The sequence below is a fragment of the Pan troglodytes genome, chromosome X, assembly GCF_028858775.2.
Source record: "Pan troglodytes isolate AG18354 chromosome X, NHGRI_mPanTro3-v2.0_pri, whole genome shotgun sequence".
Taxonomy (NCBI): Eukaryota; Metazoa; Chordata; class Mammalia; order Primates; family Hominidae; genus Pan; species Pan troglodytes.
Window position 1 is genome coordinate 24345470 of NC_072421.2, and position 70958 is coordinate 24416427.

The window sequence follows — 70958 nt, forward strand, 5'->3', positions numbered from 1 at the left end:
GCCCGGGCACTAGTTGGTATTTTTAAAGGGGGTTCTTATTGAATTTTAACATAATTAGTAAAAATCTGCCATGGTAAAAATTACAGGATTGGGCCAGGCACAGTATCTTATGCCTGTAATCCCAGCACTTTGGGGGGCCAAGGTGGGCAGATCACTTGAGGTCAGGAGTTCGAGGCCAGCCTGGCCAACAGGATGAAACCCCATCTCTACTAAAAATACAAAACTTAGCTAAGTGTGGTGGCACACGCCTGTAGTCCCAGCTATTTGGGAGGCTGAGACAGGAGAATTGCTTGAACCTGAGAGGCAGAGGTTGCAGTAAGCCGAGATTGTGCCACTGCACTCCAGCCTAGGTGACAGAGCAAGATTCCGTCTAAAAAAAAAGTGACCAAATAATAGTATGGTTTATTGAGCACTAATTCCTTAAATAAGCACTAATCTTATTTAATACTCACAACAACTTTATGAGGTCAGTATTACCATTTTATAGATAAGGAAATTGTGGTTTAGAGACATTAAGTAACTCTCCAAAAAGTCAAATGGCCAGCAATTGATGGCTAGCACACATTTACCAAATATTAGGTTGGTGCAAAAGTAATTGCAGTTTTTGCCACTGAAAGTAATGGCAAAAAAAAAAAAAAAAAAAAAAAAAGTAAGTACTGGCTATTATCAGATGTGTAATTAGTTGTGTCCTTCTCCACCAGAGGGCGCAGTCCTGCACCCGAGACTTGTCGCGAAAACCCGATAATGGGGTAGATCTGAAAGTAGGTTCATGACCCCAGTCATTGATAACAGCAATCACTGGTGGAATCAGGGGACTCTGCAGTCACAGGACTCAAACTTGGAAATGAGACATCATCTAGAAACCTAGATGATCACAGGGCCTCAAATTGTTGTATTCAAGTTCCCCTTTCATGTACATATTCAGTATTTTCCAAGCCTTCAGACAAGATTTCTCCCTTTTTGGTTTGTCTCCCCATGGGGACAAATGTATTCTAATTTATTTTTACTCTGGTAAATTATAAAGTAATGAATGACAGATAGTTCTAACTTAATTGACAGGCTCCCCACCATATTGCAAATAAAATAACTTGAAAATTGTCATCTCAGAAGCCTATGTCTGCATTTAATTTTTGTAATCTAGGACTCTTTTCTACCTAAAGCCAATAAATAAGGAAACTGTATTTCCACTTCTTTCCACTGTCCTTTGGCAAAAATAGATTCTGGACTTCTTACTACTATTTCATTGTGTCCTTTCAGGTGGATGTGAGTCTGTGTCATTTATTGGTTACATCCTTACACATGTATCATTCTTACCCATCTCTTAGTCCGGTCTACCGTGGAAACAGTAAGTGATGACAGGACGGTAATAAGCATGAAATTCAAAACCAGAAAGGTGAGCTGATGCTGGAGCTACAGGGTCTTTACTGTCTGCAACTGGAGTGGACCATTTCTGCTGTCTTGTCCTTGATATGACACTGACATGAAGATACAGTAAGACTGAAAGTAAAGATTAGGAAAAACGCTTATCAGGTAAATACTTACAAAAATAAAGCTGTATTGGCTGGGCACGGTGGCTCACTCCTGTAACCCCAGCACTTTGGGAGGCCGAGGCAGGCAGATCACGAGGTCAGGAATTCAAGACCAGCCTGGCCAACATAGTGAAACCCCATCTCTACTAAAAATACGAAAACTTAGTCGGGCGTAGTGGCAGGCGCCTGTAATCCCAGCTACTCAAGAGGCTGAGGCAGGAGAATCACTGGAACCCGGGAGGCGGAGGTTGCAGTGAGCGGAGATGGCAGCACTGCACTCCAGTCTGGGCAACAGTGTGAGACTCCACCTCAATAAATAAATAAATAAATAAATAAATAAATAAAGCTGTATTAATTAGCCAGGGTGATGGTATGCGCCTGTAGTCCCAGCTACTCGGGAGGCTAAGGCAGAGGATCACTTGTGCCCAGGAGATCAAGGCTGCAGTGAGCTGTGATCACACCACTGCACTCCAGCCTGGGTGACAGAGCAAGACCCTTTCTCAAAAAAATAAATAAATAAATAAACAATAACATATAAAATTTAAAAATAAAAAACTGGCTGGGCGCGGTGGCTCACGCCTGTAATCCCAGCACTTTAGGAGGCCAAGATGAGATCACCTGAGGTCAGGAGTTCAAGACCAGCCTGGCCAACATGGTGAAACCCCATCTCTACTAAAAATACAAAATGAGCCAGGCATGGTGGCATGTGCCTGTAATCTCAGCTACTTGGGAGGCTGAGGCAGGAGAATCGCCTGAACCAGGGAGGTAGAGGTTGCAGTGAGCTGAGATCATGCCATTGCACTCCAGCCAGGGCAAAAAGAGCAAAACTCCATCTCAAAAAAAAAAAAATACATAAATAAAATAGAACAAAATAAATAAAAAATAAATAATATAAAAAACCACTCTAAAGATAAAGAGGCACAAACATGATAAAAGGAAAAATTCACCATGAAAATATTAGTATAAAAACTTTGAACTTGCTTGTATCCAATAACATAGTCTCAGTTAAAAATGCATTGATAAATTTGACTTTTTTTTTGAGACAGGGTCTCACTCTATTGCCCAGGTTGGAGTGCAGTGGCACTATCACAGCTCACTGCATCCTCAACTTACTGGACTAAAGGAATCCTCCCACCTCAGCCTGCTGAGTAGCTGGGACCACATGTGTGCACCACCATGCCCAACTAATTTTTTTAATTTTTAGTAGAGATAGGATCTGCCATGTTGCCCAGGCTGGTCTCAAACTTCTGGACTCAAGGGATCCTCCCACCTCGGCCTTCCAAGTGCTGCGATTACAGGCATGAGCCACTGCACCTGGCCAAACTTGACTACTTTAAATTGAAAGACTTCCATATGACCAAAGATACTATTGACAAAAAAGTATCCTAGCCACAGATTCAGTACATGTCTGTAACAAAAATAGCAAAAGGGGAGGGATTAGAATAATGAATTATATAAAAGGGTTACTACAAATGCATAAGAAAAAGAAAAACAAGTCAATCAAAAATGGACAAAAGTCAGCCCAGCACAGTGGCTCACATCTGTAATCCCAGCACTTTGGGAAGCCAAAGCAGGCAGATCACCTGAGCTCAGGAGTTCAAGACGAGCCTGGACAACATGGTGAAACCCCATCTCTACTAAAAATACAAAAAAATTAGCCAGGCGTGGTGGCGGGTGCCTGTAATCCCAGCTACTGGGGAGGCTGAGGCAGGAGAATCACTTGAACCCGGGAGGCAGAGGTCGCAGAGAGCTGAGATCACGCCACTACACTCCAGCCTGGGCAACAGAGGAAGACTGTCTCAAACAAAAAAAGGACAAAAGTTATAAGTTAGCATTTTACAGAAGAAGAAAAATATATGGCCAATAAACATATGAAAAGATCACTGTCGCATTAATCAAATTTAAACCATGATAAGATACCATTTCATACCCATCAGATAAGCAAAACCAAAAGGTCTGAAAATATCAACTGTTGGTGATAACAGAGAGCACCAAGAATTCTCATTCACTGCTAGTACAGGTTGTAAATTGGTATGATCACTTTGGAGAACAAGTTAGCACCATTTCACAAAGTTGAACACCTGTATACCCTGTGACCCAGCATTCCAGTCTTAGGTAAATACCCTATAAATTCTTGCCCCCATACCAAGGACATACACAAGAATGTTGTTTCAAACAACATTGTTTGAAATGGCCAAAGAAAAGAAAAACAAGGCCAGGCACAGTGGCTCACGCCTGGAATCCCAGCCCTTTGGGAGGCCGAGGCGGGCAGATTGCCTGAGCTCAGGAGTTTGAAACCAGCCTGAGCAACATGGTGAAACCCCATCTCTACTAAAAATACAAAAATTTAGCCGGGCCTGGTGGCAGACGCCTGTAATCCCAGCTACTTGGGAGGCTGAGGCAGGAGAATCACTTGAACCCGGGAGGTGGAGGTTGCAGTGAGCTGAGATCATGCCACTGCATTCCAGCCTGGGCAACAGAGCGAGCCTCCATCAAGAAAGAAAGAAGAAAGAAAGAAGGAAGGAAAGAAAGAAAGATAGAAAGAAAGAAAGAGAAGGAGAAAGAAAGAGGGAGGGAGGGAGGGAGGAGAAAGAAAGAGAAAACAAATCTAAATGTCCATCAACAGGAATTTTTTTTAACTTTGAATGCTCCAAGGAATGATTTTTAATCCAATTAATTCATAATGCATTGCCAAATCAGTTTCAAGGTCAGTACTCATTCCCTGGATAGATTTCAAATGCTTGTAATTTAATATTTGCATCTTGTATCCCTTTCACATATATGAATACGTGTAAACACTCTAAATAAGGGAAAGGCTACCCTGCACAGTTGGTGTCATTAACTGGAAAAAGCTGTGTGGCTCTTTGTCTCCCACAGTGGCTCACAGGATTGAAATGCCTTGTTGAGTTTACCATGGTTCAGATACTGGCCCTCCGATATGCAAGTCTGAAACTTGATTTGTCACTTCACTAAAGGTAAATCTGTGTGTGTAGGAGGACTCACATTTGCCAAGAGACTGATACATGAAATTAGAATATCAATTTTTTTTTTTTGAGGCAGGGTCTCTCACTCAGTCACCCAGGCTCAAGTACGGTGGTGCAGTCATGGCTCGCTGCAGCCTCAACCTCCCAAGCTCAAGCAATCCTCCCACTTTAGCCTCCCAAGTAGCTGGGACCACAGGTGCACACCACCATGCCCAGCTAACTTTTTAATTTTTTTTTTGTAGAGGCGAGGTCTCCCTATGTGGTCCAGGCTGGTCTCGAACTCCTGTGCTCAAGTGATCCTCACACCTCAGCCTCCTGGGATTACAGGCCTGAGCCACCACATCTGGCCTCATTTTTTTTTTTTTTTTTTGAGACGGAGTCTCACTCTGTCACCCAGGCTGGAGTGCAATGGCGCAATCTCAGCTCACTGCAACCTCCACCTCCTGAGTTCAAGTGATTCTCCTGCCTCAGCTTCCTGAGTAGCTGGGATTATAGGTGCGTACCACCATGCTCGGCTAATTTTTATATTTTTTAGTAGAGACGGGGTTTCACCATGTTGGTCAGGCTGGTCTCAAACTCCTATGCTTGTGATCCACCCGCCTCGGCCTCCCTAAATGCTGGCATTACAGGCATGAGCCACCACGCCCAGCCTTTTTTTTTTTTTTTTTTTTTTTTGAGACAGGGTCTCACTCTCTCACCCAGACTGGAGTGCAGTGGTGCAATCTTGGCTCACCACAACCTCCACTTCCCAGGCTCAAGAGATTATCCTGCCTCAGCCTCCCAAGTAGCTGGGATTACAGGCACATATCACCACTACCCGGCTAGTTTTTGTATTTTTAGTAGAGACGGGGTTTCACCATGTTGACCAGGCTGGTCTCGAACTTCTGACCTCAAATGATCCACCCGCCTCGGCCTCCCAAAGTGCTGGGATTACAGACATGAGCCACCACACCTGGCCTGGCCTCAATTTTTTAATTTATAATGAGATGTGGGTCTGCTTGAGGGTCATGAGAAGCCCAATTATAACTAGAAGATTTATTGATGAACATGAAATCAGTTGCATTCAGCTAAGATACATTCACAAGAATGTAAGCACCATGATGGTAAAGATTTGTCTGATTTTTCTACTGTTATAATTCCAGAGATTTTAATAGTACCTGACACAGTAAAAAAAATCTGTTAAACAAATGAATGAATAAAGACAGACTGATGTATCTATCTCCACAATATACAGATACCTGACCAGGCGCAGTGGCTCACACCTGTAATTCCAGCACTTTGAGAAGCCGAGGTGGGCGGATCATGAGGGCAAAAGATTGAGACCATCCTGGCCAACGTGGTGAAACCCCTTCTATAATCCCAGCTACTTGGGAGGCTGAGGCAGGAGAATTGCTTGAACCAGGGAGTCAGAGGTTGCAGTGAGCCAAGATCGCGCCACTGCACTCCAGCCTGGTGAAAGAGTGAGACTCTGTCTCAAAATAAATAAATAAATAAATAAATAAATAAATAAATAAATAAATATATATACAGATCCCTGTCTCAAGATTCAGCCACTAAAGTTCTTGCATCAGGGTATTCTTGTGCCCACTGCAGTACCAGCTTGAGTGGTACCAATTTGCCAATTTTGGCCTTTGAGGTTCTTCTTTTTCTGTGTGTCCAGGACTGAACCTAATAAACACCTTTAGTTGCCTACCCTAAGCCATTCCCCTCTTTTTTTTTTTTTTTTTTGAGACTGAGTTTCACTCTGTTGCCCAGGCTGGAGTACAATGGCGCGATCTCGGCTCACTGCAACCTCCGCTTCCCGGGTTCAAGTGATTCTCTTGCCTCAGCCTCTCGAGTAGCTAGGATTACAGGCATACACCACCATGCCTGGCTAAAATTTTTGTATTTTTAGTAGAGACAGGGTTTCACCATGTTGGCCAGGCTGGTCTCAAACTCCTGACCTCAGGTGATCCACCTGCCTCAGCCTCCCAAAGTCCTGGGATTACAGGCATGAGCCACCACGCCCAGCTGCCCCACTAATTTTTTGTATTTTTAGTATAGACGAGGTTTCACCATGTTGGCCAGGCTAATTTTGAACTCCTGACCTCAAGTGATCCGCTCGCCTCAGCCTCCCAAAGTGCTAGAATTACAGGTGTGAGCCACTGTGCCCGGCCACTTCTACAAAAGTTATAAAGCCCATAATACATGTCCATTACTTTCACCCTAGATAGTTAAATATCTTTTATAGATGTTAAAAACAAGAAAAATATATTTTCTATTTACCCACACATTTGCCATTTCTGGTGGTCTTCATTCCTTTGGGTAAATTCAAGTGTCCATATGGTATAATTTTCCATCAGTTTGAGCAACTTCCTTTAGCATTTCTCGCAGTACAGTTTTAGTGATGAATTCTTTCACCTTTAGCTTTCCTGAAATATAAATCCATTTTTGGGTTATGCCTTCATTTTTGGAGAACATTTTCACTGGATATAAAATTCTAGGCTGGCAGTGTTTTTCTTTCAGCTCATTAAAGATGTCATTCCACCATCTCTGGTTTGCATTGTTTTTGATGAGAAACCAGCCATCAGTCTCATCTTTAAAATTTTCTCTCAATCAGGCCAGGTGTGGTGGCTCACGCCCGTAATCCCAACACTTTGGGAGGCTAGGGTGGGTGGATCACTTGAGGTCAGGAGTTCAAGACCAGCCTGGCCAACATGGTGAAACCCTGTCTCTACTAAAAATACAAAAATTAGCCGGTGATGGTGGCACATGCCTGTAGTCCCAGCTCCTCAGGAGGCCGAGGCAGGAGAATCACTTGAGCCTGGGAGGCAGAGGTTGCAGTGAGCCAAGATTGCACCACTGCACTCCAGCCTGGGTGACAGAGCAAGACTCCATCTCAAAAAAAAAAAAAAAAAAGAAAAAGAAAAATAATCACTGGTTTTCAGACATTTGATTCTGAAATGCCTTGTAGTTTCCTTTGTGTTTATGCAGCTTGGGATTCACTGGAATTCTTAAATGTGTTAATTTATAGTCTTCAATAAATTTGGCACATTCCAAATGTAGAATAAGAATTACAAAATTGAGAATTGTGTTGCACTAATATATATTACAGAAGGTAAATAAAGAGTGCTTAACTACTATTCACAGGTCCTTAAATTTGTTTTTTGTTTTTTGGTTTTTGGTTTTTTTTGAGATGGAATCTCGCTCTGTCGCCCAGGCTGGAGCGTAGTGGCATGATCTTGGCTCACTGCAAGCTCCACCTCCGGGGTTCATGCCATTCTCCTGCCTCAGCCTCCTGAGTAGCTAGGACTGCAGGTGCCCGCCACCACACCGGGCTAATTTTTTTTGTATTTTTTAGTAGAGACGGGGTTTCAACGTGTTAGCCAGGATGGTCTCGATCTCCTGACCTCATGATCCGACCGCCTCGGCCTCCCAAAGTGCTGGGATTACAGGCATGAGCCACCGCGCCCAGCCCTATTTTTGTTTTTAACCATGGCTTCAGAGACTAGGTACTGAAAGAAAGTTTGGGAAAATTTAGCAAGAAATAGGTTTCTGACATTTTTTTTAAAAAAGGAAAAAAAATAGAAAGTCTGGGAAATGGTTATGTCTGCTGTCCTGTCCAGATTCTAAGCATTATAACTGCATAATCTCCTCCTATCCGGTATCTGTAAAATATCTATAAAAAGAACAAAGGGCCAGGTACAGTGGCTCACGCCTGTAATCTCAGCACTTTGGGAGGCCAAGGCAGGCGGATCAGTTGAGGTCAGGAGTTCGAGACCAGCCTGGCCAACATGGTGAAACCCTGTCTCTACTAAAAATACAAAAATTAGGCAGGCGTGGTGGTGCACACCTGTAATCCCAGCTACCTGGGAGGCTGAGGCAGGAGAATTGCTTGAACCCGGGGGGTGGAGTTTACAGTGACACAAGATCGTGCCACTGCCCTCCAGCCTGGGTGACAGAGCAAGACTCTGTCTCAAAAAAATAAAAAAGAACAAGGAAGAAAAGTTGTGTGAATTGATATATTCTGAATCATGGCCTTTTGAACATTTTCTCCTACTTTCATCTTTTCTGTAAGTTTGCTTCTTTAAAAAAAAAATCTCCAAGTGTAGATTATAGTTGAATGCTATTTAGGTCATGAATAAGGTCCACTTCTAAAGTGAGACAGACTTGTAAATAATTTACCCAGATGATGTGTTCTGGATTGAACCCTGTTCACAAGGTGTCTGGCCAGGCAGATAAAATGCTCCAAGCAAAGTGCAGTGGGGTTTACAATACTGATTATCCATACTCTAATGATTCCTGATTCTATGACTATTGAGCCATACCTCATTGGTTGGCAAACAAGAATCATTACACATTTATTATTCGTGAGGAAGGTCAATGCTTCATGCCAAAGGTCAATGAATAAGAGAATGGTCCTGTGTAAGGGCAGGATAAAACAACTTTAGGGCCCCATTAGGCCATTTGCAGCTGTTCTTCCTAACCCAAAAATAGTTGGGATCTTTATATCGCCAGGTAGCCAGAAAGGACCAAACATTTAGAGGGTGCCTGTTATATTCTAGGCACTCTACAAAGGGCTTTACAACATCATTTAGTATTTACAACCCTAGGAGGAGGAAGCTATTATTATTCACTTCATTTTACACATAATCACACTCAAATTCAAGTACCTTGTCTAAACTCACACAGCTGGTAACTGGCAGCACGGACATTTGCATCTAAATGTGCCTGGCCAAAAAAACAAAAAAAACCCTGCTTTTTCCACCACACAAGTACACTTAGCTCCACTTTGCTAAAAGGACTCACTGAGTCAACTACCCTTTGGCATCATGCCAAAAGGCTGGCATTCTCTAAGTCACTTGCATGGATGGGAAAATCCATAATCCCTGTCTGAGGATAAGTGTGTATTCTATCTATGAGGCAAGAACATAAATGAAGAGATGTGGACCATTTTTTTAAAGTGAAGGCAAGTTTAGTTTGTTTGTTTTTGTTTTTGTTTTATTTTGTTTTTTAGACAGAGTCTCACTCTGTCACCCAGGCTGGGGTACAGAGGCACAATCTCGGTTCACTGCAACCTTCACCTCCCGGGTTCAAGCCATTCTCCTGCCTCAGCCTCCTGAGTAGCTGGGATTACAGGCATGTGCCACCACACCCGGCGAATTTTTGTATTTTTAGTAGAGATGGCATTTCACCATGTTGACCAGGCTGGTCTTGAACTCCTGACCTCAAGTGATCTGCCCACCTCCACCTCCCGAAGTGTTGGGATTACCGGCATGAGTCACCACACCCAGCCGTGAAAGCAAGTTTATTAGGAAAGTAAAGGGATAAAGAATGGCTACTCCACAGGTAGAGCAGCCAGTAGACCATTTTCAAAGTATTGGGACAGCTCTCACCTCAGAAAGAAATGATGGTATTGTGATGCCTCAGCTCTACCAACTAGATTCACCAACCAGTGAGCTCTGCCTCAATCATCGTAGAATCAGGAATCATCATCTCGGAGTCATTCTGAGATGACTCATCATAGAATTGGGAATCATCTCAGAGTCATTATCAGAGTCTCAGATCATCAGTATTATGATCCCTATTGCACTTTCCTTGAAGCATTTTATCTTCCTGACCGGACACCATCTGTGCCTGTGAGTAGAAAAATCCTACGGTCTCTGCAATTCTCCTTCTGTGAAGAGGCCTGGATGGAGGCAGCTTCCTGCAGCCTCTCAGGGTGGCAGGGATCTCCTAGCATGTTGATTGTGTCACGGGATCCTTCGGGTGTTGCTTTTCCAGCTAGAAAGCTCTGTGACCAGTGGTGCCTTTGCCTGAGTTTTGATCAGGCCCGCCAGACTTGTTCCACTGACGTGGCCTGGCAGGCTGTGCTCAGCTCATGCTACCAGCCAGGATTCCACGCCTGCCAAGGGTGAGCCAGGCACAGAACAGCGAGGGGTGTGCAGGCGAGCGAACGCAGGGTCTGGCCACTGCGCACAGCCGGACACACCAGCTGCTGCAGCTGGGCAGGCAGCTCCAGGCGCCGGCAAAGGTGCCGGTTCTATGCAAGTCTGCAGCTGGATCTGATGAACCACAAGGGGCTTCTGCTGTGGGCACCTGTGTCTGGACAAGGGGAATGCAGTGGTGCCCGGAAGTTTGAAGATACCAGAAACCGCAGAGCCCCAAAGAGGGTGTCACAGCCCTGGCTCAGGGAGCCCCTAGGTCTGCGCTCCCTGAAGGGCCACAGCACTTCTCTCCTTCACATCACCCTCAACATGGCAAGTCGCGGGGGCGTGGGGACGGGAGGAGGGCGTGTTTCAGCCCTGTTTGTGTTACTGCTCTTTCAGTCCCGCCATTCAGTGGGTCCTGAGTTCTCGTCCCACATCCAGGAAGAATGAGGTACGCGGACAACTAGAGGGTGAGCAAGGTGGAGAGGAGCCTTATCGAGTGACAGAACAGCTCTCAGGAAACTTGAAGTGGGTAGCTCCTTTCCGCAGGCAGGTTGTCCCAGTAAGTGTCCAGCTCTCAGTGGAGAAGAGACCCAGAGTGGGTAGCTCCCTTCTTCAAGCAGGTTGTCTTGGTAAGTCGAGGAGACCTGAATTGGGTAGCTCCTTCCCACAGCTGGTAGTCCCAGCGTCTGTGTGAGTCTGGCTAGGCTCAGAAGGGAGGAAGTGCATGCTGATTGGTCCATGGGTGGCCATGGGCTGACCCGGAAAAATCACCATAAGTTCTCACTCCGGGCCACAGACTTCACCCGGGACTGACAGCCTAGCCCCTGGGCTTCAGGCCTCCCTGGCTTGATGGTGGGGCTTTACCGGGGACCCACCTCTTTCCGCCCAGGAGCCTGTCTGCCTCCTGCCACCATCAATCATGTCATCCACAGCGCCCAGGCTGTTCCTGCAGAGGAGTACCGGCAGCCCGCACCGAGTGCCCTCAGCTCCCCCACCCCACGCCGCCAGCCTCTCTCCCGTGCTTCTCAGTGCCCAAAGCCTAGAGGGGGCCAGGGTGGCAGGGGGCTGGCATGTCAGCGGCGCCCCAGGCACACGCACACCCAGCTGGGTCTAGACAGCGCTTGGGCTCAGCCACAACTTTGCGCCACCCCGGAGTGGGCTCCAGGAGCAAGGAGAGGCCAGGCAGCAGGAGCAAGCACTTCCAAGCCTGCGGGTCAGGGGGTCTTCCCAGCCCCCGAGAGCACAGGGATGTCCAGGTCTGCAGCTGTGGCTGGGTGGTTGCAGCTGTGCCGGAAAGCGTGGGGCTCCCACCCGGCCAACTCAGAAGAGGGTGGGGCTCCGGCCAGCTCCACGGAGCACGCAGCCCCCACCGTGCCTCCCACACTACAGCTGGCATCTTCACAGTAGCCGCTCCAGACAGGCCACTGCTGCCATCAATTGTTTACTTGTCTTAAACTGCAGGTGTTCATAACCCATATTGCAGAGCTCTACTTATCAGTCCTATTCTTGTGATTGGGGACAGGGATGCAAAGCAGAGGAGAAAGGCTTACGAAGAGGAAGAGGTTGAGGAGACTGGAACTGTCAAGAGCACTCCCTGTTGTAATTAAAACAAGACGTGTGCTAGTGAAACTTAATTTGTAAGAAGTGGACTCAAGTGTTTTGTTTACAGATTTTTGCACAAGTTCCAGCCCTAGGAGAATATTTCATAAAACATCTGTTTTTTTAGAGAGAATAAATTTTTTTTTTGAGACGGAGTCTCGCTTTGTCGCCCAAGCTGGAGTGCAGTGGCGCGATCTCGGCTCACTGCAGCCTCCGCCTCCTGGGTTCAAGCGATTCTCCCGCCTCAGCCTCCCGAGTAGCTGGGATTACAGGAGCACGCTACAACACCCAGCTAATTTTTTTTGTATTTTTAGTAGAGATGGGGTTTCACCGTGCTGGCCATGATGGTCTCGATCTCTTTTTGTTTTGTTTTGTTTTGTTTTGTTTTTTTGAGACGGAGTCTTGCTCTGTCGCCCAGGCTGGAGTGCAATGGCGCGATCTCAGCTCACTGCAACCTCTGCCTCCTGGGTTCAAGCCATTCTCCTGCCTCAGCCTCCCGAGTAGCTGGGATTACAGGCGCCGCCACCATGCCCGGCTAATTTTTTGTATTTTTAGTAGAGATGGGATTTCCCTATGTTGGTCTTGAACTCCTGACCTCGTGATCCGCCCACCTCGCCTCCCAAAGTGCTGGGATTACAGGCGTGAGCCACCACACCCGGCCACGTCTGTTTTTTTTATTTACCATTTCTGCCAGAAAAATCTATGAGGGTCATAATTGCACAGTAGTACAGTAAAAGATTTCTTGACTTCAAAGTCAGTAAACCAGCCAGGCATGGTGGCTCACGCCTGTAATCCCAGCACTTTGGCAAGCAGAGGCAGGCAGATCACTTGAGGTCAGGAGTTTGGGACCAGCCTGGCCAACATGGCGAAAACCCATCTCTACTAAACATACAAAAAATTAGCTGGGGATGGTGGCACGTGCCTGTAATCCCAGCTACTAAGGAGGCTGAGGCAGGAGAATTGCTTGAACCCGAGAGACAGAGGTTGCAGTGAGCTGAGATCGCGCCACCACACTCCAGCCTGGCGGACAGAACAAGACTCTATCTCAAAAAAAAAAAAAAAAGGCAGTAAATCTCAGCTGTATTTCTGACTCTCTTTCTTTTTTAATGAGGTTTCTTTTTTTTTTTTTTTTTTGAAACGGAGTTCCGATCCTATTGCCCAGGCTGGAGTGCAATGGCACGATCTCGGCTCACCGCAACCTCCACCTCCCGGGTTCAAGCGATTCTCCTACCTCAGCCTCCTGAGTAGCTGGGATTACAGGCATGTGCCACTATGTCCGGCTAATTTTTTGTATTTTTAGTAGAGACGGGGTTTCTCCATGTTGGTCAGCCTGGTCTCGAACTCCCGACCTCGGGTGATTCGTCCGCCTCGGTCTCCCAAAGTGCTGGGATTATAGGCATGAGCCACTGCACCTGGCCTTTTTAATGAGGTTTCCAGTCAACTATCTGCCACTTTCTAGCTGGGTGACCTGGGACAATTACTTTACCTTCTCTGGGCTTCAGTTTTCTTAGCTTTTAGATGAGGGATGTGGAATACAGAATTACTTTCTATGCTTCTAAGATGACAGAAATCTCAACAGTAGAGGATGTAAGGCTTTGAAGAAAACCCTTATACTTCTAGATCATATTCATCCAGACCAGTTTTATTTAAACGGCTGGTTTTATTCCTAGTTTTCCCTGACCCTCTAGAATGGAAATGTACAATTAATCTCTCCTTTTTGGAGTACAACAAATATTTTCTAATTTAATAGACTCCAGATAAGAAAGCAGGACATACATAAAAAATAAGTAACAACACATGGTAATTAAGATTAAATGAGGCCAGGGCCGGGCGCGGTGGCTCACACCTGTAATCCCAGCACTTTGGGACGCCGAGGCGGGAGGATCACTTGGGGTCAGCAGTTTGAGACCATACTGGCCAACTTGGTGAAACCCCGTCTCTACTAAAAATACAAAAATCCGCCAGCTGTGGTGGTGCGCGCCTGTAATCCCAGCTACTAAGGAAGCTGAAGCAGGAGAATCGCTTGAACCTGGGAGGCGGAGGTTGCAGTGAGCCGAGATCGTGCCACTGCACTCTAGCCTGGGCGACAGAGCGAGACTCCATCTCAAAAAAAAAAAAAAAAAAAAAAACTAAATGAAATCACATTTGTACAATGCCAAAAAAGGAATACCACTCACAATAGGCACAAAGAAATGGAAGAAATGCTGGTTGCATATTTTGTTTTCCCTCTGCTGTAGTACCCTCCTATAATTAATCTCATAAGGAGACCCTAAAATGTACTACACTTCTCTCAGTCCTATGGTTCTGGGTCCCCTTTTGATCTTCTTGCACCCTTCCCCTACCTCCATCATCCTCCCAAAAGGAATGACTCACCCCAACATCCTCCACCTTCAGAATGAGTTTTCAGGTAATAACTTCTGTTGTTGCCAGCAGACTATGCCAAACATTCACTTGCACCAGGGCCAGAACATTGGTCTGTTCCTTGTTCCTCAGGCCAGAGGCTGCTTGGGTGCAGGGTACTGTCGCGTTTCCTTCTTTGAAGCATCCTCTATTTTCCTGGATTCACTGTTAACATTTAGTTGCCAGTTGACAAATGGTACAAAGGTTGGTAAGCTGGATTTTGAACTTTAAAATTTACTGCATGTACCCAGAGGCCACAGAGAAAAGAGGAGGTGTCTTATGCTTTGTGCACTAACAGGCAATTATTTACTATGATCTTCTTACTGAGTAACCTCTATACCTAGATTCAAAGAGCTGATACTTGTTTGTTGTTGTTGTTGTTGTTGTTGTTGTTGTTGTTTTGAGATGGAGTCTCCTAGGCTGGACACTCTGTCGCCTAGGCTGGAGTGCAGTGGCAAGATCTCGGCTGACTGCAACCTCCACCTGCTGGGTTCAAGCAATTCTCCTGCCTCAGCCTCCCGAGTAGCTAGAATTACAGGTGCCTGCTACCATGCTCAGCTAAATTTTGGTGGGTTTTTTTTTTTTTTTTGAGATGGAGTCTCGCTCTGTCACCCAGGCTGGAGAGCCATGGTCTCGGCTCACTGCAAGCTCCTCCTCCCAGGTTGAAGTGATTATCCTGCCTCAGCCTCCCTAGTAGCTGGGATTACAGGCATGCACCACTACACCCAGCTAATTTTTGTGTTTATAGTGGTTACAGTGTTTCGCCATGTTGGCCAGGCTTGTCTCAAACTGACCTCAAGTGATCCACCAACCTGGGCCTCCCAAAGTGCTGGGATTAAAGGCGTGAGCCATGGCGCCCACCCAAAAGTTGATACTTTAGGAGGCCTAAGGATGGTTGACTGCACTTTTCAGATATCCTAAGTATTTATAAGGAGTTAAAGGTTTGATCTCTGAGCTGAGTGATAGGCAGTAGTCTTCCTTTTAGACACAGTCTCAGGAGGGGAGAGAGGAAGGGCTGCCCGGAGGAGGTAGGTCACACAGAATGGGTTACAAATCGTGTATCTGCCCCTCAGTTCTAATTGTACCTGTCCTTTTTCTCCAGAAGGCTGGATCCTTTCCTACCAGAACCAGTACCTTAAGGGCTTGTAATATTGAACTGTGAGTCCCCAGAGGGCAGGTACTATGCCATATTTATTTTGGCACTCCCCAAGCACAATGCTTGGTAGGAAACAGACCTTAATAAGTTTTGGCTGTGCCAGACGTGGTGGCTCAGGCCTGTAATCCCAGCATTTTTGGGGGCCAAGGTGGGCGGATCACGTGAGGCCAGGAGTTTGAGAACATCCTGGCCAACACAGAGAAATCCTGTCTCGGCCGGGTGCGGTGGCTCACGCCTGTAATCCCAGAACTTTGGGAGGCCAAAGCGGGTATATCACCTGAGTTCAGGAGTGTGCGACCAGCCTGGCCAACATGGTGAAACACCACCTCTACTAAAAATACAAAAAATTAGCCGGGCGTGGTGGCAGCTGCCTGTAATCCCAGCTACTCAGGCAGCTGAGGCAGGAGAATCGCTGGAACCTGGGAGGTGGAGGTTGCAGTGAGCCAAGATCACACCACTGCACTCCAGCCTGGGCAACAAGAGCGAAACTCCATCTCAAAAAAAAAAAAAAGAAATCCTGTCTCTACCAAAAAATACAAAAATTATCCAGGTGTGGTAGCGCATGCCTGTAGTCTCAGCCCAGCTACTCAGGAGGCTGAGGCAGGAGACTTGCTTGAATCCGGGAGGCAGAGGTTGCAGTGAGCCGAGATCCGCGTCACTGAACTCCAGCCTGGGCGACAGAGCGAGAGCCCTGTCTCAAAAAGAAAAAAAGTATTGGTTAAAGGTTGAATTAAAAGTAGGCTTTTACTGCCCTTTAAATGTTTGGCACCAGTTCTGAGAGCCAGGAAAAAATAAATAAATAAATAAATAAATAAATAAATAAATAAATAAATAAATAAATGTGTGGCTGACAGACTCCATGGTGGCCTTCATGATCCTGCCTCCTGGCGTTCATGCCTTTGTGTGATACCTTCCCCTCGAGTGGTGACAGGACCTGTGACTTGATTCTAACCGATATGGTATAAGTGATAGGATGTTACTCCCATGATTATGTCACATGATGTAAGATTCTCTCTTGGCAGGAAACAAAAGCAAAAAATAGACAAGTGGGACTACATCAAACTTAAAAACTTTTGTGCAGCTGGGCGCGGTGGCTCACGCCTGTAATCCCAGCACTTTGGGAGGCCAAGGTAGGTGGATCACCTGAGGTCGGGAGTTGGAGACCAACCTGCCAACATGGTGAAACCCTGTCTGTACAAAAAATACAAAAAGTTAGCCAGGCACTGTGGCGGGCACCTGTAATCCCAGCTACTCGGGAGGCTGAGGCAGGAGAATCGCTTGAACCTGGGAGTTGGAGGTTGCAGTGAGCCAAGATCTCGCCATTGCACTCCAGCCTGGGCAACAAGAGTGAAACTCTTGAAAATTCATGAAGGGAGGAAAATACTCAGTGAAGGGAGTACAGCATAACCAGCCCAGAGAAAGAAACCAGAAAGTTCAGTGCCTCAGTTTCCTCATCTGTGAAATGTATCAAGGAGCCAGACCTGAGCCCCTCTGGGGCAGAGACTATTATTTTCACTCTTATGGCCCCAGCATCTAGCAGAGTGTCTCTCACAGAGTCGCACTTGTTAAAGCACTTTTTTGTTGTTGGTTTTTGTTGTTTGTTTTTGGCATAGGATCTCACTCTGTTGTCCAGGCTCGAGTGCGGTGGCATGATCTCAGCTCAGCAACCTCCGCCGCCTGGGTTCAAGCGACTCTCATGTCTCAGCCTTCTGAGTACCTGGGACTACAGACACGTACCACCACGCCCGGCTAATTTTTGTGTTTTTAGTAGAGACGGGGTTTCACCATGTTGGCCAGGCTGATCTCCAACTCCTGACCTCAAGTGATCCGCCCGCCTCGGCCTCCCAAAGTGCTGGGATTACAAGCGTGAGCCACCGCACCCAGCTGATAATGTGTGTTTTGACCTGACCGTGGTGGCATATGGACAAAACGGTTTGGGACTTGTTTATCCAGGAATAAAGTTCATGTTAGCAAGCAGCGAATCTCCCTCAGTGATTTGGGCTCAGCTTGGAACCATCCTGAGAGGCACATTATTTCTTGCAGAGCGCGCAGTTGGGGTCCTCTGAAAATGAAACCAAAATGGAACTCTTGCTTATGCCACCTGCTTCTGCTGAGGGACACACAGCTCTAGTCGCCTCCAGCACAAGATTCATGTGGGGTGGTGGTAATAGTGACACTGCCAGGTCACTTAGGGAAATATCTCGCCAGGAGATGTGCAACTGGGCCATTGATACAGTGGTACCCGGCCACCTTTCATGAGTGCCTGTCATTAAAATGACATTTTAATTAGGATTTAGATATATGATAAAGTGAGACAGAAAGACAAATAAACACGTTTTCCTTTAATTTTTTGGAAATTTTCTTAGCCCCTTATAAAAGGTTTAGTATGAAACCAGAAAATTCAATTTGGATAACTTAGTTTCTTTTTCTCTAATTTAGTTTCATTTCTCTTTACACAAATGTCACTTCCTCTCTGTAGCTTTCCAGGCCACTATGCTGCCTCGTCACCAAGACTTCGCTAGCACTCCATCCTGGCAGAATTGTTTACTGCTTCCTGTAGATCATGTGGCACATTATTCACTGAAGCAGTTATCACAATGTATTTGATTACATTTCTGTTTTTTTTCTCTCTAGGTGGCAAATTCTCAGAAGTCAGAAACTCTCCCTGTTTGATCTTTGTAGTGTCAGGACCCAGCATAATACTTGACATATAGTAGATGCTCAATAAATGAATTAAATGGAATTGAATTAGTATATTGGCTTTACTTATTATTTTGTTTGTTTTAGTCCCCTCCCCCCTTTAATGATTCTTTCTTTCTTTTTTTTTTTTATTCTCAATTGTTCCGTCACCCAGGCTGGAGTGCAGTGGCACAATCTCAGCTCACTGCAACCTCCGCCTCCTGGCTTCAAGTAATTCTTGTGCCTCAGCCTCCCAAGTAGGTGAGATTACAGGGATGCGCCACCATGCCTGGCTAATTTTTGTATTTTTGGTGAAGACGAGTTTTCACCATGTTGGCCAGGCTGGTCTCAAACCCCTGGCCTTAAGTGATCTGCCCAACTTAGCCTCCCAAAGTGCTGGGATTACAGGCGTGAGCCACTGCACCCGGCCTGATTATTTTCAAAGTATTGAAGATAGAGTGCATCAGAAAAAATTCTATATTCATTATCTTTACTTTCTGTTGCTCAGACTATATGAGCCTCTTGGCCAAATAAAAGCCATTTATGGAACTGGTTTGCAGATGATTCTGAAAAGAGGCTGAGAGGAGAGGGATTAGGGAGGAAAAAAAATCCTTGTGCGATAGGGTCAGAATTCAAAGAGAAAATGGAGAATTAAAGACAAATTCAACGGAATTCTAATAAGATCAGGTGTAGAATCATAAACCTGAGCACAATCTAGGTATATAAACGCAAGACGTGGACCAGGCATGGTGGCCCACACCTGTAATCCCAGCACTTTGGGAGGCCAAGGTGGGAGGAACGCTTGGGCCCAGGAATTTGAGACCAGCTTGGGCAACATAGTGAGACCCCATCTCTTCAAAAAGTAAAATATTAGCTGGGTATGGTGGCAGATACTTTTTCTTTTTTTTTGAGACAAACTCTCGCTCTGTCTCCAGGCTGGAGTGTAGTGGCATAGTCTTGGCTCACTACAACCTCCACCTCCCAGGTTCAAGCTATTCTCCTGCCTCAGCCTCCCAAGTAGCTGGGACGACAGGTGTGCACCATCACGCCTGGCTAATTTTTGTATTTTTAGTAGAGATGGGGTTTCATCATGTTGGCCAGGATGGTCTCCATCTCTTGACCTTGTGATCTGCCCGCCTCAGCCTCTTAAAGTGCTGGGATTACAGGTGTGAGCCACCGCGCCCAGCCAGGTGGCACATACTCACAGTCTCAGCTACATGGGAAGCTGAGTTGAGAAGACTGTTTGAGTCCAGGAGTTCAAGGCTGCAGCGAGCTATGATTGCACCTCTGCACTCCAGCCTTGGAGACAGAGCGAGACCCTGACTCAAAAAAAAAAAAAAAAAAAAAAAGGAATAAACCCAAACCCAAGATGTGCAGGAGTGGCATTTCAGAAGCTAAGTTCTAGGAGTCATGTGATCCTCCTACATCAGCCTCCCAAGTAGCTGGGACTACAGATATGTACCACCATGTCCAGCTAATTTTTGTGTTTTTTGTAGAGGTGGGGTTTTGCCATGTTGCCCAGGCTGGTCTCAAACTCCTGGGCTCAAGCAATCCACCCAACTCAACCTCCCAAAATGCTGGGATTATAGGCGTGAGCCATGGCGCCCACCAAGAGCTGACACTTTAGGAGGCCTAAGGATAGTTGACTGCACTTTTCAGATATCGTAAGTATTTATAAGGAGTTAAAGGCTTGATCTCTGAGCTGAGTGATAGGCAGTAGTCTTCCTTTTAGACACAGTCTCAGGAGGGGAGAGAGGAAGGGCTGCCCGGAGGAGGTAGGTCACACAGAATGGGTTACAAATCGTGTATCTGCCCCTCAGTTCTAATTGTACCTGTCCTTTTTCTCCAGAAGGCTGGATCCTTTCTTACCAGAACCAGTACCTTAAGGGCTTGTAATATTGAACTGTGAGTCCCCAGAGGGCAGGTACTATGCCATATTTATTTTGGCACTCCCCAAGTACAATGCTTGGTAGGAAACAGACCTTAATAAGTTTTGGCTATGCCAGAAGCGGTGGCTCACGCCTGTAATCCCAGCACTTTGGGAGGCCGAGGCAGGTGGATCACCTGAGGTCAGGAGTTCAAGACCAGGCTGGCCAGCAAGGTGAAACCCCATCTCTACTAAAATACAAAAACTAGCCAGGCATGGTGGCATGCGCCTATAATCCTGGCTACTCAGGAGGCTGCGGCAGGAGAATTGCTTGAGCCTGAGAGGCAGAGGTTGCAGTGAGCTAAGATCGCACCACTGCACTCCAGCCTGGGTGACAGAGCTAGACTCCATCTCCAAAAAAAAAAAAAAAAAGCACCCAAAACAACAAATAACACAATTTAAAAATGGATGAAGGAGGCTGGGCACAGTGGCTCACGCCTATAATCCCAGCACTTTGGGAGGCCGAGGCAGGCGGATCACTTGAGGCCAGAAGTTTGAGACCAGCCTGGCCAACATAGCTAAACCTCCTTCTTTTTAAAAAATACAAAAAGTTAGCCAGGCACTGTGGCATGCACCTATAATCCTAGCTACTTGGGAGGCTGAGGTAGAAGAATTGCTTGTACCTAGGAGGCAGAGGCTGCAGTGAGCCAAGATCGCACCACTGCACTCCAGACAGAGCAAGACCCTGTCTCCAAAAAGAAAAAAAAAAAATGGATGAAAGACTTAAATAGACATATCTCCAAAGAAAATGTATAAACGGACAACAAGCATATAAAAAGACATTCAGCATCACTAATCATCAGAGAAATGCAAATTAAAACCACAATATCACCTCACATCTATTTTAACTGCCACTATTTTTTGAAAGGTGGCCAGGTGTGGTGGCTCACGCCTGTAATCTCAACACTTTGGGAGGCCTATGTAGGAGGATTACTTGAGCCTAGGAGTTCAAGACCAGCCTGGCCAAGATAGTGAGACCCCCATCTCTACATAAAAATACTTTTAAATTTTTTTAAATTAAAGAAAGGCCAGGCATGGTAGCTCACACCTGTAATTCCAGTGCTTTGGGAGGCTGAAGTGGGAGGATTGCCTGAGCCCTGGAGTTCAGGGTTCAATGAGCTAGGATCATGCCACTGCACTCCATCTAGCCTGGATGATAAACCAAGACCCTGTCACTTGAAAAAAAATGATAAAAAATAAAAATAACCAGAAAACAAAATGACAACTGCTGGTGTAGATGTAGAGAAATTGGAACCTTTATGCACTGTTGGGAATGTAAAACAGTGCGGCTGCTATGGAAAACAGCAGGGAGATTCCTCAAAAAGTTAAAAATTTAAGTAACATGATCCAGCAATCCCACTTCTGGGTATATATCCAAAAAAAAAAAAAAAAAAAGAAAATAGGGCCAGGCGCGGTAGCTCACGCCTGTAATCCCAGCACTTTAGGAGGCCGAGGCAGGCAGATCACATGAGGTCAGGAGTTGGAGACCAGCCTGGCCAACATGGTGAAACCCCATCTCTACTAAAAATACAAAAATTAACCGGGCCTGGTGGCACATGCCTGTAATCCAGCTACTTGGGAGGCTGAGGCACCAGAATCGCTTGAACCTGGGAAGCGGAGGTTGCAGTGAGCCAAGATCGCACCACTGCACTCCAGCCTGGGTGACAGAATGAGACTATGTCAAAAAAAAAAAAAAAAAGTGTTCATGGTAGAATGGTAGAGAGCAGTGGCCCTTGGTCAAACAAAACCAGTCTTAAATCATAAACATTCATAACTCTATCATGTCCCAGCTTTAACAATTTTGTAACCCCTGTTGAGCCTCAGGTTTTGCCAGCTGTAAAGACAGTGCTATTACTTACTTCACAAGACAGTTGTAACAGCCAGGCATGGCAGCTCACACCTGTCATCCCAGCACTTTGGGAGGCTGAGGCAGGAGGAGTGCTTGAAGCCAGGAGTTCGAGGCTAGCCTAGGCAACTTAGCAAGATCCTACCCCTACAAAAAAATTTTAAAGATTAGCCAGGCATGGCAGCATGTGCCTGTGGTCCTAGCCACTCGGGAGGTTGAGATGGGAGGATTGCTTGAGTCCAGGAGTTGTGGTTGCAGTGAGCCATGCTTGCATTATTGCCCTCCAGCTTGGGCAACAGAGCAAGACCCTGTTTAAAAAAAAAAATAGGGCCTGGTGTGGTGGCTTACGCCTGTTATCCTAGCACTTTGGGAGGCCGAGGCAGGAGTATCCCCTGAGGTCAGGAGTTCGAGATCAGCCTGGCCAACAGGACAAAACCCCGTCTCTACTAAAATTTTAAAGAAAAAAAAATTGGCCGGGTGCAGTGGCTCACACCTGTAATCCCAGCACATTCAGAGGCCGAGGCAGGTGGATCACCTGAGGTCGGGAGTTTGAGACTAGCCTGACCAACATGGAGAATGCCCGTCTCTACTAAGAATGCAAAATTAGCCGGGCGTGGTGGCACATGCCTGTAATCCCAGTTACTCGGGAGGGTGAGGCAGGAGAATTGCTTGAACCTGGGAGGCGGAGGTTACGGTGAGCCGAGATTGCGCCATTACACTCCAGCCTGGGCAACAAGAGTGAAACTGTCTAAAAAATAAAAAATAAAAAAATAATTAGCTGGGTGTGGTGGCACATGCCTGTAATCCCAGCTACTCAGGAGGGTGAGGCAGGAGAATCACTTGAACCCAGAGGGCGGAGGTTGCAGTGAGCCAAGATCACACCACTGCACTTCAGCATGGGTGACAAAGCAACACTCCCTCTCAAAAAAAAAAAAAAAAAATTTAGGCTGGGCATGGTGGCTGACGCCTGTAATCCTAGCAGTTTGGCAGGCCGAGGCTGGTGGATCACCTGAGGTCAGGAGTTCAATACCACCTTGGCCAATATGGTGAAACCCCATCTCTACTAAAAATACAAAAATTAGCTGGGTGTGGTGGCTCATTCCTGTTATCCCAGGTACTTGGGAGGCTGAGGCAGGAGAATCACTTGAACCCAGGAGGCACAGGTTGCAGTGAGCTGAGATCATGCCACTGCACTCCAGCCTGGGCAACAGAGCAAGACTCCGTCTTAAAAAAAAAAAAATAGTTATAAGAATCAAATGAGACAATTAAAGCAAACTGCCTAAGACAATGCCTTGGCTGATTCCCTTCCCAGTACTCTTCCCCTACTCAGTCCTCCTCAGTTACAGGGATTCTCTTTCTCACAAAGATTAAATTCTGCTGTAAGAACCACATACATCTCTAAAAGTAATGTGTATACCCTGAGGGCTGGTTTCAAAACTTGGTCATCCTTTAAAACCTCCAAGTACCTAGCACAAGACTCAGTAAGGACATGTTCATCTGCCGACTCACTAACCAAATAAAAGTTTTCCAAATGGTAGACAGTTAATCCCTTCTTTCATGCCATTTTTTCCCCTGCTGTTCAGGAGCTGTATATGCCATTTTAAATATAAATTCCATGCTGGACATGAGATTTCTCATGCCTGTAATCCCAGCACTTTGGGAGGCTAAGGCGTGAGAATCCCTTGAAGCCAGGAGTTCAAAACCAGTCTGGGCAACACAGAAGGACTCGTATCTCATTAGCCAGGTATTGTGGCACACACCTATAATCCTAGCTACTTGGGAGGCTGAGGTGGGAGAGTCGCTTGACCCTGGGAGGTAGAGCTTGCCTGGGTGACAGAGAAAGACTGTCTCAAAAAAAAGAAAGAAAGAAAGAAAAGAAAGACTCCCATCTCTACAAAAAATTTTAAAGATTAGCCGGGCATGGTGGCACATACCTGTGGTCCGAGTTACTCAGGAGGTTGAGGTGGGAGGATCGCTTAAACCCAGGAGTTCAAGGCTGCAGTGAGCTATAATCATGCCACTGCACTCCTGCCTGGGCGACAGAGCAAGACCCTGTCTCTTAAAAAAAAAAAAAAATAGGCCAGGCGCAGTGGTTCACATCTGTAATCCCAGCACTTTGGGAGACCGAGGCGGGCGGATCACCTGAGGTCAGGAGTTTGAGACCAGCCTGACCAACATGGAGAAACCCCGCCTCTACTAAAAATACAAAATTAGCGGGGCGTGGTGGCACATGCCTGCAATCCCAGCTACTCAGGAAGCTGAGGCAGGAGAATTGCTTGAACCTAGGAGGTGGAGGCTACAGTGAGCTGAGATCACACCATTGCACTCCAGCCTGGGCAACAAGAGCAAAATTCCATCTCAAAAAATAATAATTTTTGTGTTATATATATATAGGTATATATATATACTTGTATATATATAGGTATATATATACTTGTATATATACGTATATATATACCTATATATGTGTATATATGTATATATATATGTATATATGTGTATATATGTATATATATACCTATATATGTGTATATATGTATATATATACCTATATATGTGTATATATGTATATATATACCTATATATGTGTATATATGTATATATATACCTATATATATGTGTATATATATGTATGTGTGTGTATATATATATGGCTGAACGTGGTGGCTCACACCTGCAATCCCAGCACTTTGGTAGGCCAAAGCGGGTGAATCACCTGAAGTCAGGAGTTCAAGACCAGCCTGGCCCACATGGTGAAACCCCGTCTCTACCAAAAGTATAAAATTAGCTGGGCGTGGTGGCAGGTGGGAGGCTGAGGCAGGAGAATCACTTGAACCCAGGAGACGGAGGTTGCAGTGAGCCGAGATTGTGCCATTGCACTCCAGCCTGGACAATAGAGTGAGACTCTGTTTAAAAATATATATATATATATGTAATGTTGGTTGCATCTATCCATTCATGACAATGGAAAAGCATAATGTGATTCACTGCCATGAAAAACATTCAAACTTCTTAGGGTTCTAGGCTTCTTCATGTCCACAAACACAGTCACAGTGGTCTTTTTTAGCCGTCTGTTTTGTTTCGGTTTTTTTGAGAGAGGGTCTCGCTCTGTCACCCAGGCTGGAGTGCAGTGGCGCGATCATGGCTCACTGCAGCCTCGACCTCCTGGGCTCAAGTGATCCTCCCACCTCAGCCTCCCAAGTATAATGGCTGGGATACAGGCACACGCCACCACACCCAGCTAATTCTTGTATTTTTTTTGTACAGACGGAGTTTCCCTATGTTACCCAGGATGGTCTCAAACTCCTGGGCTCAAGCGATTCATCCACCTCAGCCTCCCAAAGTGCTGGGTTTACAGGCATGAGACACCACACCTGGCCACCATCTGTTTTTCAGAATAGGTTCTTCTTGTCATAAGGACAAAGCAAAGCAAAAGATCATGAAACTTAAACTGAGCCAGGCGCTGTGGCTTACGCCTGTAATCCCGGCACTTTGGGAGGCCGAGGTAGGTGGATCACCTGAAGTCAGGAGTTTGAGACTAGCCTGACCAATATGATGAAACCCTGTCTCTACTAAAAATACAAAAATTAGCCAGGCGTGGTGGCGTGTGCCTGTAGTCCCAGCTACTCGAGAGGCTGAGGCAGGAGAATGGTTTCAACCCGGGAGGCGGAGGTTGCAGTGAGGGGAGATCACGCCACTGCACTCCAGCCTGGGTGACAGAGTGAGACTCCATCTCAAAAAAAAAAAAAAGAAAAGAAAAGAAAGAAAGAAAGAAAGAAAAAAGAAACTTAAACCGGAAAAACAAACAGAAAAAATTATAATGCATTTTAATGAAACAATCACTATTCCACAATGTTTTTTCTTTTTTTTTTTTTTTTTTTTTTTTTGAGACGGAGTCTTGCCCTGTTGCCCAGGCTGGAGTGCAATGGCGCCATCTCGGCTCACTGCAACCTCCGCCTCCTGGGTTCAAACGAATCTCCTGCCTCCGCCTCCTGAGTAGCTGGGATTACAGGCACTCGTCACCATGCCCAATTTTTTTTAAAATTATTTTTAGTAGACACGGCGTTTTACCATGTTGGCCAGGTTGGTCTCGAACTCCTGACCTCGTGATCCACCTGCCTCTGTAGAAGGAGGGATCAGACTATCCCCAAAAGACCACCCCTCACATTCAACAAGTGATTCTCTGCCTTTGCTAGCAATATCCTGTATGTAGAAAAGAGAGCAGAAGTAGATTCTCTGTTACCCTTCCTGCCCTAGGGGGATTCCACGGATCCTGAGTCACCCTGGGAGATTATGAAACTCAAAGGTCTTTCTCAAAGATCTTTAAAAACCACTGATTCTCAACTGCCAAATTACAGCTACTAGTCTTTCCTGACAGTGTTGGCTAGACCTTATGGATGACCAGAAGGCCTTTTCCTCCTCTGCTTCTGTCTAAAATGTCAGGACTTAGGAGAGCTTGTTATACATTTCCTGGTAACAGTAAATTAGACCGCTATGACTAAGCGCTAGTGATAGCTGCGTAGCTAAAGCAAAACCAAAGCCATCTTCTGTTTGGGTTGCTTAGTTTAATAGAATAGTGATTGTTTTGGCCGGGCACGGTGGCTCACACCTGTAATCCCAGCACTTTGGGAGGCCGAGGTGGGAGGAGCACTTGAGCCCAGGAGTTCGAGACCAGCCTGGGCAAGATGGTGAGGCCCTATCTCTACCAAAAAAAAAAAAAAAAAAAACTTATCAAGGAATCCAAAGACCTTACCTTCGAAAATTGTAAAAAACAGTAATACACAAGCACATATTCTTTTAGTCACCAGAGCAATGACATCATCACATATTCTGTAAATGTATAATTATTTCAAAAAAAAGTTAAAGGAAATGAAGCACAGAAGATGAATCAAGTAGGGATTACAACAACTTTCAACAGCAACCGAAGTCAGAAGACAGATACCATCAATGTGCTGAAAGAGGAAAACTTCTGAACCTCAAAATCTATAAACTATGAAATAAACCCTTCAAGAATTTTAAGATGGGCTGGTCCAAAGGTAGTGAGTTATCTCAGTTGATTGTTCACAATCAGTTACAGATCAAACTCCTTATTTTACTCTGACTACTGCACTTGACTAGTCTAAAAAAAGAATTATAAGATGAATTAAAGACACATTCAGATAAGCAAAACTGAGAACGTTTGGCAAAAGCAGATCTTTACTAAAGGAAATTATGAAGAACGTACCTCGGGCAGAAGGAAAAGTGTCAAGATCAAGTGTCAAGGAAGATTAGAGATTTAAGAAGGTATAAGAAGGTTAGAAAAGTAAGAAAAAATATGCCGTCAACTCTAAAAACTACAAGTATAAAGAAAAAAGATTATTGGGAAATCCAAATAACCTACCTTAGGAAATTCTAAAAGAATATACGAGCTCACATTCCTTTGGTCATAAGAGCAGTGTCATCATTAGACATCAGGTCGCCTCTGGAAAATTCCATTGTGAGTTTAAAAGGCAAATGACGTCTATAATTCTAAAACTAGTTCTCCCACCGAAACTCTAGAAAGGATCTTGGGATCTGCAGGGTCTCCCGGATCACATTTTGAGAACTGCTGCTTTAGTCTTCCTCCCATCTCCTAAGGCCAGGGCTCCTGAGTTTGCTTCCCACTGGCCAAGGAGAAAAGAGCAAGGTCACTTGTCGGGGCGGGGGGGCTGCAGAGGGAATTACCTTCTTTCATTTGCAAATGTTACTGGGGGACACACCGGCTCCCAGTAGGGTTTCCGCCAAGGCTCCGCGAAGCGCCACTAGAGGGCGCCGCTAGCGAATCCCACAGCGCGCCCCGCTGCCCCCACTTTTGTCCTCCGGGTTCACACGGGCGCCCGGAAGAGAGGGTGGTGCCTGGGAGAGGAAACGATGCGCCCCGGGGCCGCGGCCTCATTGGATGAGAGGTCCCACCTCACGGCCCGAGGCGGGGCTTCTTTGCGCTTAAAAGCCGAGCCGGGCCAATGTTCAAATGCGTAGCTCTTAGTCGCAGGCCGACTGGTGTTTATCCGTCACTCGCCGAGGTTCCTTGGGTCATGGTGCCAGCCTGACTGAGAAGAGGACGCTCCCGGGAGACGAATGAGGAACCACCTCCTCCTACTGTTCAAGTACAGGGGCCTGGTCCGCAAAGGGAAGAAAAGCAAAAGACGAAAATGGCTAAATTCGTGATCCGCCCAGCCACTGCCGCCGACTGCAGTGACATACTGCGGCTGATCAAGGTAGCGGAGAGCCAGAGCTCCTCCCGGGGCGTGGGGTGGAGGTGGCTCCGTTTCCCAGGGTGGGGTGATTCACGTCTTGAGGTCTCGGCCGGTGTGAGAGCCCAGCCTGTTCCCCTTTTTGCGCCCATCCCCGGCTCGGCCGCCACCCCGCCCGCCCGCCCCATTCCGTTCCCCTGAGCTGGCCGGGCCGGAGCCTCATTTTGTTTTCTACTTTTTTCTCTCCTATGTGCATCCCCCCAGGAGCTGGCTAAATATGAATACATGGAAGAACAAGTAATCTTAACTGAAAAAGGTAATTCAACAGTGGCGGGACGGGGGACAAGCGTTCGGTGCCTGTCACCTTCGCCAAGGCCATTACCGCCCCTGCTCCCCCTTCTTGCAGATCTGCTAGAAGATGGTTTTGGAGAGCACCCCTTTTACCACTGCCTGGTTGCAGAAGTGCCGAAAGAGCACTGGACTCCGGAAGGTAACCCCTCGCCCTTTCCAGAAGCCAGAGAGACCAAGTGTTATGTAAGAAGTAGTGTCGGCTGTGTAGAACCACTGACTACACAGGCCGAAGTTACTGAGAACTTGGACAGAAAAAATAGCCAGCAAGTGTTCAAACTACTGAGGAAAAAAAAAAATTAGATATGCTGCACTTAAGAATACTAGGGCAGGTTAAAAGAGCTGTTTAAGTAAGTATCAGAGTGCTGTGGAGACTCGGAAGTGTTTAAGCTGCTTAAGTAAGTATAAGTGCTGTGGAGACCCGGAAGAGTTAGGTATAATGTCATTTGTTGTAATTCAGTTTCATAAAATGGTTCTTGTTTGACCCTAACGTAACAGTTTTTGTAATTGTGTTAAATCACATTTTTTTCTTTAATTTGTCCCAATCTTCAGGTTACAGTCTCTAGCTTCGCCATGTACATGGCCCTTCCGTGTACATGGATGGGCGGGGAGGTAACTAAAAGATCCTTTACACAATAAAGTAGATGATCATGATAAATGAGGTAAGGTCCTATTATCACACACTTCAAACACGGTAGATCAGAAACCCACTATGATACTCGCTTCCTGTCTGTTTGCTAAGGAATATAAAATGGCTAGAAAGTTTAATTTGAAACCTTTGCCTCCATTTGGAATAGTAGACACCAGTTAAGAGGGTGTCAGATGCCTTTTTTTTTTTTTTTTTTTTTTTTTTTGGCTGGTCCCTGTTGATTGGTCAGAAGACAGCTCAGCTAAAAGGGGAAGTTGTCTGGGTGGTTGCTTTTTTTCTGACGTCTGTTCCTCAGGCTGGAAGAAATGAGCAGAAAACAAGGGATGAGTACTTTTTAGAGTATGTGCATGTTACGTAATACCTGTTTCTGGGCAATGCTGCTTCTTCTGACTCAACAAATGGGGAGAGCAAATTGAAAATGCGTAAATTGGAAGGCAAGTTCTGAAATTAAACGTTGTACTTTGGCCTGATGTTCTGACCTTTAAGGAAGCAAGAGTTTGTAAACTTCCAAATATTTACTATTCTGAACTGCCGTGTAAACCTGACGTATTCCCAAGTCAACATACCAGTATACCAATAGGATGTGAATAATGTGTGTGTTGAGTTTAAAACCATAGCAGTTTTGCTCTGGCAAGTAATGAAAGCGTTCTCGCTTCCTGAGTGTGAGCTCCAGCAGACTGCAGAGTGGCCAGTCCACAGTTGTAGCCTGACTTCAGTGAGTTCTGATGTGTGCTTTTTGCAAATACATGTTCTCAGAACAGTGAGATCATCCAGCAGTGGCCTGGACTGCACTCACATAAAAATCATGAGACAGTCATGGCTACTTGTTTCTGTAATACATGCATGTGTGTTTTTTAAAACCTATGATAGGCCTCTGATTCTGCAGCTGCAACTTTTATGGAATGTTTTCCTTCTCCACATCTCATGTGATGCTCTTATTACAGGACACAGCATTGTTGGTTTTGCCATGTACTATTTTACCTATGACCCGTGGATTGGCAAGTTATTGTATCTTGAGGACTTCTTCGTGATGAGTGATTATAGAGGTACGATTGAGTTCGGAGCAGAGGGTCTGAAGAGAGTTCAGAGTTATAAATGCTTACAATGACTTTTTAAATTGTACTTCTCTTTCTTTTTAGGCTTTGGCATAGGATCAGAAATTCTGAAGAATCTAAGCCAGGTATGTCTTAGTTTTTGGTTTCCAAATTTGTAAGTTTACTGGATTATTTTAATGATGGAATAAAAACTGGGTCTTGAAAGCAGGCTGAAATGTCACTGAGGGTGTGTTTTACTCTCTCATAATAGGTTGCAATGAGGTGTCGCTGCAGCAGCATGCACTTCTTGGTAGCAGAATGGAATGAACCATCCATCAACTTCTATAAAAGAAGAGGTGCTTCTGATCTGTCCAGTGAAGAGGGTTGGAGACTGTTCAAGATCGACAAGGAGTACTTGCTAAAAATGGCAACAGAGGAGTGAGGAGTGCTGGTGTAGATGACAACCTCCATTCTATTTTAGAATAAATTCCCAACTTACCTTGCTTTCTATGCTGTTTGTAGTGAAATAATAGAATGAGCACCCATTCCAAAGCTTTATTACCAGTGGCGTTGTTGCATGTTTGAAATGAGGTCTGTTTAAAGTGGCAATCTCAGATGCAGTTTGGAGAGTCAGATCTTTCTCCTTGAATATCTTTCGATAAACAACAAGGTGGTGTGATCTTAATATATTTGAAAAAAACTTCATTCTCGTGAGTCATTTAAATGTGTACAATGTACACACTGGTACTTAGAGTTTCTGTTTGATTCTTTTTTAATAAACTACTCTTTGATTTAATTGTTTGGTGTAAGCATTTTTACTAATTCTTTATTTCTTACACATCTTTCTTGCTGTTGAAGACAAAAATGACCCGCAAACATCATTGGATAAACAGAATTGCTCAAAATAGTTTTTAACCCAATTTAAAGTTTTTATGGTCATGTGTTATGTTAGTATTAACAAAGTCTGGATAGAAGCCAGTTTACCAGTTGGCTATCAAGGTTTTATACATAGCAACATGTAAAACATGACTTTTTTTTTTTTTTTTTGAGACACAGTCTCATTCTGTTGCCCAGGCTGGAGCACAGTAGTACGATCTCAGCTCACTGCAACGTCTGCCTCCCGGGTTCAAGCAATTCTCATGCCTCAGCCTCCTGAATAGCTGGGACTATAGGCATGTGCCACCGTACCCAGCTAATTTTTGTATTTTTAGTAAAGATGGGCCTTTGCCATGTTGGCCACGCTGGTCTTGAACTCCTGACCTCAAGTGATCCACCCACCTCAGCCTACCGAAGTGCTGGGATGACAAGGGTCAGCCACAGCACCCGGCAAAACGGCTTTTTACGTTGATGACACTATACACTGCATCTGATGGATTTTTTTTTTTTTTTTTTGAGACAGTCTCGCTTTGTCACCCAGGCTGGGCAGTGTGGAGTGCAGTGGCACGATCTCGGCTCACTGCAAGCTCCTCCTCCTGGGTTCACACCATTCTCCTGCCTCAGCCTCCCGAATAGCTGGGACTACAGGCGCCCACCACCATGCCCGGCTAATTTTTTGTATTTTTTAGTAGAGACGGGGTTTCACTGTGTTAGCCAGGATGGTCTCGATCTCCTGACCTCATAATCCGCCTGCCTCGGCCTCCCAAAGTGCTGGGATTACAGGCATGAGCCACTGCGCCTGGCCCGACGGAATTTTCAAGAGCTGAAAAGCAAGTTAGAAACTGAGGCCCACAATGAATAAACCCATCATTACACAAGTAAAATGTGGAGGTGGGATTATGAAACACTGAAAATCAAGAAAAAACATCTTGTCCCCCACCTCATGCCACACAAGACTTTTTTTTTTTTTTTTTTTTTTGAGGAAGAGTCTTGCTCTGTCACCCAGGCTGGAGTGCAGTGGCACGATCTTGGCTCACTGCAAGCTCCGCCTCCCGGGTTCACGCCATTCCCCTGCCTCAGCCTCCCGAGTAGCTGGGACTACAGGCGCCCACCACCACACCTGGCTAATTTTTTTTTTTTTTTTTTTTTTTTTTAGAGGAGACGGGGTTTCACCGTGTTAGCCAGGATGGTCTTGATCTCCTGACCTCGTGATCCGCCTGCCTCGGCCTCCCAAAGTGCTGGGATTACAGGCGTGAGCCACCGTGCCCAGCCAAGACTTTTTTTTTTTTTAATAGAGCCAAGGTCTTACTCTTTCGCCCAGGCTGCAGTGCAGTGGTGTGATCACAGCTCACTGCAGCCTTATCCTCCCGGGTTCAAGCAATTTTCCCACCTCAGCCTCCCAAAAGTAACTGGGACTACAACTGCATGCCACCATGCGCGGCTAATTTTTTTTTATTTTTAGTAGAGACAGGGTCTCGCTAAGTTGCCCAGGCTGGTCTCAGGTCCTCCTGCCTTGGCCTCCCAAAGTGTTGGGATTACAGGTGTGAGCCATGGCACCTGACCAAGATAATTTTGAAGGTAAAGCGGATCACTGAAATTAGGGTCTCCTATATGTACTGAAAAAGTACACATTTTTTTACAGGAAATTTGCAAACAGAAAAGCTCCAGTTGGACACAAGCATAAATCAGATAAATTAACATCTCATTTGGAGGGTGAATTTGTAGTCCTGTGTTAATACAATGGATTTTTAGAGCAGAGAAACAATAGCCCTTAAAACTGCCAGGGGGTAAAGAAGTAAACAAGTGCTTTCTTAAGGACTGAAATGAAAAAGAAAAAGACCATTTCCCCCTAGATATGTGAACTCCTTTCATTATTCATGACATTGGCCCAAATTCCTAAACCGACTAATTTCCACAATAATGAAAACGGTAGTTGATAAGAACCACTGTAGACTAATGTCCAAGATAAATGTTTTCCAAAAGAAGTCAGATACCTGAAAACAATGCTCTGTATCTCTCTGAGTTCTCCAGCAAATCAATACTGAGCTCCTCAGTCAAAGGTAATGTTGTCCTGCAAGCCTTTGTATCAGTGTCTGTTATGGCTTCCTAGATTAGAAGGCAGCCATATATAAAAATGTAGCCCTGTATTATATTTAATACAGGAGGGCTTTGGGATTTATTGGTGGCTCAGAGAGCATGCCATGAAAATGGGCTTACAGAGTCAATGATCAACCAGGGGCCCTATTAGGCAGGCAAGTAACTACATAAGAGAAACTCTGGCAAAAATGAAAGGGTAACTAAACACAAAGAGCCTTGTGGAGAAGTAAGATATTTTGCAAATTGTGTTTTGGAAAGTGAGCCTCTTAGAGGAAAACAACTACATGCTGACTGTGGTTAAATATAGGAATAAATTAAATTAACCACCAAGTTACAATATAACTCTTTGTTTCCTCATCTTTCTTAGAACTTAGCCTTAAAGGCCCAGTGTTGTGAAGATGAAGGCTTTTATGAAGTTTTGTATCCACTTTAAAGAAGCCCCTTAAGTGTAAATTTTATTTATTTTAATTTTTATTTGTTTTTAGTTGTTTTCTTTTTTTTTTTCTTGAGACAGGTTCTCACTCCATTGCCCAGGCTGGAGTGCAGTGGTGCAATCACAATTTACTGCAACCTCGACCTTCTGGGCTCCAGCAATCCTCCTACCTCAGCATCCCAAGTAGCTAGACCACAGGAACGCACCACCACGCCCAGCTTTTCTTTTTTTTTTTTTTTAATTTTTTGTAGAGATGAGGTCTTGCTACATCACCCAGGCTGGTCTCCAACTCCTGGCCTCAAATGATCCTCCCACCTCAGCCTCCCAAAGAGCTGGGATTACAGGCATGAGCCTGCGTCCAGCCAGCTGTAAAATTTAGAAGCTGAAACGCCAACTGGGAGCAGTGGCTCACGCCTGTAATCCCAACACTTTGGGAGGCCAAGGCGGGCAGATCACGAGGTCAGGAGTTCGAGACCAGCATGGCCAATATAGTGAACCCCTGTCTCTACTAAAAATACAAAAAATTAGCCAGGGGTGGTGGCAGGCCCCTGTAATCCCAGCTAGTCAGGAGGCTGAGGCAGGAGAATCACTTGAACCCAGGAGGTGGAGGTTGCAGTTAGCAGAGATTGCACCATTGCACTCCAGCCTGGGCAACAGTGTGAGACTCTGTCTCAAAAAAAAAAAAAAAGAAGAAGAAGCTGAAACACCACAGCATTAGCCCACTACTAGCTCAACTCAATTACAAAGAGACCTCTTTAAAAACTGAACTATAAAGCAAATCTATAAAGTTTGAAGTCACCAGGCAAGTAAGAAAACATGTTACGGGGAAATTATCTGAAAAGAAACAACAAACAATGATAAACATGGAAAACCAGAGTCCAAGATCATCAACCGCTTAGATTCCACACAGTAGTCTTTCTAGGGAAAGAAAGTAGAGTCTTTTTTACAGAAATGCTGAAGAAACAATTCAGAAGAAACCTAATGATTTATTAATGCCTTCGACCCACTCTACCCCTTCCTGTGAGTCTCCTTTCCACTGGGGACCCAGCAGGGCCTAGAATGGATGATGCTCATCACGGTTCACTGAAGCAAGTGGCTGCTCACCAGCAACTGATGGAACTGCCAGGCCCTGGGAAACCAGCCACCTTCTCCTGCTAGGAGTGAAGCAACTTCCTCACTGACTGTGACAGCCATGGCCTTCCTCTGAGTCTGCAGGTGACCATGTCTGCTCCTAGAATTCTATTTCCTTGACTGGTGCCATGTTTGTTTGTTTGTTTGTTTTGAGACAGAGTTTCGCTTTTGTTGCTCAGGCTGGAGTGCAGTGGCGCGATCTCGGCTCACGTGAACCCGGGAGGTGGAGGTTGCAGTGAGCCGCGATCACGCCACTGCATTCCAGCCTGAGCGACAGGGCAAGATTACGTCTCAAAAAAAAAAAAAAGAAAAAGAAAAAAACTAGTGATAAGAGCTAACATTTATTAAGCACTAATCAGGAACCAGGCTTTCAGTTTAGCACTTTGTATACATTATTATCTCATCTAATTCTCACAACGACTGTATGAGATTGGTACAATTATAAGTTTCTTTTTACAATGAGAAACTAAACCTAAGAGAAGTTAAGTTGCCCAAGGCCACACAACTAGACCTGGGAATCAAGCTCCAAACCAATTTCTCAAACCCCTGGGGCTACCTGCCATAGTCTCACAGGACCTCACAGTTTCTATAAGAATGATTGAATATGGGGTTTCTGTGTGATTCTACTGCAAAGAATAATCAGTATAAGCATTTTCTGGATAATCAAAAGCAGTGATTCTCAGTATGGGCTACACATTAGAATGGCCTAGAAAGCACTGTAAAAATACTAATGCCCCATCCTGAGAGAGATTTCTTTTTTTTTTTTTTTTTTTTTTTTGAGATGGAGTCTCACTCTGTCCCCCAGGCTGGAGTGCAGTGGCATGATCTTGGCTCACTGCAAGCTCCGCCTCCCGGGTTCACGCCATTCTCCTGCCTCAGCCTCCCGAGTAGCTGGGACTACAGGCGCCCACCACCACACCTGGCTAATTTTTTGTATTTTTAGTAGAGACGAGGTTTCACCGTGTTAGCCAGGATGGTCTTGATCTCCTGACCTCGTGATCCGCCCGTCTCGGCCTCCCAAAGTGCTGAGATTACAGGCATGAGCCACCGCGCCCGGCCCGAGAGATTTCTAATTTACTTCTATTTTTATGCATATACCAAAGTGATGCCAGGGGCCCAGTGCAGCAGCTCACGCCTGTCATCCCAGCACTTTGGGAGGCCGAGACAGATAGATCACTTGAGGTTGGGAGTTCAAGACCAGCCTGGCCAACATGGTGAAATCCTGCCTCTACAAAAAATACAAAAATTAGCCAGGCGTGGTGGCATGCACCTGTAAACCCAGCTACTTGGGAGGCTGAGACACGAGAATCGCTTGAACCTGGGAGGTGGAATTTGCAGTAAGCCGAGATCACACCACGCACTCCCAGCCTGAGCAACAGAGTGAGACTCTGTCTCCAAAAAAAAAAAAAAAAAAAAAAAAAAAGTGATGCCAGGGTTGAGACCCACTGATCTGGATAAGCAGCTTGCAGCTTATAACTGAATCTTAGTCACAGTTGTTAGTACAACCATTTCAGTTTGTGTTTATGCTGTTCACCTTGGCTCTTGCCAAGCAAAACCAAGTGAAGTCATATCACAGTGCCTAAAGACGAACCTTCTCAAAAGTTTTTGGAAAACAAGGCAGAATTGTCATCTCACTCCATACAGTGCTGAAATCAAAGAATATCCACCCAAGCAGTCAGTACCATGTTCCTTTGCAAGCAACAACTTCATTACAGAAAAACATCTTCCATCGCATTAAATCAGCATTGTTCATGTGAATGTTATTAGTTTGGTAATTTTGTTTGTATTATATTTATAAATGGATACTGGTTTTACAGTTATAGAGGAGCAGTAAACACAAAATATTCACATCTAGTGTATAATTATAGTAATAAAAATAATTTCAAACACCACTGAGGGTCTGTGAGAATTTTTTTTTTTTCTATTTTTTTGAGACAGAGACTTGCTCTGTCGCCCAGGCTGGAGTGCAGTGGTGCGATCTCCGCTCACTGCAACCTCCACCTCCCTGGTTCAAGCGATTCCCCTGCCTCAGCCTCCCGAGTAGCTGGGATTACAGGCATACGCCACCACGCCTGGCTAATTTTTTTGTATTTTTAGTAGAGATGGGGTTTCACCATGTTGGCCAGACTAGTCTCAAACTCCTGACCTCAGGCAATCTGCCCGCCTCAGCCTCCCAAAGTGCTGGGATTACAGGCGTGAGCCACCGTGCCTGGCCGGATAATTCTTTTTCTTTTAAAAGGAGTCTGTGTTACTCAAGTTTGAAAAATCCTGCTATGACCAGTATACAATACTGCCTGCTTTTGTTTGGTTAAAAAAAATAGTGCCAAAGGCATCAGAGATAAGACTTGATCAGATTCAAGTTTGAGTTTTGGGCAAGAATATTTCATAGGTGATGTTTTTCCCCTCAAGAAGCAAATAATGCCTGGTCTTCTCTGTGCTGCTAGCCGTTGTTAATAGCAATACTCAGGTCTGCTGATTCATTAGGACTTGCAAAATGGTGACATTCTATCATTCCTTCTTTATTTATCACCTAGAATACTTCTATAAAGAGAACTTCCACCCAGGTGCCGTGGCTCACACCTGTAATCCTAGCACTTTGGGAGGCCGAGGTGGGAGGGTCATTTGAGCCCAGGAGTTCAAGACCGGCCTGAGCAACATAATGAGACCCCGTCTCTATAAAAAATAATAATTATTATTAAAATAAGATAACTTTCCCCCATCTTACATTTTGTTACCTTGAGGTACACAGTTCACCCAGAAGAGGCAGAATAAATGCTTAATTACTCCCTTTTATTTACTAGTTTTCGAAAGAATGAATTTAGTGCCCCCCAGCATCTTCCAATTAGGCTTTTTTCCTTTCAAGTAGCATTATTATTTTTTAAAATAATATACAGATGGGGTTTCACCAAGTTGCCTATGCTGGTCTTGGACTCCTGAGCTCAAGCAATTCTCTCGCCTCAGCCTCCCAAAGTGCTGGGATTCCAGGCATGAGCCACCGCGCCCAGCCTGAAGTATCATTATTAACTCAAGGACTCTTAGCATTTCCTGTGTCTTAATTACTTGCCATTTTTTTCTTATTGAAGCTCAGATTTCCCTAATTGTCCAGTGAAAGCTTCTTCAAGTTGGCTCCAGAATTGAGTCCTTTGGACTCGACCCCAGAAGCCTTTGTTAACTTCTTCCCTTTTAAGTTGTCCCAGGCTCATCTAGTACATTTCCTCCCCCAGACCTGACATCAATGGCTAGGTAATTCTGAGCTTCAGCGGTTCCCAGGGGAAACAACATTTATTGGGAGCAGGTGGTGTTCACAGTTCTCTGTTTTGATAATAACACAGGCACAGCAGGGAGATCCTTTTAAAAGTGGGGCTTGAGAGTGGCGGCATTCACTCCAGGCTTTCCTGAGGAAGTGTTCCACCAGCTGTGGGCCAACACTGTCTTCTTCCACCTCAGTGTTTATACTGCTTTCTTTTATCCAGTGAATCAATAACAACAGCAACAATAAAAATGGCTTCAAAACAGCTACATCCACAACAACAAATCTGTTTGCAGAGACGTGGTCCAGAGGCAGTTTGGGTCTGGTGAACACTTGACTTGGAGTCAGAGGAAATTGAATTAGATTCTGGCTTTTCTTCACTTATGAGAATAAAAACAAACTTCTTTTTTTTTTAATTTATTTTTTATTTTTTGAGACGGAGTCTCACTCTGTCGCCCAGGCTGGAGTGCAGTGGCGCGATCTCGGCTCACTGCAAGCTCCACCTCCCGGGTTCACGCCATTCTCCTGCCTCAGGCTCCGGAGTAGCTGGTACTACATGCGCCCGCCACCACACCCGGCTAATGTTTTGTAGTTTTAGTAGGGATGGGGTTTCACTGTGTTAGCCAGGATGGTCTCGATCTCCTGACCTCGTGATGTGCCCGCCTCAGCCTCCCAAAGTGCTGGGAATTTTTTTTTTTTTTTTTTTTTTTTTTGAGACAGAGTCTCACTCTGTCACCCAGGATGGAGTGCAATGGCGTGATCTCGGCTCACTGTAACCTCTGCCTCCTGGGTTCAAGCGATTCTCCTGTCTCAGCCTCCTGAGTAGCTGGGATTACAGACATGTGCCACCATGCCTAACTACTTTTTTTGTATTTTTAGTAAAGACAGGGTTTCGCCATGTTGGCCAGACTGGTCTCAAACTCCTGACCTCAGGTGATCCACCCACCTCGGCCTCCCAAAGTGCTGGGATTACAGGCGTGAGCCACTGTGCCTGGCAGATATACATTATTAATATATTCTATGTGACATATTTATAGTAACACTACACTGAGCATCTACTATGTGCCAAACATTGTGGTTTTATTTCATGAATGCCCATAACAATATTGTAGGGTATTCCAGTGGTATGCTAGTAAGTCAGCTGGAGGTGGGGTATCCTTGATTTGTAGAATTGGCTGATTTCCATGGTGTGAATACATCCGCTAAGGGTGTACCAAAGGTTTTAGCAACTGGCTGACAAAATTCCTGAATATTTAACAATAGGTTCTCCCAAGCCAGAAGGAGCAGGTTGCAGCACACCACTGGATCAGGCCCATCTTATTTTATTGCATTTTATTTTATTGACACAGGGTCTTGTTCTCTCACCCAGGCTGCAATGCAGTGGTGTGATCGCAGCTCACTGCAGCCTCAACCTCCCAGGCTCAATTAATCTTCTCACCTTAGTCTCCTGAGTAGCTGAAACCACAGGTGCATGCCACCAAACTCCTGGCTAATTTTTGTATTTTTTTGGCAGAGACGGGTCTTGCCATGTTGCCCAGGCTGGTCTTAAACTCCTGGGCTCAAGTGATCCACTGGCCTCGGCCTCCCAAAATGCTGGGATTACGGGCGTGAGCCACCATGCCCAGCACAAATCAATTTATTTTATGTCATACAACCAGGAGGCAACAGGATTGAGATCTGAACTGGGTAGCCGGGTTCCACATGTACCTCACGAACTACAACTCATGGTCTAGTCTCACTAACCATTCATGGTAGTGTTTCCTCATTAAACACTGGTGGTGCTTTAGGGCTAAGACTGTTTCTTTGAAACCTGGAAAAGGTCTTGCCTGTGCTTAGATTCGGCGTCGAGGAACAGGGAGAATGCAGTCTTCCTATCCACTGTTCCCTGTCTCAACACGTCTCTGCCAGCTCTGCAAGAAAATTCGACACTTCCACAAAAGACCAGTGAAGGAAACCAACATGTTTCACCCCAAAACATACTTCTTTGACCTATTTCAAGATGGCTATTCAGAAGGGCTGGAAATACAAGAATAGCTGCAAAGCTGCCTTTTGTGGAGCTTTGTATGTGTAGAGAAAATCCGCATTGATGCAGCCCTGCTTTCTCGGAGGCCCTCCCTTGTCCGGATCTAGGAAAGATTAACTGAGAGTCTGACGCCTTTGGAGGCCTTTGGAGGCCTGAAAAAGGGCTACCACTTGTGAGGTTTGATCTACATAACAAGACCCACTTTGCTAGCCAGGCCTGCTCTTCTCCCCCTAAACAGGTTCGAAGAGGACTTCTCCTCCAAGCTGTTTTGCCAGGATCCAAGCCCCATTCTTTTATTTCTATTTATTAATTTTATTTTGAGACGGAGTCTAGCTCTGTCGCCAGGCTGGAGTGCAGTGGCGTGATCTCGGCTCACTGCAGCCTCCACCTCCCAGGTTCAAGCGATTCTCCTGCCTCAGTCTCCCGAGTAGCTGGGATTACAGGTGCCCGCCACCACGACCAGCTACCAAGCCCCATTCTTTCTGTAACCTCAAGATGGTATATAAACCTCTGTACCCCCTGGAGGATGGGTTGCAGTAATCACTCTGTGATTTCCCTCCGTGAACGTTGATAAATTTGTATGCCATTTCTTCTACTAATCTGCCTTTTGTCAGTTGATATTCCAGTGAACCGTCAGAAGGCGAAGGGAAAGATTTCCCTTGGCCTCCACAGCAGCTTTGAGGCAAGGCAAGTGTTTGAGACGGAGTTTCGCTCTTGTTGCCCAGGCTGGAGTGCAATGGCGCAATCTTGGCTCATGGCAACCTCCGCCTCCCGGGTTCAAGCCATTCTCCTGCCTCAGCCTCCGGAGTAGCTGGGATTACAGGCATGCACCACCTCGCCCGGCTAATTTTGTATTTTTAGTAGAGATGGGGTTTCTCCATGTTGGTCAGGCTGGTCTCGAACTCCTGGCCTCAAGTGACCCAACCTGCTTGGCCTCCCAAAATGCTGGGATTACAGGCATGAGCCACCATGCCTGGCCAAATTACGTTTGAGTTCTGTTGCTAGAAACAAAAATGTGCTCTCCTGAATTTTCCACACAGGCCTCCAAGGAGTTAAAAGACAAAAATCATTTTCCAGTTTCTCTGGCTTCAAGCCTGATTCCCAGACGGGATCCAACACTAATCGCCATCCAAATGCCTGTCAGCAAGATAGTCATGATGTACTCTGGCATATAGTACTGAGGCAGTCTTGGGCAATGTTGTTATAGAATTATGTTATAATTATACTCGGCCTTGTTTCCTGCACATCTCACAGATGCTTATCCACCAACGGAGTGTTAGCTGACAATCATTCCGAACAAGCCCAGACAAAAGGAATAATAGCGGTAACCTGAGGAACTTCGGAAGAAATACACAGCTAACGTCTGAGAATGTTCGGCCAGTTCAATAGCCTCTTACGGGCAAGTCCAATGTCAGGCGGCATTTCTACCTTCTCCTGTTCTGCCTTTGACCTCTTCACGCTCTCTTGTCCTGTCCAGAACAATGTCACTTAAACCGCTCTGTTTTTTTTTTCTTTTTTTTTGAGACAGGGTCTTGTTCTGTCGCCCAGGCTAGAGTGCAGTGGCACAATCACAGGTTACTGCAGCCTTGAGCTCCCAGGCTCAAGTGATCCTCCCACCTCAGCCTGTGGAGTAGCTGGGATTACAGGCACATGCTACCACACCTGACTAATTTTTGTAAAGATGAAGTCTCACCATGTTGGCCAGGATGGTCTCGAACTCCTGGCCTCAAGTGATTCACCTGCCTCAGCCTCCCAAGGTGCTGGGATTACAGGCATGAGCCACTGTGCCTGGCCAAAAACATGTAACACTGGGGGAAATTCTTTCAATCCTCCATTCGCCCTGACCCCCCACTCCAATACCACCCCACTTTCCAAAAGGGCTCAAAGGCTTAAGGAGCCGAATGTCGGGGTACTGTTTGTTAGAACTGCGAAGGAGGGGCCTGTCTATCCACTGTCCTCTTGGTCCTCCCCTGAGATGGGAGAAAAAGGCTTGTGTTATGGTCAGGGGCACCATGGTCTCAGCCAGACCAGATGGAATTCTGGGGAAACGTTCCCACAGAAATCCAGGGAAGTGGAGAGGAGAAAGCTCCTGAGGGAAGAATCTAGGTGGTGCTGCGTGTGTGTGGTTTACATTCCAGTCTGTATTTTAAGAGGTTTCCAAGCCGATTTTAATTAACTCCAGTTGAAACTTGCTAAACAAGTTTTGCAGCCCAGGTTATTGTGTTAGTATTTTTCCGGGTATATTGTCCTAGGTTTGAATTTCATGATGTTTATTATTCTTTCTAACTACAACTCAGTGGGGAAAAGCCCAAGGTACCTTTTAAGACCTAAGTATTTCCTGGTAATGACTTGTAGGAAAGAATGACATTTCCATAACATTTGGACCAAGAGAAGAAGTGAGAATTTAAAGTTGACATTTGCAAGTGATAAAAGCCAAAACCAAAAGTATTCTTTTAAAGAATATGCCTTTCTTCTAATGAAATATACACAAGTCTTGATTCAGATGATAACTTTTTTAGAATTACCTTTGAAAACAAACCCTTAGGTTTCTTATGCTCCAACCCCTAGGGGACAGATTCAGAACAGCTTGTTTCTTTCAAGTCTACTCAATCAAGGCCTGCCTTCTAGAGACTTTTTTTTTTTTTTTTTTGAGATGGCATTTCGCTCTTGTTGCCCAGGCTGGAGTGCAGTGGCGCAATCTCAGCGCACCGCAACCTCCGCCCTCTGGGTTCAAGTGATTCTCCTGCCTCAGCCTCCCAAGTAGCTGGGATTACAGGCATGCGCCACCACACCTGGCTAATTTTCTATTTTTAGTAAAGACGGGGTTTCTCCATGTTGGTCAGGCTGGTCTCGAACTCCCGACCTGAGGTGATCCACCCACCACCCCCCTCGGCCTCCCAAAGTGCTGGGATTACAGGCGTGAGCCACCGCGCCCAGTCTCTAAAGACTATTTTTAATGGGCACCATATGATCTCTCTGGAACTAAGAGCAGACTTTGGGGAAATTAGAAAAGATGTAGAAGGATGCTGCTCCAAGGGCCTTCAGAATAATCACTTGACATCATCTCTGATAAGTTACTCTCTAGGTCATTTATATAAGCCTCTGCCCCAAGCATATAGGAGAGAGACATCTAGTTTAGGGCCATCAAACTGGGAAACATTTGTTGCTTGAGGTATACAAGAGGATTCCAAGGTACTGAGTTTTAAGGAACTTGGGTTCCAAACCTCAACTTCTATATATACTCTTTCCAGAAATGGTCTGCCTGAAAATGCTCCTGAGGTTAAGAGGTCACACTTGGGCTGGGCGCAGTGGCTTATACCTGTAATCCCAGCACTTGGGGAGGCCAAGGCGGGAGGATCCCTTGAACCCAGGAGTTTGAGACCAGCCTGGGCAACAGAGTGAGAGCTTGTCTCTAAAAAAAGAAAAAAAATTAAAATAATAATAATAGGAGGTCACACTTGGCTCCTCTTGCCTCTCTCCTCTTTCATAAATGCCCTTCCTGGCCAGATGGGGTGGTTCACAGCTGCACTCTTTTTATTTATTTATTTTTGAGACAGAGTCCCGCTCTGTTGCCCAGCCTGGAGTGCAGTGGTGCAATCTCGACTCACTACAACCTTCACCTCCCAGGTTCAAGTGATTCTCCTACCTCAGCCTCCTGAGTAGCTGGGATTACAGGTGCTTGCCACCACCACCTGCTGATTTTTGTATTTTTGGTAGAGATGAGGTTTCACCATGTTGGCCAGGCTGGTCTCGAACTCCTGACCTCAGGTGATCCACCTGCCTTGGCCTCCCAAACTGCTGGGATTATAGGGGTGAGCCACCGTGCCTGGCCTCGGCTGTACTCTTAACACTTTGGGAGGAGGAGGTGGGTGGATTGCTTGAGCCCAGGAGTTTGAGACCAGCCTGGGCAACACAGTGAAACCCCTGTCCCTAAAATAAATAAATGAATGCCCTTCTCCCACCTTACTAAAGAAAGGTGTACCTCTAACCTACCCTGAATCTTAGCAGAGGGTGCTACCCCCAAGGTGTAAAAACCTCTGGGCACCAAACCAAAGAATAATTCAGGAATGTACAGCTCTCGAGGGAAGAGTTCCCAGAGAGTTGAGACCCCTTCTCAGATTACTTAGGTAGGAGCATGTACTGGGGTTTTATTTCAAGTTTCACAAAGAAAGAAGCTCCTCAGCAAGTCAGTTGGAAGACTTCTTTCTTGGTAGAGATAAAAGTGATACAATGAACTATGGGTTACAGAGTCTCAGCAGCCAGGCAGCTGGGGGGAAACCATAACTTTCCAGAAAAAGATTACTCAAACATTACATCAGGATTGCTGATTACGTCCCGGAACAGACTGTAAACTACCTCAGCCCTAAAAGTTCTCTTCCAGATTAAGTTTGGGACAATTTGCTTTCTCAAGACCTGAAAAAAGAGAGCTTTGGTTAAAAAAAAAAAGAAGAAGAAAGAAAAAGAAAAGAAAAAAAAATGGCAGCTGTTTAATCCAGATGACAAATTGCTTTTTTTTTTTTTTTTTGAGACAGGGTCTCACTCTGTCACTCAGGCTGGAGTGCAGTGGCGAGATCATGGCTCACTGCAGCCTCAACCTTCCAGGCTCAAGTGATCCTCCACTTTAGTCTCCCGAGTAGCTGGGACTTCAGGTGCACGCCGCCATGCCTGGCTAATATTTTTATTCTAATTTTTTTTTTTTTTTGTAGAGACGGGGTTTCGCCATCTTGCTCATGGCTGGTCTTGAACCCCTGGCCTCAAGCTATCTGCCCACCTAGCCTCCCAAAGTGCTAGGATTACAGGCATGACCCACCATGTCTGGTCTGCACAATCGTTTACAAGTTAGTCTGATTTGGCTGATTGGTTTGATAGTAAGGAATGGCTTTGTCATTAAGTTATAGAACAGGCACTTTCCATTAACCGAACAAGCTAAATGAGCTGTGCCAAGATTCTGAAGCAATAAAAATAGATTTAAATTACCAGGGCGTGGTGGGGGGGGGCACCTGTAATCCCAGCTACTCAGGAAGCTGAGGCAGCAGAATCGCTTGAACCCAGGAGGCAGAGGTTGCAGTGAGCCGAGATCATGCCACTGCACTCCAGCCTGGGCGACAGAGCAAGACTGTCTCAAAAAAAGAAAAAAATAGATGTAAGCCATGTGCATAATGTATAGTACACCAGAAATCACATTCTTTGCACCTTTTTTTTTTTTTTTTTTTTGAGACGGAGTTTCACTCTGTCACCCAGGCTGGAGTGCAGCAGTGTGATCTCGGCTCACTGCAACCTCCGCCTCCTGGGTTCAAGCGATTCTCCCGCCTCAGCCTCCCAAATAGCTGGGATTACAGGTGCCTGCCACCACACCCAGCTAATTTTTTGTATTTTTAGTAGAGACGGGGGTTTCACCATGTTGGCCAGGCTGGTCTCGAACTCCAGACCTCAGGTGATCCTCCTGCCTCCGCCTCCCAAAGCGCTGGGATTACAGGTGTGAACCACCGTGCCCGACCCCTCAGCTCTCAGCTCAATGTCGCTTCCTGCAATGTGTCCATTCTACACAGGGAAATGGCAGAAGGCAGCAGGTAAAAAAAATCACAGCCTTTCCTCATACTGCTTGGCCTTTTTTTGTTTTTTAAATTCTGAAGAAAGCCATCTCCAAGCACTTCCACCTACATTTCATTGGCTGCAATGTGTCACCTGGCAACCCTTAGCTGTAAGGGAGTCTGGGAATTCTAGTATTTTGCTTTCCAGTTTCTCTAGTAGAAAAGTGTGTTTCTCTAGTAAAAAGTGTTTCTCATGTGTGTAAAGTGAGCAAAGTGATAAAGCATATATTCTAAAAAGTAATTTGGGGCTGGGCGCAGAGGCTCTTCCCTCTAATCCTAGCACTTTGGGAGGTCAAGGTGAGAGGGCTGCTTGAGGCCAGGAATTTGAGACCAGCCTGGGCAACATAGTAAGACTCTGTCTCTACAAAAAATTAAGAAAATAGCTGGGCATGGTGGCACATGCCTGTAGTCCTAGCTACTTGGGAGGCTGAGGCAGGAAGATTCCTTGCACCCAGGAGTTTGAGGCTACTATCATTGCGCCACTGCACTCCAACCTGGGTGACAGAGCAAGACCCTGTCTTTAAAAAAACTAAATAAATAAATGAAAATAAAAATAAAAAGTAGGCCAGGCGCAGCAGCGCATGCCTGTAATCCCAGCACTTTGGGTGGCCAAGGTGGGAGGATTGCTTGAGCCCAGGAGTTCGAGACCAGCTTTGGCAACATGGCAAGACCCCGTCTCAATTTAAAATTTTAAAAACCAATAAAACTAAAAAGTAATTTGGAAGACTGTGAGGTAAACCAAATAATCAACTAACAAAGTAGTTACTTAAAAAAACAAAACAAGCTGGGTGTGGTGGCTCATGCCTCTAATCCCAGCACTTTGGGAGGCTGAGGCAGGCGGATCACGAGGTCAAGAGTTCGAGACCAGCCTGGCCAATACGGTGAAGCCTCGTCTCTACTAAAAATACAAAAATTAGCTGGGCATGGTGGCGCACACGTGTAGTCCCAGCTACTCGGGAGGCTGAGGCAGAAGAATCGCTTGAACCCGAGAGGTGGAGGTTGCAGTGAGCCGAGATTGTGCCACTGTGCTCCAGCCTGGGCGACAGAGCGAGACACCATCTCAAAAATAAAAATAAAAATAAATAAAATTAAAAAACAAAACAAGGCTAGGCTCAGTGGCTCACGCCAGTAATCCCAGCACTTTGGGTGATCAAAGCAGGAGGATTGCTTGAGGCCAGGAGTTCAAGACCAGCCTGCACAACACAGTGGGACCCTGTCTCTACAAAAATAAATAAATAAATAAATATAAATATAAATAAAAATAAAAACAAGCCCTCCAAAAACCTTTGACAGTGTGTAAAGCTATGCAATTTTCTAATCGTGTTAAAGTAAAAGCAGTTCACAAACAATTCAGACTATACAGAAATAAAAAGTAGTATATATGGCCTAACATTACTTTGTTCTTAAAATTTTCCAGTGACTTTTCTTCCCACTTCCAACTCCAACTGCCCTATTCCAGAATGTCAAATGATTGTGACTTGCAGGTTTTCTAATCAGCACGTAAGTCGGAAATTCTAAAAATACATTTTAAATTGTGGATCACACCATTACATGACTGTCTATAGAGCCATTTAATTTTGAAGGCAAGTTAATTTTAAAAATAGTTACACACAAATGTTCAGTTGATTACGCTTAAGACAGTTTTATTCTGGTGATTCAGCATGATTTTTTTCAACAAATTAGGTACTTTGTCTGCTTTGTGGAACATTGGCAGTTTCATTTCCTGTTAAGGAAGCTATCATCAGAACTCAGATAAACCTTTGCCTTTACTATTTGAGTACTGAAAATAAACAAAGAATATAAAACTCACATATAGGCTGGGTGCGGTGGCTCACACGTGTAATCCCAGCGCTTTGGGAGGCCAAGGCAGGCGGATCACTTGAGGCCAGGAGTTTGAGACCAGTCCGGCCAACATGGTAAAACCCCATCTCTACTAAAAATATAAAAATTAGCCAGGCATGGTGGCACATACTTGTAATCCCACTTACTTGGGAGGCTGAGGCAGGGGAATCGCTTGAGCCCAGGAGGCAGAAGTAACAGTGAGCCAAAATCATGCCACTGCACTCCAGCCTGGGTGACAGAGCGAGAGTCCGTCTCAAAAAATAAAATAAAATAAAAAATAAAACACACGTATATACTTGGGGACAGAAACATCAAATATGTTTTCTGGATGATTTAAAGGTTTAGAAGGGGATTATTTATTCTAACTGAAAAAAAAATCTTTTAATATGAATTATTTATATGGAAGACTTCTTTTTGAAGCTGTTGTGGCTGATGCTGTTGGATTCATGTCTAACTTCTTTCATTTTATAAAACAGAATCATATCATCATCACAATCTGTACACTCCCACCTATACTCTTAGGGGGCAGTCTGGGGTGGTTCCTAGGGTAACAGGCCCAATTATCCCAGTATACATTGCATACAGTACCCTAACAACTTTTAGGAAAGGTTTTCATTATTAGTGCTTTGTTTTAGAAAAAGTCCAAAACAAGCCCTAATGAAGAGTCCAAAGGATAAGGAAGATGAAGAGAAAGAGAAAGCACTGAAAAGTAGACTCACATGATTTGCAAGTAGGACAAGGAAAGCGAGCAGGAAAAAAAACAGAGTTGTCAGAACCTGTGGGGAAAATGTGCTGAACAGCAAGGGCTGAGAAATGAGCAACATATTAAACTTTTTTTTTTTTTTTTTTTTTGAGATGGAGTCTCACTGCTGTTGCCCAGGCTGGAGTGCAGTGCCGATATCTCGGCTTACTGCAACCTCCATCTCTTGGGTTCAAGTGAAGCTCCTGCCTCAGCCTTCTGAGTAGCTGAGATTACAGGCACCCGCCACCACGCCCGGCTAATTTTTTGTATTTTTAGTAGAGACGGTTTCACCATGTTGGCCAGGAACTCCTGACGTCAGGTGATCCACCCGCCTCGGCCTCCCAAAGTGCCCCCATTTCCTTTCATTCGTTTGGAGAACTCCTCTACTGCTTGCATGGTTACCTGGTACAATGATCAGTCATGATGCCCTGCCCCTCTCCAAGACCATCCCAAAGAGTTGGCTCAGGGCTGGGCAAACTGGGCCAAGCCAGGATTTCATGGCTAACACTATTTCACAATAGTTTGCAAGCTGGAGGCTGTAGCCTGGGACTGTTGGCTGTCATCTTCCTTGCCTTGAGGGTGCGCCTGCTACAAAGTGCAGCTGAAGGGTGGCAGAATACTCTATGCCAAAATATGCCACCATGACGTAAGGATTACTTCAAGCTAAAGGCACTTGAAAAACAGCAGATACAAGAAGGGCATTCTAATCTCCCCTTTGCTTCCTGCAAACAGGAGAGAGAAACTCCCATGTGAACATGCCCTCCCTGTACCAGGAAAAAAGTAACATTCTTCCCCGGGGAGTCACAGCTCTGAGAATCCTGTACAAACATACTTTGTGAAACTAATTCTTACCTTCCTTTAACAAACTCCCCACATAATTTAGTTACTTTTCCACAATTGCCTCTCTTTGTTCAACCTAATACAAAAGCCTGTTGGTTTTGTCACTTCTTTGGGTCTTCATTTCCTTCCCAGGGCTCCTGAGTCACATAAAACTTACATTAAATTAGTACGCTTTTCTCCTGTTAATATACTTTATGTCAATTTAATTCTCAGGCTCAGCCAGGACACTAAGAGAAGAGAGTTTTGACTCTCCTGCACATTGAAGACTTGTGGGAATCTGAGCCAAGCATTGACATAACAGCGCAGCAGCAGTTTATGATCTCTCTCTTCCTTTCCTTTCCTTTTTCCTTTCCCCTTTCCTTTTCTTTCTCTCTCTTTCTCTCTTTTTCTTTCTTTCTTTCCTTCTTTCTCTTTCTCTCTCTCTCCTTCCTTCCTTCCTTCTTTCCTTCCTTCTTCTCTCCTTTCTCCCTCCCTCCCTCCTTTCTTTCTTTTTTTTTTGATACAGACTTTCGCTCTTGTTGCCCAGGATGGAGTGCAGTGGCGCAATCTTGGCTCACTGCAATCTTTGCCTCCTGGGTTCAAGCGATTCTCCTGCCTCAGCCTCCTGAGTAGCTGGGATTACAGGCACCCGCCACCATGCCCAGCCAATTTTTGTATTTTTAGTAGAGACAGGGTCTCACCATGTTGGCCAGGCTGGTCTTGAACTCCTGACCTCGTGTGATTCACCTGCCTTGGCCTCCCAAAGTGCTGGGATTACAGGCGTGAGCCACTGTGCTCGGCCCTTTCTTTCTTTTTTTTTTTGACAGGGTCTCGCTCTGTTGCCCAGGCTGGAGGGCAGTGGTGTGATATCGGCTTACTGCAACCTCGACCTCTTGGGCTCAAATGATCCTCCCACCTCAGCCTCCCAAGTAGCTGCAACTGCACGTGCGCACCACTATGCCCGGCTAATTTTTTTATTTTTTGTAGAGACAGGGTCTCCCTATGTTGCCCAGGCTGGTCTTGAACTCCTGACTTCAAGTGATCTGCCCACCTAGGTCTCCCAAAGTGCTGGGACTATAGGTGTGAGCCACCAAGCCTGACCGATTTCTTTTTTCGGGAATTCCTATTCTGTTCTCAGTCCTTGAACTCCCAGCGCAAGACTCCACCCCAGGTCACAGGGCTCAGTCCCACTCAGAACTGTACCTCTTACTTATAGACTGACCCGTATTGCTTAATAGATCACATGGCGTAGTTTTCCTCCCTGCCTGAGTCCTAAATGGCTTGCCAGCATGTCATGTTATGCTTTTTTCTGCCTCCTACCTTTCACAGCACCCGCAGGCCTGGCATGTAGTAGAGTAGCAGATAAGACTTGGTAAATTTGATCCTTTTTTTTTGTCTTTTTTCTGAGACAGAGTCTTGCTCTGTCGCCCAGGCTGGAGTGCAGTGGTGCGATCTCAGCTCAATGCAACCTCCGCCTCCCGGGTTCAAGCAATTCTCCTGCCTCAGCCTCCTGAGTAGCTAGGATTACAGGTGTGCGCCACCACGCCTGGCTAATTTTTGTATTTTTAGTAGAGACGGGGTTTCACCGTTTTGGCCAGGCTGGTCTTGAACTCCTGACTTCGTGATGCACCTGCCTCGGCCTCCCAAAGTGCTGGCGATTACAGGCTTGAGCCACCGTGCCCAGCCTAAATTTGATTTTTTTTTTTTTTTTGAGACGGATTCTCCCTCTGTCGCCCAGGCTGGAGTGCAGTGGCACGATCTCGGCTCACTGCAAGCTCCGCCTCCCGGGTTCACGCCATTTTCCTGCCTCAGCCTCCCGAGTAGCTGGGACTACAGGCGCCCGCCACCACGCCCGGCTAATTTTTTGTATTTTTAGTAGAGACGGGGTTTCACCGTGTTAGTCAGATGGTCTCGATCTGCCTGCCTTGGCTTCCCAAAGTGCTGGGATTACAGGCGTGAGCCACCACGCCTGGCCAATTTGATTCTTTTCTTATGATAGAAACTATAATACAGCGAAAATGTTTTTCTTTTTCTTTTTTTGTTTTTCTTTTTTTGTTTTTTGAGATGGAGTCTTGCTCTGTCACCAGTCTGGAGTGCAGTGGCACGATCTCGGCTCACTGCAAGTTCCGCCTCCAAGGGTCAAGTGATTCTCCTGCCTCAGCCCCCCGAGTAGCTGGGATTACAAGCACCTGCCACCACGTTTTTAGTAGAGACGGGGTTTCACAATGTTGGCCAGGATGGTCTCCATCTCCTGACCTCGTGATCCACCCACCTCGGGCTCCCAAAGTGCTGGGATTACAGGCATGAGCCACCGCGCCAGGCTGAGAATGTTTTTCTAATACGTGATTAAATAGGCGGCTACTCGAGGAACAACATTTATTGCACATAACTTACATTATCTTGTTTAATCTGTACAAGCAATTTATGAGGTAGATGTGTAAGTTTATGACCTTGGAATGTTGAACCGGTTGTAAACAGATGAAAACAAGTGCCTCTGACTCCAAATTCTGTGTAAGAAAACGACTGCCCATGGCCAGGCACAGTGGCTCAAGCCTGTAATCCCAGCACTTTGGGAGGCCGAGGTGGGCGGATCACCTGAGCTCAGGAGTTCGAGACCAGCCTGGCCAACATGGCGAAAGCCCGTCTCTACTGAAAATACAAACATTAGTCAAGCGTGGTGGCAGATGCCTGTAATCCCAGCTACTTGGGAGGCTGAGGCAGAAGAATTGCTTGAACCCGGGAGGCGGAGTTTGCAATGAGCCGAAATCGCGCCACTGCACTCCAGCCTGGACGGCAGAGCAAGACTGTCTCCCCCCAAAAAAAAGAAAAAGAAAAGAAAATGACTGCCCATAAAGACTCCTCTTCACCCCCTCCCACCAGCTAATAAGCAAACGTGTACCACCATATCATTATATCCAGAATCTAAGGGGTAAAGGGCATTCAAGGACAAGGCCTTACATGCTAAACAAACTGTGACAAATTCTCCACTTGAGTCTTGTCAAATAGATTTCCCTAGCAGCAAGATATGTGACTCAGTGTAGGAAAAACTAACCACTGGTGCAGAACACACATTTGCTTAGAAAGCCTTAGGCCAACCTTAATTACCCTGCCTAAGAAAGAGAGGCCTCCACAGGGGGCGGGGAGGAGGGAAAACAAGCTAGTTGTTGGACTGGAAGCTTCCAGAACCACAGCTGTAGCCCTTAACAGGATAGCTGACCTGCGCCTTTCATTTGCTTTGATTTCATGTATGAGTTTAATTCCAAAGTTGCAAATAACAGGAAATGAACCACAGTGTTAGCCAGTTAACATCAAAGGTAGAAGGAGACCGGCAGGCGGACTGTTAAAAGAATTAAAAGAGTAAACATTCCGGTGAGTCATTAGCTTTCAATACTCAGTAGAACCACTAGAAGCAAAACTGCGTGGGAACCTACAAGTGGACACTCCAAGTAAGAGCCTACCTGGAGGCCGGGCACGGTGGCTCACGGCTGTAATCCCAGCACCTTGAGAAGCCGAGGCGGGCGGATCACGAGGTCAGGAGTTCAAGACCAGCCTGGCCAGGTGTGGTGGCTCGTGCCTGTAGTCCCAGCTACTCAGGAGGCTGAGGCAGGAGGATCGCTTGCACCTGGGTGGCAGAGGTTGCAGTGAGCCAAGATCGCACCACTTGCACTCCAGCCTGAGTGACAGAGCGAGACTCCATCTCAAAAAAAAAAAAAAAGCTTACCTGGAGCTCTTTGAAACATGCAAAGTTCTGGCCGGGCGCAGTGGCTTACGCCTGTCATCCTGTCATCCCAGAACTTTGGGAGGTCGAGGCACTGCTTGAGGCCAGGAGTTCAAGACCAGCCTGGCCAAAATGGTGAAACGTTGTCTCTACTAAAAATACAAAAATTAGCTGGGCCTGGTGGCGCATGCTTGCAATCCCAGGTACTGGGAGGCTGAGACAGGAGAATCGCTTGAACCCAGGAGGCAGGGGGTTGCAGTGAGCCGAGATCACACCACTGCACTCCAGCCTGGGTGACAGAGTGAGGCTGTGTCTCAAGAAACAAAACAAAAAAAGAGATTGGACCGTGTGCGTGCGTGTGTGTGTGTGTGTGTGTGTGTGTGTGTGTGTTTTGAGACAGAGTCTCGCTCTGTCACCAGGCTGGACTGCAGTGGCATGATCTCAGCTCACTGCAACCTCTGCCTCCCAGGTTCAAGCAAATCTCCTGCCTCAGCCTCCTGAGTAGCTGGGACTACAGGCGCCCGCCACCATGCCCAGCTAATTTTTGTATTTTTAGTAGAGACTGGGTTTCACCATGTTGGCCAGGATGGTCTCGATCTCCTGACCTCATGATCTGCCCACCTTGGCCTCCCAAAGTGCTGGGATTACAGGTGCGAGCCACTGCGCCCGGCCATGTGTGTGTATTTTAACAAAGAATCAGAGTACTTTGGTGTAAAGGTATAGCACAGCAGAGCTTGATCAAGAAGTTTCCTTCTTTTTTTTTTTTTTTTTTTTGAGTTGGAGTCTCGCTCTGTCGCCCAGGCTGGAGTGCAATGGCGCGATCTCGGCTCACTGCAACCTCCACCTCCCGGGTTCAAGCAATTCTCCTGCCTCAGCCTCCCGAGTAGCTGGGATTACAGGCGCCCGCCACCACGCTTAGCTAATTTTTGTATTTTTAGTAGAGACGGGGTTTCGCCATATTGGCCAGGCTGGTCTCTTGGCCAGGCTGGTCTCGAACTCCTGACCTTGTGATCCGCCCGCCTCGGCCTCCCAAAGTGCTGGGATTACAGGCATGAGCCACTGTGCCCAGCTAGAAGTTTCCTTCTTAACAGCACCATCTGTCTGAACAAAAGTATACATAATATTAGCCATAAAAATATGTAAATGGTGGGCATGCAGTAGCTTTGTGTTTTGTCTGGTTTTATTTCACCTGTCTAATAATTAAAGAGAGCTCCAAAGGAGAAAAAAGTAGATCTGTAACTCCTCTTTATCTCTGAGAATTCACTCTAGTAGAGGAAATGAAGTTTGATGAGACGAGACCAAAAACGGTACAAAGAAGTGAAAAATCATAGATTGAAAGTGAAGCTAAATTTTGAAGAGTCTGATCTCAAAATGAAAGGCTCACTACTGGAAGGTTGCTATAATTTCATTTTGTAATTTCAATTTGATATAAATTCTGCTCCACCCATTTTTTTCTCATTGTGTGACAAAATATTGGTGTTTCCTTGACATACACTTCTTTTTCTTTTTTCTTTTTTCTTTTTTTTAGACAGAGTCTCACTCTGTTGCCCAGGCTGGAGTGCAGTTGCATGATCTTTGCTCACTGAAACCTCAGCCTCCCGGGTTCAAGCGATTCTCCTGACTCAGCCTCCCAAGTAGCTAGGACTACAGGCACGCACCACCACGCCCGGCTAATTTTTGCATTTTTAGTAGAGACAGGGTTTCACCATGTTGGTCAGGCTGGTCTCAAACTCCTGACCTCAGGTGATCCGCATGCCTCGGCCTCCCAAAGTGCTGGGATTACAGGCATGACCCACTGTGCCTGGCCTGACGTACACTTCTTAATCAACAAACGGATTAAAACTTACGTATCTGAGTTAAAAACCAAAAGATGAAAACGGTATAGTGGTTCCTCAAAAAATTAAAAATAGAACTACCTGCTGGGTGTGGTGGCTCACACCTGTAATTCCAACACCTTGGAAGGCCAAGGTGGGAGGATTGCTTGAGGTCAGGGATTCAAGACCAGCCTAGGCAACATAGTGGGACTCCATCTTCATAGAAAAAAAATTAAACAATTAGCCAGGTGTGGTGGTGCACAACTGTGGTCGCAGCTACTCAGGAGGCTAAGGTGGGAGGATCACTTGAGCCCAGGAGTTCAATGCTACGGTGATCCAAGATTGCATCACTGAACTCCAACCTGGGCAACAGAGTGAGACCCTGTGTCAAAATAATAAAATAGAATTACCATCTGATCCAGCAATCCCACTTCTGGGTATATAGCCAAAAGAACTGAAAGCAGGATCTCGAAGAGATATTTGCACACCTGTGTTCATGGCAGCATTATTCACAACAGCCAAGAGGTAGAACCAACCCAAATGTCCATTGATGGATGAATGGATAAACAAAATGTGGTATTGTCCATACAATGGAATATTATTCTGCCTTAAAAAGGAAATCCTAGCTAGGCGTGGTGGCGGCTCACACCTGTAATCCCAACACTTTGGGAGGCCAAGGTAGGAGGATTGCTTTAGCCCAGGAGTTCGAGACTAGCCTGAGCAACATGGAGAGACCCCCCATGTCTACAAAAAGTCAAAAAATAAAAAAGGAAATCCTGTCACGTGCTACATCATGGATGAACCTTGAGGACATTATGCTAAGTGAAATAAGTTCATCACAAAAACACAAATGCTGTCTGATTCCACTTATATGAGGTGTCTAGAGTAGACACATTTGTAGAGACAGAGTTTAGAATAGTGGTCGCCAGGAGTTGGAGGGAGGGAGAAATGGGGAGTTATTTAATAGATACAGAGTTTCAGTTTTGCGAGATGAAAAAGTTCTGGAGATCTGTCTCACAATTTGCATATAGTTAACGCTACTGAAATATATACCTTAAAATGGTTAAGATGGTACATTTTATGTATTTTTTACCACACACAAAAAAATTCTTGGTTTCAAACATCAGAAACAGAATTTAGGTAACTCGAGGGAAGAAAATTTGGGAAGCCTATCTCACCACTCACAGAATCTCTGAGAAGACTAAAGATCCAAACTCAGCCCGTAAGAACAAGAAAGGCTGAGAGTCAAGAAATGGGATGTTCCCTTGAAGTCTGAGAGATTTGCATGTTCCCTTGACAGGGAAGCAGCCAGTAATAAATCTCAGGTTTGCAAATATGGTGAGAAAAAAATTAGAAAAGAGGAAGCCTGAGTTGAAAGAAGTCAAAGGGTTTAAGCAGCAGGCGCACCCGCTCTAAATTAGGGACGGGAAGAGACGTGCAATCGCAGATTATGAAACAATGAAAGGCAGAGGACGCAATCGTACTCCTAAAAGATCTTCCATTGTGACATAAGTATTTTGATCTAAGTCTGAGTCTGTTCTCATTGTATTAAAAAAAAAAAGTCCCTCTTTGGCGGGGGCTAAAAACAAAATCTGATTCATATTGAATTTCTTCCCAAAAGTTACACAAAGGGAAGTAATAATGCCGACTGTGAGAATTGAAGTGAAAATCAGATCTCAGCCCAACCAGAACAACCAATGGGAACAATAGACAATAACTGTGACTCTAATGAAATTCATTTCTCAGCTGAAGGCACTGAGCCGATGTTTCTCTTGCTCTATTCTTAGTACTAAATCGAACTTTTTCCCCTTCAGGGAAACAGCTCCCTTCAGATTTAAACAATAGATATTCACCCTGCATTCCATATTTGATGGGTTCTCAGTGTTGGCTAAAATGTCATAACCTCCTCTCTTCCCCCAACAAGATATGACCCACATTTCCTCTCTTCGAGGGGGGTCACAGCTGTTTTAAGGACATGCGTGTGTAGAGTTGGAGTAAGCGGCCTCAAGAGCAGTACTGATAGCATGGGCAGGCCCAAATTTGGGAAATGGGTAAAACCTGTAAAAATAGTCTTGCAGGTTTAACGCAATTGCAGGCTAAAATGAAAATTTATGACAACGGAAGGCAGAGATGACACCTATACCTATATTCCTTTGTATAGTAATTTATTTTCCTTTTTTTTTTTTTTTGGAGACGGAGTCTCTATAGCTCAGGCCGGAGTGCAGTGGCACAATCTCTGCTCACTACAACCTCCGCCTCCTGGGTTCAAGCCATTCTCCTGCCTCAGCCTTTCGAGTAGCTGGGATTACAGGCACACACCACCATGCCCAGCTAATTTTTTTTTTTTTTTGTATTTTTAGTAGAGATGGGGTTTCACCATGTTGGCCAGACTGGTCTTGAACTCCTGACCTCAAGTGATTTGCCCACCTCAGCCTCCCAAAGTGCTGGAATTACAGGCGTGAGCCACTGCGCCCGGCCAGTAATTTCTATCTTATGGAAAATACCTGATTAAACAGGACCTATGGTTGCAAGTGAGAGAAAGCAACTCAAACTAAGCAAAAATAAATAAATAAATAAATAAATAAATAAAGCCAGGCACAGTGGCTCAAGCCTGCAATCCCAGTGCTTTGGGAGGCCAAGGCAGACAGATCACGAGGTCAGGAGTTTGAGACCAGCCTGACCAACATGGTGAAACCCCATCTCTACTAAAAATACAAAAATTAGCTGGGCGTGGTGGTGCATGCCTGTAATCCCAGCTACTCAGGAGGCTGAGGCAGGAGAATCACTTGAATCTAGGAGGTGGAGGTTGCAGTGAGCCAACATCGCACCACGGCACTCCAGCCTGGGCAACAAGAACGAAACTCTGTCTCAGAAAAAAAAAAAGGAATGTGTTTGGTCCAAACAACTGGAAAGTCATTGGATCTGACTTTAGTCATGATTAGATCCAAGAGTAAATAGTCACCAGGCTCTTGTCATTCCATCCCTTGATTATGGAGGAGGAATACAGTCAAACTCCTCCAAAGCACATGGAATATATTTCTCAGTGGAAAGAGGGCTTATCAGATGAAAGGGAAATGAGTCCTGGGAAGACAAAAACAGCAAATATCCACCAGACTGTGAGATTTTGAAGATTAAAAACCATGTCAGGCTGGGCACGGTGGCTCATGCCTATAATCCTAGCACTTTGGGCGGCCAAGGTTGGCGGATCACCTGAGGTTGGGAGTTTGAGACCAGCTTAGCCAACATGGAGAAACTTGTCTCTACTAAAAATACAAAATTAGCTGGGTGTGGTGGCACATGCCTGTAATCCCAGCTACTCGGAAGGCTGAGGCAGGAGAATCGCTTGAACCCGGGAGGTGGAGGTTACCGTGAGCCAAGATCACACCATTGCACTCCAGCCTGGGCAACAATAGCGAAACTGTCTCAAAAAAAAAAAAAAAGCTATGTCTTTTTTTTTTTTTTTTTTTTTTTTTTTGAGATGGCGTCTTGCTCTGTTGCCCAGGCTGGAGTGCAATGGTGCGATCTCAGCTCACTACAACCTTCTCAGCTAATTTTTGCATTTTTTTGTAGAGACGGGGTTTCACCATGTTGGCCAGGCTGGTCTTGAACTTCTGACCTCTAGTGATCTGCCCACCTTGGCCTCCCAAAGTGCTGGGATTACAAGCATGAGCCACTGCACTTGGCTAAAAACCATGTCTTAACGTTTCATCTCCAGTTCTATGCCTGCAATTTACTGACATTCAGTACGTGTTTGCTGAATGAATAGGACAAGTATATCTGGTATCTTTATACTGAACACATCAAAACAAGCTCATTCCCTAAATGCAAAGGGAATGAGGGAATGAACTGGATTTCCTAGTGACCATGTCCACACTGGCTTTTAGGCTGTTGTGGTATAGACTTTAGCTGGCTACCATATCTCTACTCTCTAATTCTCTCTCAAACTAAAAGAATCCCAATTTTTCACTTAGCATATTGCCTCCCAGCTGAAAGACTACATTTTTCAGTCTCCATTGCAGCCAGGTTAAGTTACAGTCAATGAGTAAGCTGAAGTATTGGGTGGAACTTTGGGGAAGTCTTGGAAGGGAGGTGGCACATACTCCTTCCTCTCTTCTTCTGTTCTGCTTCTTGGAACTATGATGTGATGGCTGGAGCTCCAGCAATCATTTTAGACCTTAAAGATGAAGACTATACCCCAGGAATGGCAATGTGAAAAGCTGAAACAAACCTGGGTCCCTTATGTCCCTGAAGCTGTCATACCAGTCCTGGACTGCTTACGTATAAACTTCTTTTATTTGAGAAATAAATTCTGTATTTTTGCCATGAGTTTTAAAGTCTCTATTACTCACATCTGAACCCATTCCAAACTGATACAGCTGTGGTCTCCAAATATACAGAACTAAGGGAGAGGCCTCAGACCCCACAGTCCCTCTCCCCTTCCCCTCCTCAAGGCATGAAACCCAGTCTATGAAGAGTACTAGTCCTCTACCTCCCAAAGGCATCCCAGCTTGGACTGCTGTCATGATCTCTTCCTGTGTAACTGAAGGCATCCTCCCAGTTCCTGACTCCTCTTCCCTGCTTCTAGGAGCCAGTGCAGTGCCATGGTGCTTCCTAAAGACTCCCCTTGCCGGATGGGCGTGGTGGCTCACGCCCGTAATCCCAGCACTTTGGGAGGCCTAGGCGGGCGGATCACCTGAGCTCAGGGGTTCGAGACTAGACTGGCCAACATGGTGAAACCCCGTCTCTACTAAAAATACAAAAATTAGCCAGGCATAGTGGCACACACTTGTAATCCCAGCTATTTGGGAGGCTGAGGCAGGACAATCACTCGAACCCTGGAGGCAGAGGTTGCAGTGAGCCAAGATCACGCCACTGCACTCCAGCCTGGGCAACAGTGCGAGTCTGTCTCAAAACAACAACAACAACAAAAAACTAAACTAAAAACAAAAAACAAAAAACAAGCATCTACTACGCTCAGATTCTGTGAGTCAGCAATTCCATCACCGCACAGCAGCAGGGACAGGTTCTCACTGCTTATAACATCTCAGCTGGAAGATTTGAAGGCTGGGGGCTGACATCACTAGAAGGCTCACATCGTCACAGAGCTGCTGGGTGATGCTGCCTGTCAGTGGGTACCTACACCATTCCTCTCCATGGGGCCTGCATTTCCTCACAGAACGGTGGTTGGGTTCTGAGGGTGACAATGACGAGAGACAACCGGGTGGAAGGTTATGACCTAACCTCAGAAGTCATGCAGTATCACTTCGGCTGCATCCAGGTCATTGTGGGGGAGGTCACTAAGGTTAGCCCATATTCTTTTTTTTTGTTTCTTGAGACAGAGTTTCGCTCTGTCGCCCAGACTGGAGTGCAGTGGCGTGATCTTGGCTCACTGCAACCTCCACCTCCCAGGTTCAAGCGATTCTCGTGCTTCAGCCTCCCGAGTAGCTGGGATTACAGGCGCATGCCACCACATCTGGCTAATTTTTGTATTTTTAGTAGAAATGGGTTTTTACCATGTTGGCCAGGCTGGTCTTGAACTCCTGACCTCAGGTGATCCACCCGTCTCAGTTTTCCAGAGTACTAGGATTACAGGCGTGAGCCACTGCGCCCGGCCAAGTCAGCCCATATTCAAAGGGAGGAAAATTAGACTCTACCTTTCGGTGGGAGGAATGGCAAGGTTTTACAAGAATATGTGGAACTAGAAATATTGCTGTGGCCAGCAGGTTTGGTGGTATATGCCTCAGGCTGAAACCACCTGGGCGTGTACTGGGACTCCCTCTGGGATAATGGCTTTGTCCATGGGTACAAATCACCTATAGGAGTATGAAAGACTGGCCACCACTCCAGTCCTTGCAATTACTAATTTTCAGTAGATGATCAGGTGGTAATGACCACATGGCTGTCTTTCATTTAGGACTGACCCATTCAGACCTAGTAAACCCCTCGGGGGGAAGAGAGGGAGCCAGAGAGAGAGAGAGAGAATATGAAACCGGACTGCCTACTAATTTGGGTATGTGTGTTTTTGACCAATTAATTTCATTACAGCAAAGTGACACTGGTACCTTAAGCTGGTCAAGAGGTCGTACCTACTACAATTTTAATATACTAACTTGTGTGTCTGCATGTCTCACAACCCAGATTAGAAACTCTTTTGAGGACAGGACCCATCTTATCTGGCTTCCCCAAAGGATTTCACGATGTGGCTCCTTGGAGCAAGGGATTTAAATTGCTCTGGCAATTTGCCTCACCCCTTCCCCCCAAGGGCTTTGGAATCACACAGCCCTTGATTTAAGTCTCAATTCTGCCACTTCCTGGCATGTGGCCTTAGATACGGTACTTAATTGTGCCAGACTTTAGTGTCTTCATCTCAGATTAACAGGATTAAATGAAATTATTATGTCCTGAATCTAGGAGGATGCTCAATACATGTTAGTTCCTTTCTTTCCCGTACACGGATTCTCCCCACCCCACCCTTCCCCATTTACCTTATTTATTTCCCATGAGCCCTTCCTCTTCCCAACTCCTCAGGATCGTAATGCTCCAGGACTTCCCTCAGCCCTGCAGGTCTGCTTCCCACAGGGAGATTCACTGCTTCAACTGCAGGTAGGAGCTGGGAAGGCAGGAAGGAGCCAGAGTCCTCCTGACTGAAAGGAACGGGGAGCTGGGCTGCCCTGGGGTTAGGGGTGAGGTGAGTTGCTACAGCAAGTTAAATCCCTTTCATTTATTGATGAAACAAATATTGATTGCCTCTCACCAGGTCCCATGCACTGTGCAAAAAGCTGGGGACACAGCAGTGAGGAGGAACCAGGTCTCTTAATCCTTGTAGACTTTTGGAATTTATATTGCTCATTAGCGTTTTTGTTTGTTTGTTTTTTTGAGACGGGGTCTCGCTCTGCCACCGAGGCTGGAGTGCAATGGCACGATCTTGGCTCACTACAACCTCTGCCTCCCGGGTTCAAGCGATTCTCCCGCCTTAGCCTCCTGAGTAGCTGGGATTACAGACGTGCGCCACCACACCCAGCTACTTTTTGTATTTTTAGTAGAGACGGGGTTTCACCTTGTTGGCCAGGCTGGTCTTAAACTCCTGACCTTATGTGATCCGCCCACCTCGGCCTCCCAAAATGCTAGGATTACAGGAGTGAGCCACCGTGCCCGGCCCTGCTCATTAGTGTATTGTATGTGTGGGCAGGTAGGGGGAAGATGGGGTAGGTAAAAGACTAACAAACAAATAAAATATAATAGAGTGATAGTGCAACAAGGAAAACAAAACTACCTTCTGCTGGTTGGTCAGGACACACCCAAACAAAGGTCAATTTAGGTCAGACCTGGATGACAAGGAGCTAGCCTCGCAAAGTTGTGGGGGCAGTCCTGTGCACTGCGAGATGCTCAGCAGCATCTCTGGCCTCTACCCACAAGATGCCAGTAGCATGCCCCTCCTAAGGTGACACAACCCAAAATGCCTAGGGGACATGATGGCCTGACTGAGAACCACTGGGTTAAGGCAAGGGCATTCTCAGCAGGAGAAACCAGCAAGTGCAAGGAAGGAAGAAGGCCCCAGCCTGCCTGGCCTCACCAGCTCCCGCTGCCCTGCCTGCTAGGTGAATCTGTCAACTGTGGCAAAGTAGCAACTGATGCTCAGAGTGGAGAGGGGTAATAAACCAGGAAGTGAGACTGGCCAACTGGGGGTGAATACTTCCTGGTTCAACACTTCAGCTGTGGGCTGCTCATCTTCCCCACTCACAGTCTGAGACTGAGGCCAGACAGTCTCTGAATACATCAGGGCACACAGTCAAGTAGGTACCATGGGTGAGTCTGGGCTATGTATTGCTTCCCTGAAGAGGACTCCTTGCTGCCCAGGGAACTCAGAGAAGGGCCAGGCAGTCACTTTTCTGTCATTTGAGACCAGATTTTTGCTTTTTTTTTGAGACACAATCTTGTTCTGTTGCCCAGGCTGCAGTGCAGTGGCATGATCTCTGCTCACTGCAACCATCTGCCTCCCGGGTTCAAGCGATTCTCCTGCCTCAGCCTCCCGAGTAGCTGGAACTACAGGCGCGCACCAGCATGCCTGGCTAATCTTTTTATAATTTTAGTAGAGATGGGGTTTCACCATGTTGGCCAGGCTGGTCTCCAACTCCTGACCTCAGATGATCCACCTGCCTTGACCTCCCAAAGTGCTGGGATTACAGGCGTGAGCCACTGCACCTGGCCGAGACCAGATTTTTAGTTGCTTTTAGCAGCTGCCTTAGTTACTGGAAAAAATAAATCCAAACAACTCTAACTCAAATTTATATCCTGTCAATTCATTATCTCCATCATTGGTTTCCTAGAAATAGGTAATGAAATTAAATAAGCCATGAAGAGATAAACAATTGAGCCAGTACCACCTGAACTCTCTAAGTATATTTTGATTATACTTTGAGGATGTTCTTATTTACAAACTATATGCAACACTATATGGTACAGAAAAGGGTGTTGGGGCAGAGTTCAGATAACAGGGGTGCTGCTCGGGCAACGCAGGACAGTCTTTTTTTCATTATTTTATTATTGTAAAAAACAAAATTCACCATCTTAGCTTTTTTTTTTTTTTTTGAGATGGAGTTTTGCCACCACATCCCGCCCATAATTTGTCTTGTGACTGGCTTAATTTCACTTAGCAACAAGTCCTCCTTTTTCATCCATATTGTAGCATTTGACAAGATTTCCTTCCTTTTTAAGACCAAATAACATTCCACTGTATACACATATCATGTGTTTATCCATTTATCTGTCAATGGACATTTGGGTTGCTTCCACCTCATGCTACTGTGAACAGTACTGCTATGAACAGGGGTGTGCAAATACGCAGTTTTAAAAAACAACTTTGGCTGGGCGCAGTGACTCACGCCTGTAATCCCAACACTTTGGGAGGCCGAGGCAGGCAGATCATGAGGTCGAGAGATTGAGACCATCCTGGCCAACGTGGTGAAAACCCGTCTCTACTAAAAATACAAAAATTAGCCGGGCATGGTGGCACACACCTGTAGTCCCAGCTACTCGGGAGGCTGAGGCAGGAGAATCACTTGCACCCGGGAGGTGGAGGTTGCAGTGAGCCGAGATCGCACCACTGCACTCCAGCCTGGCGACAGAGCAAGACTCCGTCTCAAAAAACAACAAAAAACCATCTTTATTGAGATATAATTCACATATCATAATTCACCCATTTAAAGTGTACAATTCAATAATTTTCAACAGAATTGTGCAACCTCACTCCAAAAAGAAACACCATTAGAAGTCACTTCCCACCCCTCCATGCCAGTTTATGTGTCAACTTGACTACAGTCCCCAGGTGATCAAATACTAATCTAGGAGCTTTGGTGAAGGTTATCCTGTAGATGTGATAAAAGTCCATAATGAGGCTGGGCGTTGTGGCTCACACCTGTATTCCCAGCACTTTGGGAGGCCGAGGCAGGTGGATCACTTGAGGTCAGGAGTTCAAGACCAGCCTGGCCAACATGGTGAAACCCCATCTCTCCTAAAATACAAAAATTAGCCGGGCGTCGTGGCACATGCCTGTAATCCCAGCTACTCGGGAGGCTGAGGCAGGAGAATCGCTTGAACCTGGGAGGCGGAGGTTGCAGTGAGCCGAGATTTGGCCACTGCACCCCTGCCTGGGTGACAGAGGGAGACTCCATCTCAAAAAAATAATTTAAAAAATACAAAAATTAGCCGGGTGTGGTGGCACGCACCTGTAGTTCCAGCTATAGGTGAGGCTACATCTCAAAAAAAAAAAAAAAAAAAGTCCATAATCAGTTGACTTCTATATAAGTGGGCCTGATTCAATCAGGTGAAAGACCTTACGAGCTGAACTGAGGTTTGCCTGAAGAAGAAATTCCATCTATGGACCACAGCTTCCACTCATGCCTGAAAACTCCAGCTGCCCTTTCTGCTTACCAGCCCTATGGATTTCAGACTAGCCTGGCCAGCCCCCACAGTTGGCTAAGCCAACTCCTTGCAATAAACCTCTCAAAATACATCTCCTACGTGTTCTGTTTCTCTAGTTGAACCCTGATTGATATGCTCCGCCCTCCCCCAATCATTGGAGTCTTAAGCAACTATGAATCTACTTTCTGTCTCTTTGTACTTGTCTATTCCAGACATTCCAGATAAATGGAATCATATACTATGTGCTCTTTTGTGATGGGCTTCTTTCACTTTAGCATAATGTTTTCAAGTGTCATTGACGTGGCATGGATCAGTACTTTTTTCTGAGACAGGGTTTTGCTCTGTCACCCAAGCTGGAGTGCAGTGGTGCAATCATAGCTCACTGTAACCTTGAACTCCTGGGTTCAAGTGCTCCTACTGTTTCAGCCTCCTGACTGGCTAGGACTACAGGCATGTGCCACCACACCCAGCTAATTGCAATTTTGTAGAGGTGAGGTCTCACTATGTTGCCCAGGCTAGTTTTGAACTCCTGGCCTCAAGTGATCCTCCTGTCTCAACTCCCAAAGTGTTGGGTACAGGCGTGAGACACCACACTTGACCAGTACTTCGTTCTTTTTCACGGCTGAATAATATTCCATCGTATGGAAATACATTTTGTTTATACATTTATCAGTTGATGGACATTTGATTGTTTCTGTTGTGACTATGATAAATAATGCTGCTATGGCTATCTATGTACAAGCTTTTGTGTGGACATGTGTTTTCATTTTTCTTGGGTATATACTGCAGTAGAGAAGAAATGCTGGGTCACATGTTTAGCATTTTGTGGAATTGCCAAACTGTTTTCTCCACATCCTTGTCAACACCTGTTCTTATCTTTTTTATCCTAGTGGGTATGAAATGACACCTTGTGGTTTTCATGCGCATTTTTCTGATGACTAATGATGCTGAACAGCTTTTCATGGGTTTATTGGCCATTTGTATATCTTCTTTTTAAAAATGTCTGTCAGGCTGGGCACGGTGGCTCATGTCTGTAATCCCAGCACTTTGGGAGGCCGAGGTGGGCAGACTGCCTGAGCTCAGGAGTTCGCAACCAGCCTGGGCAACACGGTGAAACCCCATCTCTGCTGAAATACAAAAAATTAGCCGGGCATGGTGGTGTGCGCTTGTAGTCCCAGCTACTCAAGAGGCTGAGGCAGAACTGCTTAAACCCAGGAGGCAGAGGTTGCAGTGAGCTGAGATCGTGCCACTGCACTCCAGCCTGGGTGACAGAGCAAGACTCCATCTCAAAAAAAAAAAAAAAAGAGTCTGTTCAAATCCTTTGTTTTATTTTTTGAGAGGGAGTCTCACTCTTGTCGCCCAGGCTGGAGTACAGTGGCGTAATCTTGACTCACTGCAACCTCCGCCTCCTGGGTTCAAGTGATTCTCCTGCCTCAGCCTCCCGAGTAGCTGAGAGTACAGGCGTATGCCACCACACCCGGCTAATTTTGTTTTTTTTTTTTTTTTGAGACAGTGTTTCGCTCTGTTGCCCAGGCTGGAGTGCAGTGGCACGATCTCAGCTCACTGCAACCTTCACCTCCCAGGGATTCTACTGCCTCAGTCTCCCCAATAACTGGGATTACAGGCATGTGCCACCACGTTTGGCTAATTTTTGCATTTTTTGTAGAACAGGGTTTCACCATGTTGGTCAGGCTGGTCTTGAACTCCTGACCTCAAATGATCCACCCGCCTTGGCCGCCCAAAGTGCTGGGATTACAGGCGTGAACCACCACGCCTGGCCAATTTTTGTATTTTTAGTAGAGACGGGGTTTCACCATGTTGGCCAGGCTGGTCTTGAACTCCTGACCTCAGATGATCCACCCGCCTTGGCCTCCCAAAGTGCTGGGATTACAGGCTTGTGCCACCGCGCCTGGCCCTCTGCTCAGTTTTAATTGGGTTGTTTTCTTATTGTTGAGTTGTAAAAGTTCTTTAAATATTCTGTATATGCAAGCCTCTTATCAGATCTATGTACAAATATTTTCCTGTACTCCATGGGTTTTTTTCTTTATTACTTTTTTAATAGAAATGAGGTCTTGCTATGTTTCCCAGGTGGGTCTCGAACTCCTGGGCTCAAGCAATCCTCCCACCTCGGCCTCCCAAAGTGCTGGGATTACAGGTGTGAGCCACTGCATTCAGCTTGTTTTTTTAAAGAAAGGGTTTTATTGTCACCCAGGCTCATGGCCCACTGCAGCCTCAACCTCCTGGGCTCAAGCAATCCTCCATCAGCCTCCTGAGTAGCTGAGACTACAGGCGTGTGCTACCACGCCTGGCTAATTTTGATATTTTTTTGGTAGAGACAGGGTCTTGCTAAGCTGCCCAGGGTGGTTTCAAACTCCTGGGCTCAAGTGATCCACCTGCCTTGGCCTTCCTAAGTGCTGGGATTACAGGCATGAGCCACCACAGCCAACTGCCTTTTTATTTTCTTGATGGTATAATTTATAGCACAAAAGTTTCTAAATTTTGAGGTAGTCCAATTTATCTGTTTTGTCACCCGTGCTTTTGGTGTTGTATCTAAAAAACCACTGCCTAACCCAAGATCACGATTTACTCCTTTTCCAAGATTTATTCCTATGCTGTCTTCTGAAAGTCTAACAGATTTAGTTACGACATTTAGGTGTATGATCCCACACAGACTTCTAAAAGTCTCACCTATTTGGTAGTGCTTTCCCAGGGAAATATTTATGGCACCACTAAGAAACAAACAATTAAACTATTGTGTTTAAAACAAAATGTGCAATGTGTGCTCTTTAGCATTCTGATCTAGGCTGAGAACAATATTTGAAATGAGCCAGTGCTCTCTCTGTAGGACAAATAAATGCTTTCATAAAGACGTCACTTTTGAATGGAGTGCAGTTTATGACCTATTTACTTATGAACCAGCCCAAACCGCTTGCCTCCATAGCGTGAGGGAAGGAAGAAAGACTCTACTGTGAGAATCAGGAAAAAAACCCAATCACTAATTTGGTCTAAACAAGGGAGCTTAGAGTTTTCTGTGGCTTTCAAAAACTACTTTCTCTTTGCTTGAAGAAGATGAATAAAAACAGTTTTTTTAATGTCTTGTGACCTGGAAATATTTAATGTAAATATAATGGTCCTTTTATTTATGTTCTTCTAAAGCTGATGGCAAGATGGCATGACATAAAACAAACACCATCTTAACATGCTGTTTTGGGGGGTGGGTCCTCAAGATTTGCTTAAAATGACTCAAAGGACTCAACATACATGTTCTCATGCCTTAGGTTTATCCTAACAAAGGATTCATGACAGGACCAGCAAAGGAAAAAGACACAGCAGAGTCTGGAGAAATCCACACACAGGCTTCCCATGCTTTCTCCCTCCCAACCCGGGAGGGCACACGTTGAGCATGCTCCCTTCTCCAGCAGCAAAACTGAAGCCACACGTGTGCAATGCTTCTGCCCAGAGAAGCCTATCAGAGATTCACCGCCAAAGCCTTTTTCTGTTTTGTTTTGAGACAGAATCTCGCTCTGTCACCCAGGCTGAAACGCAGTGGCATGATCACGGCTCACTACAGCCTCAAACTCCTGGGCTCAAGTGATTCTCCTGCCTTGGCCTCCTGAGTAGCTGAGACTGCAGGCGCGTGCCACCACACCTGGCTAATTTTTGTGTTTTTAGTAGAGATGGGGTTTCACCATGTTGGTCAGGCTGGTCTCAAACTCCTGGCCTCAAGTGATCCACCCGCCTCGGAAAGTGCTTGGACTACAGGCATGAGCTACCTTGCCCAGCCGGCACCAAAGGGTTTTATTGGAGGCTGGTCATGTAGGCATCTTCTGCCTAGCAATGACCAAAATTCACCAGATTCACAGAAGGAAGCCAGGCATTTGCCATAATTCACAACGTTTGCACAGTCTCTGTGACCTGATACAATAGAGCTTGGTGCCCTAGACTTAATGAGCATAGGGAACTTTCGGGAAGCCCAGTTTCCGAAAGGCCAACCCTGCAAGCAGGTCTTTTTGAAGTCAGCAGACTCAGGCTTGCTATGGTAACTCTCTCCTGTGTAGAGGTCACGTCATTCATGCAAGCTTGAATTTTATGTTTACTTAAGGAAACACTCACCTTAATGTTTATTAATATTCTGAATTTGTAATTATTTCAGTGAGCTGAAGTTTATTCCTATCTATGAATTTTAAAAAGTAAGTATATTACTATAGTAAATACTGTCTAATGGCATGTTTAAGCTGCTAAGGAGCTAATTAAAGGACAGTGGCATAACTTATGAAAATGACATTATTAATTTTTTTTTGAGATGGAGTTTCGCTCTTGTTGCCCGGGCTGGAGTGCAATGGCGCAATCTCAACTCACTGCAACCTCCACCTCCTGGGTTCAAGCAATTCTCCTGCCTCAGACTCCCAAGTAGCTGGGATTACAGGCATGCCCTACCACACCCGGCTAATTTTGTATTTTTAGTAGAGATGGGGTTTCACCATGTTGGTCAGGCTGGTCTCAAACTCCTGACCTCAGGTGATCCACCTGTCTCAGCCTCCCAAAATGCTGGGATTACAGGTGTGAGCCACTGCGCCTGGCCAATAAAAATGATATTATTAATTCTACATTAAACATATCTATTAAAGCAGGACATGCAGGATCTCGACTGGCACTACTCTTAGCCAGATGTTCAAATTCCTATTCATGGCCAGGCATAGTGGCTCACGCCTATAATCTCAGCACTTTGGGAGGCTGAGACGGACAGATCAACTGAGTTTGGGATTTCGAGACCAGCCTGGCCAACCTAGTGAAACCCTGTCTCTACTAAAAATACAAAAAATTAGCTGAGTGATGGTGCATGCCTGCAATCCCGGCTACTTGGGAGGCTGAGGCAGGAGAATTGCTTGAACCTGGGAGGCGGAGGTTGCAGTGAGCTGAGATTGCACCACTGCACTCCAGCCTAGGCAACAGGGCAAGACTCCATCCCAAAAAAAAAAAAATTCCTGTTTACATGTGAAAGTAATAAGACATTAACTATTTTCCATATACAATAGCATTAATGAGCTAGAGGGATACATCAAGGGCTGCTCAAAAGCCCAATTCTGGGCTAATACTTGCTAGACTTGCTAGGGACAGAAGGTGTTCCAAGCGAAAAACAGTGATCACACAAAGAGAGCATGAGCTAAGTCCTAACAGTAAAACCATCCACCATCCATCTGAAGCCTGTATTCCCTGTTTTACCAGGCTTATTTCCTCTGATTACTTTTCTTCCTTACCTAAAAGAGTTAGTGTACACAAAAATTTTAAACTACTGCCTAGGTACACTCATATTTTACTTTTTTTTTTTTTTTGAGACAGGGTCTTGCTCTGTCACCCAGGCTGGAATGCAGTGGCACAATCTTGGCTCACTGAAGCCTCAACCTCCCAGGCTGAAGTGATCCTTCCATCTCAGACTCCCAAGTAGCTGAGACTACAGGCGTGCACCACTACACCTAGTTAATTTTTTTTTTTTTTGAGATGGAGTCTCACTGTGTTGCCCAGGCTGGAGTGCAGTGGTGCGATCTCAGCTCACCACAACCTCCGCCTCCCAGGTTCAAGCGATTCTTCTGCCTCAGCCTCCTGAGTGGCTTGGATCACAGGTGCGTGCCACAATGCCCGGCTAATTTTTGTATTTTTAGTAGAGACAGGGTTTCACCATGTTGGCCAGGCTGGTCTCGAACTCCTGACCTCAAGTGATTGGCCCACCTCGGCCTCCCAAAGTGCTGGGATTACAGGCATGAGCCACTGCGCCTGGACAATTGACTAATTTTGAAATTTGTTTTGTAGAGTTGGGGGTCTCACTATGTTGCCCAGGCTGGTCTCAAACTCCTAGGCTCAAGTGATCCTCCTGTCTTGGCCTCCCAAAGTATTAAGATTACAGGTATGAGCCACCTCTCCTGGCAACATTCATATTTTAGACAAACATCCTTGGGTGCTTCTTTGCACAAGACCAAAATACAAAATCAGTATCTACCACAGATTGTACATTATGATAATGCTGCCTGTAACTACTCTGATTGTTTCATGTACTTACTTTGTCTTTGAATCTGAATTGTAAAAGGTATTTCTCTACCTGACCACCATAACAAAGTATCTAGACCAGGCATTCAGTGAGTGCTTAATAAATCTAAGGGGGAGAAGCCATAGAGATTGAAGGCCTTTAGAGAGTTCCTCTTTTTTAGATTTGGAAGTTAGAAACAGAGACATGTACTCTGAGGTTGAGGACAAACAAATCAAATACCTATGCATATCCTATAGAGGTTTTGATTGAAACAGAATCAATGCAATTTTGAACTTTCAAGAATTCACACATTCACAATGTATATATCACTGCATTAGATCAGCACTATGGGAACACTAAGAAGAAGGACATTTGTCCTGGCCTCAGGAAGATTATAGCCTACT

At 45.6% G+C, this 70958-nt stretch overlaps 2 protein-coding genes and 1 long non-coding RNA gene across 5 annotated transcripts; 2 read left to right on the top strand and 1 right to left on the bottom strand.

The window, feature by feature from the left end:
- Positions 1 to 957: 957 nt before the first annotated feature.
- Positions 958 to 27837, bottom strand: LOC134809280 (uncharacterized). Of its 2 annotated transcripts, none has more exons than XR_010154638.1 (5): positions 27736 to 27837; positions 14398 to 14589; positions 9889 to 12019; positions 6779 to 6924; positions 958 to 1497 (listed from the first exon to the last, which is right to left on the bottom strand). It is a non-coding gene; the product is annotated as an uncharacterized LOC134809280 (long non-coding RNA). The 2 variants fall into 2 exon arrangements; XR_010154637.1 differs by having other exon boundaries at positions 27413 to 27837.
- Positions 27838 to 28128: 291 nt separating this feature from the next.
- Positions 28129 to 28559, top strand: LOC129138849 (uncharacterized). The gene is made up of 2 exons (XM_055078638.1): positions 28129 to 28268; positions 28509 to 28559. Exon 1 carries the CDS (start codon positions 28129 to 28131, stop codon positions 28216 to 28218), a length of 90 nt encoding a protein of 29 aa, XP_054934613.1. The 3' UTR covers positions 28219 to 28268; positions 28509 to 28559.
- SAT1 (spermidine/spermine N1-acetyltransferase 1) lies at positions 28135 to 31071 on the top strand. Of its 2 annotated transcripts, XM_016943428.2 has the most exons (6): positions 28135 to 28268; positions 28509 to 28560; positions 28651 to 28734; positions 30186 to 30287; positions 30381 to 30421; positions 30547 to 31071. In XM_016943428.2, exons 1-6 carry the CDS (start codon positions 28203 to 28205, stop codon positions 30715 to 30717), a joined length of 516 nt encoding a protein of 171 aa, XP_016798917.1. In that variant the 5' UTR covers positions 28135 to 28202; the 3' UTR covers positions 30718 to 31071. The 2 variants fall into 2 exon arrangements, with proteins under 2 accessions (XP_016798917.1, XP_016798916.1); XM_016943427.3 differs by lacking the exons at positions 28135 to 28268; positions 28509 to 28560; positions 28651 to 28734 and having other exon boundaries at positions 29729 to 30287.
- Positions 31072 to 70958: the final 39887 nt, after the last annotated feature.

What these genes read in the sequence shown, in the direction of transcription:
- LOC129138849 (XM_055078638.1), top strand. Translation starts at nt 28,129, where the DNA reads ATGAGGAACCACCTCCTCCTACTGTTCAAGTACAGGGGCCTGGTCCGC.
- SAT1 (XM_016943427.3), top strand. Translation starts at nt 29,879, where the DNA reads ATGAAAGCGTTCTCGCTTCCTGAGTGTGAGCTCCAGCAGACTGCAGAG. An exon ending in CGTGATGAGTGATTATAGAG is followed by an intron (nt 30,288 to 30,380) that starts GTACGATTGAGT and finishes CTTTCTTTTTAG; the next exon opens with GCTTTGGCATAGGATCAGAA. An exon ending in TTCTGAAGAATCTAAGCCAG is followed by an intron (nt 30,422 to 30,546) that starts GTATGTCTTAGT and finishes CTCTCATAATAG; the next exon opens with GTTGCAATGAGGTGTCGCTG.